At 32.9% G+C, this 72089-nt stretch overlaps 5 protein-coding genes and 1 pseudogene across 5 annotated transcripts; 3 read left to right on the forward strand and 3 right to left on the reverse strand.

Annotated features, from left to right (window-relative positions):
* Positions 1–251: 251 nt before the first annotated feature.
* LOC107425659 (uncharacterized) lies at positions 252–10427 on the reverse strand. The gene is made up of 13 exons (XM_048479467.2): positions 10149–10427; positions 9496–9644; positions 9018–9109; positions 6710–6823; positions 5565–5895; positions 4324–4503; positions 4078–4158; positions 3279–3497; positions 2934–3076; positions 1781–1947; positions 1368–1585; positions 1108–1200; positions 252–883 (listed from the first exon to the last, which is right to left on the reverse strand). Exons 1-13 carry the CDS (start codon positions 10360–10362, stop codon positions 689–691), a joined length of 2196 nt encoding a protein of 731 aa, XP_048335424.1. The 5' UTR covers positions 10363–10427; the 3' UTR covers positions 252–688.
* A 5468-nt stretch (positions 10428–15895) lies between these two features.
* Positions 15896–16958, reverse strand: LOC132804502 (uncharacterized; annotated as a pseudogene).
* Positions 16959–17617: 659 nt separating this feature from the next.
* LOC107425660 (uncharacterized protein At2g29880-like) lies at positions 17618–18193 on the reverse strand. Its single transcript, XM_016035678.3, has one exon. The coding sequence runs from the start codon at positions 18191–18193 to the stop codon at positions 17618–17620; it is 576 nt and encodes a 191-aa protein (XP_015891164.3).
* A 13268-nt stretch (positions 18194–31461) lies between these two features.
* LOC107425668 (uncharacterized) lies at positions 31462–33601 on the forward strand. The gene is made up of 2 exons (XM_016035686.4): positions 31462–31828; positions 32696–33601. Exons 1-2 carry the CDS (start codon positions 31580–31582, stop codon positions 33326–33328), a joined length of 882 nt encoding a protein of 293 aa, XP_015891172.3. The 5' UTR covers positions 31462–31579; the 3' UTR covers positions 33329–33601.
* An 11579-nt stretch (positions 33602–45180) lies between these two features.
* Positions 45181–47589, forward strand: LOC125423904 (uncharacterized). The gene is made up of 2 exons (XM_048479743.2): positions 45181–45459; positions 46785–47589. The coding sequence occupies exons 1-2, from the start codon at positions 45310–45312 to the stop codon at positions 47415–47417; spliced, it is 783 nt and encodes a 260-aa protein (XP_048335700.2). The 5' UTR covers positions 45181–45309; the 3' UTR covers positions 47418–47589.
* Positions 47590–67273: 19684 nt separating this feature from the next.
* LOC107425661 (GATA transcription factor 4) lies at positions 67274–67891 on the forward strand. Its single transcript, XM_016035679.3, has one exon. The coding sequence runs from the start codon at positions 67274–67276 to the stop codon at positions 67889–67891; it is 618 nt and encodes a 205-aa protein (XP_015891165.3).
* Positions 67892–72089: the final 4198 nt, after the last annotated feature.

Genomic DNA, 72089 nt, shown 5'->3' on the forward strand with positions numbered 1-72089 from the left:
ATTTTTATTATTATTATTGTTATTATTATATTTTTGCATCCGAAAATCAAGAAATAATTAACAATTAGCGGGAAAAGTTTGTGTCCAATTAGGGCTGTTTGGAGAGAACAAAGATTGAGAATAAATAAGCTTTAGTCGGACATTTGTCACACATTTATGCAGAGCTTCTTTAGATACAATTTAAGGTTGCATATATACAATTTTTTTTATTTTTTTTGGTAATAAGGCTGTATACAGACTTTTCACAACAATTTACAAACAAAAGCATTAATAATTTAATACAACATATATATATATATATATATATATATATATATATAATGTTTAGAAGATGAAAAATTCATAACTCAGATGTTGCATGACAAATACTGTCAAAAAATAATATAAAATGCCTGAATAAATATCTATAAACGCTAGCAAATTTCCGAACTTCTGAGTGGCTTGAAATCTTCACCTTCTTGCAGTTTTGGTCAAGGACCAATCAAATTTCACACATCAGCTGATAGGAAATTTGGTGAAGTTCCTCATAATCGTATTTCTGAACCAGCTTTTCTCTTGGGATTTCCCATTTTGAGAAACCAAGAAGCCTCTGGACATTACAAGTCAGATGGAAGTAACGGTTTTCATTTTGTTCAAGAATGATACATCCATAACATTCTCAAATGCTACGTCTGTCTCTTGGAACATATCATGAGCCTATGGCCTGAGTCATAGGAACTTCAGGCGCACCATCTGTGTCTATCCTCATAGAAGTCAGCATCTGGTATCTCTTCTGTTCTTGAGCTTTCCTCCTATTAGATTCGAGGATAATGAGAAGAGCAGTAATGTCTGCAGGACTTACCCCACCAACTCTGCTTGCTTGGCCTATGGTTTGTGGCCTCACCTGAAAGAAAGGGATTCAAATCACAACCAAACCTTTGCCACATTCTTTCAGAATTATTTCATCAAAAACCCAAAAAAAAAAAAATGCTACATGGAGTTTGAAAATAATATTTTTCGTTATTGCCTCGATGAAAATTTATTTCTGCTACATGGCTTACGAGAGTTTCACAAAGCTTACATGTAGACATATTTGTAAAAGAAATAGACAATAAATATGCTACAAACCTTGGAGAGTTTCTCACGTGCTTCAAGAGACAGAGTTGTCATTGCATGGTAATCCAAGTTCTCTGGAAGTGGTCTATGTTGTTGATGGGCCATCTAAAGAACACAGAACAAGCATGAGAAGTAGATGACAAAAAATGATTAATATACTTTGAAAATGATCAATTAAACATTCTAGACCTAAAAATGCAGTTTGGCAGATAATAAATCAGAAGCAACAGTGAACTCCATGTCAATACCAGAAGATAATCCTTCCTACTCACCTGTAGAAGTTGGCTCTGCTGGCGCAGAATAAAGCCCTCATACTTGATATCAATCTCAACACATTCTTTCTCTACTCTTGACAAGAGATGATTCCCAAAACCATGCTTATCAAGAACTTTATATCCTATGTGCGGTTTCTTAAGAAGACTCTCTAGTGTCGAGAAGTCCTTCACAGGCTGACCAGACAGGTGAGTCACATCGACTGCCAAATCTCCTCCTGAAAGTAAGACAGAAAAAAAAAAAGAAAAAAAAAAAAAAAAAAACCCAACATCTTCATTCTCAAACAGGGGAAATCTAAACATCATACTTTTTCAAAATTTACACTGTGCCTGTGAATCTTGAAAGTTAACTTTCTTGCCTTCTGGCCTAAGTAAACTATCTACTGCCATCCCAAATAAGTAAAGATATGAACCTGAAATTCGAACACTTTTCAATCGCTTCTTTTCCTCTGAAATTCGAGCTTGCTTATCCTGGTAAAGTTTCCAACGTCTATCATCTATCAAACCAATTTCTCTCCCCAAAGGTGTAAGACGGCTGTCAGCATTATCAGATCGAAGAAGCAACCGATGTTCCGATCGACTATGGGTAAAAAAAAGAGATTAGATATTGTAATGCAAAGTTAGCACATCAAGAAATGAAGAAAAGGGAGTGTGATTATTATCATTTTGTGCTACTTGTCACTTACATGGTTTGAGGGGTTATTTTTAATTATTTGATAGTTTAAGGGGTTTGATATATTTTTCTGTATGTAAGAAGGCAATGTCTTTCTGAAAAGATTGTAAAATGAATTAACCCTGTGGAAAATGAGCTTAAAAAGGGTACCATATTTTTTACCAAATAATAACTATAATTGCTGCATGTCCTAAATAGGTTGTGAAGAGTTCCATATGAAGATTGTGCAAGGTCATATGATCAGTTACCAGTCTTACATATTAATCAAATTTTTCTGTGAAATTCAAAGCTTATAGTACTGCATACTCCTGCCAGCACTCAGAACGGAAAACATAATCTATAATCACTAAGAACATATCCAGACCTCAACCATAGATACTTGCACTGGGATATACATAGCAATTAGAACAAGTCTAATATGTTTGTTATACCAATAACAACTATGACTAAAACGTCATCCATATGGAACTCACTTCTAGGATTCAAGGAACCATGCGATATTATGCAACTAGCAATGACATATAAATGGTTCAAATATTGCAAACAATTAAATATGTAATGCCTGATAGTGATTTCCTTTGACTAGAGACTTGCAGTAAGCAACTCAATAACTTCAATACTCACTAAAAGAAAACACTGATTGAAGAAAGTGATTATTTTGAGCATCTATCTAAGAAATGTTATCATCAACATATACGAAACTTAAGTGAAGTATAAAACCAGAAAGAGTTGATTCTAATGTAGAATATTAAGTAAATGATGCAAAAAATAAGTTGAGATGATAGTGTTGTGAAACTAGGGAAGCTTTTGGAATTAGATTCACATATTTCACCAACCAGGCAGCAGTAAGCAGTCTACTTAATCTTGATGGATAACTTATCCAGACTCATTACCTTGTTAACATGCGGTAAGGCTCTCGAAGGTCCTTTGTAACCAGATCATCAATCAGTGTTCCAATATAACTGCTCTCCCTCTCAAGAACAATAAGGGACTTACCATCTGAATGTCTGGCAGCATTAATACCAGAAATGATACCCTAGAATATAGAACAAATTAGAAAACCATTTTGTTAGAGACACATTTTTTGAATTACCAAATAAGGAGTAACTCTATCAAAGTAAGTAAAAGCCCAGAAAGTAAATATTTCAAGAACCAATAAATCAATAACTATAAAATAAATAAATAAATAAATGTGAGGTATTCCATAGTAATAGATTAAAGGAAACTCAAAAAATTACTTGTGCTGCAGCCTCTTCATAGCCCGTGGTTCCGTTTATTTGACCAGAGAAAAAAAGTCCATCTATTTTCTTCGTCATAAGTGATCTACAGCATTGGTGAGCAGGCAAGAAATCATACTCTACAGCATAAGCAGGCCTCAGCATTGAACAGTTTTCAAGTCCAGGCAAAGTTCTCAACAGCGGTAACTGTAGTCTTTCTGGTAAACCAGTTGAGAACCCCTTTGAGATGAAAATAATCAATTTAGGAACACATTTGATAAATAATGTATGTAACGTATAAATATAGACCATATATACAAGTTGTAACTAATATGAAGACAATTTTTCTGTTGTCCTACTATTGCAAATTTGACAATGTCATTTCTTGACAGATGTCAGAACAGCTGGACAAGTTTGCACAAACACTCTTTCTATAAAGATGGACAATTAATTCTTAAATATGTCAAAAGAAACAGAGAAACAAAAGAGAAATAATTTTTACAAGAGATCTTCAAAATAGAAGTAACTATATGTGCTTTTCAGATTTGTAACATATCCCAGTAAAAGAAGAAGGAAAAAAAAAAAAAAAAAAAAAGATTTATAAAATATCCTAAGTGAAATCATAAGACTACAAATTACTTGACAAGTAAAAATATGAATAAATTGACTTTTGTTTCTACCATTTTTAATTGACATAGCCAAGGATTAAAAAGACACCACTCATTTATTCTTTTCCTCTTTATTTATTTTATTTTATTTTTTTGGATTTCCTCTTCAATTAAAGAGTAATAAGAAACATAAAGGTGATGTCAAACTGCACCTGCACATAGAGCTCAGGAACACTTCTTCCCTCTGGTTCAAGAAAAATTTGATGAGACTCTTTGTCCTGAAAACGAACAATCTAACAAAAAAACAAAAAAAGGGGGAAAAATAACATGAGCACTGAGACCAGGACATTACCCATAATAATAATAATGGAAAGAAATACTTACGATATCTTCTAGACCAATTGGCTAGAAGATAGATTAGAATTAGCAACATCGAAACAAAAATTATAAAGTTCTACCTTATCTTCAATGGAAGGGCAGTATCTAGGCCCCTTAGCTTCAACCCATCCTCCATATGTGGGAGTTTCATGCAAGTTTTCTCTAATCAATTGGTGTGTATTCTTTGTGGTGCGTGTAAGATAACAGCACATTTGTTCCCTTTCAATATGGAACTCAGGATCAAAACTAAACCAACTCACCTGTTAAATGCCAAATTAAATTTAGAAAAATTCAGCAAACAGAAACAACAATCATGACCATTCAACATTGAATAGAAAAGCTAAATTAGATCTTTTGTCTTCTCATTTGATTCTTTGTTCCATTTAAAGTGCATCATTTAGCATGTTACAACCAACAATGCAGACAACAAGCAGGAAAACTGATTTAATTTAAAGTCAGGCTTGATTGGCATCCTCCATAATGTCACTGGATCCAAAAACAAATGCTAACTAGATTCTATCTGAATGAAATCCAATATATTTCAAAAAAGCACATTTGCTACTTCAAAACCAGGCCAAAAGGATAAAGATTGTATCTTCTAAACACTACAATTCACACCCAAAATGACAAACTTAGCCATGTTAATCTTTAAACATTACCCTAAACTATATATCTCTATCCCTTTAATCAAATTCCTAAATTTAATTCCATCACCTAAACCATGGCCAAACAGAAAACTCTTAAGTAATTCCAGCCATACAACATCATTAGACTGAAGAACCTTTCCAACTTCAAGCCCTTAATACCATACAGCACAATCCAGAATTCAAACCCACCCTAAGTTTCAAAAAGGCTATCTTTTTCTCATGTTCTTAAACCAATTTAGCCCAGAAAGTAATTCTTATAGAAAAAAATAATAATAATAACTGGCAATACTCTTTTACTGCTATATAGACATTTAATTTGTTGCTATCCTGCCTCAGGTTGGTATGAAACCACTCCACTGTTTAATCCTATGTCATATGTCTCTTCCATGTGGTCAACAATAAAAAAACAACCAATAAACAAGTAGACATTCACATGTCCGCCCATCCAATGACTGGAAAAAGGAGATCTTTCAAACAATCAATCAGCATCTCTAATATATTAAAGTAGATGAATGCCTAAAAAATTAACAATACCAATATGATTAGTGGATACAAAGGACAATGAGATATTAAGTTGCACTTTTGCAACACTCATATTATAAAGCATGATTTGAATGTACGAATTTTGCAAAAATCATTCTACTGAACATACATATGGGATTAAGTGGAAGGACCTCTTCATCGCCATGCTGGGGTTCCAAGCCAGAAAAATTTACAGTGCGACAGTCAACACGTGCTGGTGTCCCAGTTTTTAACCGATCAGTTTCAAATCCGAGGTTCTGTAAGTTTTCAGTGAGTCCATGCGAAGCTGATTCTCCAGCTCTTCCTGCAGGCATAGATGTTCTACCAACCCAAATTTTACCACTCATAAAGGTGCCTGTTGTGAGAATAACAGAAGGAGCATAGAACTTCATCCCAAAAAATGTGCAGACACCTTCTACATTGTCATTCTTTCCTAATAATATATCTGTCACCATTGCTTCTCTGATGGAAAGGTTTGAAGTGCTGAAAAGTAAGGCATACATAACTAGTCAATTAAATAGAAGCTACAAACCATACTAACAAGGATATCCAATTGCAGCAACTAAAATTGAGAAATGCTCCTTGAGCCAAGTAGATTTACAGTTAACAGATCTGATTTTCAATTGCCACCAGAATAATCATATTAGTCTCTAGGTTACCAAGACAACAGATAAAATGCTGAAAATTTTCAAAATTACCTAAACAAAATTGGGTGAATCAGGGCTTAAAACAGTAGGTTAGTAATACACAAAATTAAAGTGAACGTCCCTTAAATTTTAAATCATAAAGCAAGAGAAAAAGGTTCCTTACATTACAGAAACAACTGTCGAAACTTGAAATTTTACAACAAATATACAGATTTGCTAGAGTGTGTCCACGTGCCCCACCACAATGTGGATCCCTAGTATTTTTAAGCTTGAAGAAACATGTTGCCTAATGCCTCTGTCAGGCAACAAGACATTAAGCACCCACTGTAGCATAATTTTATATATATATATATATAACCCAAAAAAAAAAAAAAAAAAAAAAGAAAAAAGAAAAAAAGGCATATATATGTGAATGTGTCATCAAGTAATTGTACAGTTATCACATGCCAAAAGATTAGAGGTCAATCAGCCAAGTGATCCCCCTCCCACAGTTAGTTTCTATTCACATGACAAAAAGGGATGTTGGACAATTTATATATCTATGCCTATCATTTACCAAAAAATATATATCTATAAATAAATAAACCTATGCCTATCTCTAGCAATAAAATAGACCTGAGACGATTATAAAGAAGATAAATAGAACTTGCCTTTCCACTATTTTCTTCATTTGCATAGCATATTCACGCTTGTCAGTCTGTGCACGTAATGCTTGAACAGCAGGACCTCTTGAGATATTGAGAACACGCTTTTGTAAATAGCACCTAAGCATAAGCATGGACAAGTAAAAAACCGAAGAAAAAGGAAGGACAAGAAGATCATCCTAAAAGAGACTCATCTAAAACAACAACAAATAAAAAAATACATAAACAAATGAAGCAGCAACACAGAAAAAATCTGCAGATAATGAAAAAGCCCTAACAAAATATTATCCCATTATAGATATATGGAAGACCAAGATACCCTTTAAAACATGTGGATGCTAACAAACTCAATGAAGCAAAATAATTTATATTCTCAGAAGCTCTATGTCTTCCTAATTTCCCTACAAAAATTATTTTGCATGTTTCATGCCTTAAAGCAAAACCAATAGATTTTATCTCCATGAAAGCTTGTCTCTATCTGAACTACCAAAGCCTCCAAAATTTAATAAGCTATGTGACCCTTTCTTAGTCAGTACAATATCAAATTGCAATTGATAAGAGTACACCCAAAAGTTGTAAACAAGCCACATCCAAATACAAATTCTCTCCACTTCTTCCTCTTTTTTTTACTTTACTGTGGAGGAGATACATAAGGTTTGGCTTCTTCTTTGAAGCAAATTATTAGTATTGTCTTGTTCATGAGCCAAATTCTATGCAAAACATCTCAGTTTAGAGGGTGCAGAAGTTTCCAAATGAATGTTTCAGGAAGAAAGTAGACAACAAGAAATATCAATCAAGTTAGACTTTGGGGTTTTTATTCTTTCTTTCTTTTTATTTCTTCTTTCTTTTTTTTTTTTTTCTTTTTTTTTTCCCTCTTTTTGGGGTGGCAAAGGGAGGAAGAGAGAGAGAGAGAGAGAGAAGAGACAATGGAGGGAAAATGACATTATGAATGTCAACAAACAAGTCACTTCTTCACTCTCTATTAAAAAAATAAATAATTAAAAAAAAAAAAGAAAAGAAAAAGAGAGAGAGGGAGAGACAGTGGAGGGAAAATTGCATTATGAATGTCAACAAACAAGTCAATTCTTCACTCTCTATCATTAGATCTTTCAGGAGACAACAAAAATCCCAAGAAATTGATCTTCCAAAGAGTTGGCAATATTACAAATACAAGAAAAGTCTTAACAAATGACAATAAAACGAAACAAGGGAGCCAAATGAAGGAGGAACTATTCCAAAAACTTTACATTTACTGTTATCATTGACTATTAATCTTGTATGACAAATCAAGGTGAAACATCCATCCCTTATTTAAATCAACCATATGATATTTAGAATTTATCCTTTCGATAATAGGATAATTACCAAGTTTTACCTCTTGGTCTCCATCCCAAAAACTGAATATTTACAAGTCTTAAACAACCTACAGCTTATTTCCTCATTAATACCAAAACCTTTTTCCTCAATCACAGTCCAAAAAATTTCTAATCCAGAAATTCATATGATTTCTCAGAATCAACCTTACTAATCAAACTTTCTTCGCCTCCGTTCCTACTTGCTATACCTACACTCCTATACTGCCTTGTTAGCAAACAATGTAATATCCAGTATTTTTCTTTCTCAAAGAAAATTTCTTTGTTACTCCAAAACAGCATCCAATAAAACCTCTCTAAACGTAAAAAATAACACATTTTGACACATCTTCATATAAAATTGTAATCAACCTAATTGGCCTAAAGTTCTTAATTTTTAAGCCTTACAAACCTTCTAAACAAATTAAATGAGAAATAGTAATATAATTGGCCACCCCATTAACATGAAACTCCTTAAAAACCTCAAGCAATTCATCCTTGTAATATCCCAAGACTAACATCATCTCTTGACTTTGCCCACAACCTTCTAGTCCCGTGGTCAAGTAGGTGAGCTAAGACCACTAGATCACAGGTTCAAGAAGAGGTAGGCAAAAAACAACAACAACATCATCTCTTTTTGACTTTCCCTCCTATGTGTCCTTACTGCATGTAGTATTTCACCTTTCCTACTACAATTCATACAATGCATAGTTCATAGTTCTGACACTAATAGAGTTCCTGTATCAATAAATTTCTCAGTTGACAATTGACAGCATGACCATTAACACTAAATTATAGTATATTTATGCTGCAGAAATCCACAATCAACAATAATGCATAGTCCTTGTGGAAAAAGAATGCATAATGGTAAGACAATAAGAATAAAAAAGTATATATATATATATATTTCTAAAGCTCCAGAGAAAAACTTCAGGCAACTATAGTAGGTCTTAATATTTTACCTGTCAGCAACTTTCCCAATTTCACCACCAAGAGCATCTACTTCATGCACAAGCTGTGATTTTGCAGGCCCGCCTACTGCTGGATTGCAAGGCTGTATTGAACTTTTATTAGTAAGAAGCTCTTTCAATTAAGTAGGTCATGCATTAAAAATAAAAGCCAAATTTCATTAGTTAGAGAGGGAGAGAGTAGAAGACCTAAAACAAAGAACTACACATGGACGAATGAGAATCATGTTACAAGTTACAACCATAGGTGAAAACAACTAAAACTAACCAAGTTGTTCCATTGAAGTAAGTGAAATACCTCAAAAACTTTTATAAGAATGAATTTTAAAGCTTATGAAATTACAGCAAAATACTTCTTGGTGGAATTCCATAAGGTAAAGAAACTAAAGTTTCAACAATTTTTGAGATTCAACTAACAGCTCCTAACAGAAGGATAAGTTTTAATAGCGATTAATTGAAACGCAAACTTAACCTGCCATGCAATTCGATCAATATTTAGTGTAAGAAGAAGAGTTTTAGCCCCCAAACGAGCAGATGCAAGGGCAGCTTCACAGCCTGCATGTCCTCCACCAACCACAATCACATCATATCTTTCATCAACTATCCCATCACTACTCAAGTCTGCAACGTGGTGGGTAAATATATAGTTACTTGAGTTTCATAATATAAGGTATCAATGTGAATAGAAACTACAACATTTTCAACAAAGTTTTCCACCATATAAAGAAATATTAGAGAGATAATTGAGGACCCTATTTCAATGTGATTCGATTAGGGAATTCTAGCAACTGGTATTCCATAATATAGAGAATATAATTCAAGATGAAGAAGCTCTAAATGTGCAAATGTCTCTAATTTATTTTACCATATACAGAACATCATTCACAATCTTCAGGAAGACCCAGTTTCAATGTAGAAAAAGAGTAAAGACACTATTCTGCAACTCACAACTGAAAAAACAAAAAGCCAAATACCAAACAAACAAATAGCCCGATAAATTCTACCCAAAGTTCCTTTCTTTTACCCACTTTCCACAGCCAAAAACAAAAGCCAAAACACCCAGAACCTGTTCAAAAAAATCCCCAAGAGAAATAAAGAGCAAAAAACAGCTAATAACAGCCATACCTCCCGAGCCCGATGAGAAGACGGAGAATGCCCGAGAGGAGCTATAGCTGAAGAATGCGCGAGTTTGGCGAGGAGTCCGGCGGAAGACGACGCAACGAGGCTTGGTAAAAGCTCGAGTATAGGGGGAGAGGAAGAGGGGTGAGGAAAAGGGAGAAAAGCAAGGGAAGTGACGAGCCAGACGAGAAAGATGATGCGAGAGAGCTTGTGGTGTCATTTTCTGCAGAATGACTTTGCCTCTGCAGCCGACTGGAATGGATGGTGTTTTCTTACACTCTCATATCCATGGGCTTTGGAATTTTTATTTTATTTTTTTATTTTTTATTTTTACTTTTTTATTTTTATTTATATTTATTTATTATTATTATTATTTTAATTTTGGGGCAAACAATCACATTACACTTTATCAAAATAAATATTGTAAAACTTATGGAAATAATTTCACAAACTTCTCCAATAGTTTTTTTTTTCTTTTTTTTCTTTTTTTTTAAATTTCCTTTGTAGTTTGAAATTTTTGCATATTTAGACTTGCATTTTCATTTTTTTAGCAAGAACATCCCTTTCAACTTCACTTTCTTTACCATTTCTTCATTTTTTCAGAATAAAAAATAAAATCAATAAGAAATTTTAAGTGCAAAACATATCCAAGAAAAAATCAAGGTAAAAAAAAAATCATCATTTCATTCATGGAGTAACATAAAATAATTAGATTTTAGAATTATAACATTCAAATTATAACGTGTTTAGAAATTAAAAGTTTGAGCCCATAATTATCACATTTTTATTACATTGAAAATATATATTGCATTACTTTAATTATCTTCACTTTACACCTATTAATTTTGTTTCAATCTGTCAAAAGGAGACTCAAAGCATCAAAACATGAGAAATTATTATAAATGATCTAAAAAATTTTTTATCCAATTTTAGTTTTTAGACTAAAAGTATAAGAAATTGCAAAATAACATAAAATTAAAGGGATTTTCAAATGAAAATGCAATGGTAAGTATGAGCCCATTTCAAAGTATAACAGGAAATTATATTTGAGGTTTTAGGTTTAATCACCCAATGCTAAAAATAATTTTTTAAAAAAATACCAAAAGGGAAATTTCTTAAAAAAAATAAATTGAAAGTACTATGATAAATGTGTAAAAGTTTCAAAAAGTTTGTGAAATCATCCGAATTTATGACATCAAAAGAAAATAATGAAAATTTCTTAATTATTTGTGTAAGTTGACTTTCTGAATTTTGGATGGATAAATCAAGAGAGTTGCCTGAGAGCAAAAATACATAATTTCACATTTTGCAATTAATACTAAGCATGCGTAGCAACGAATGTGAACCATCATTTAAACATATATTTATTTTGTTCCAACTGTAAATTTTAGTTGCCAAATGAAGTTGATTAAATAAAAATACCATTTATATCTATATCTAAAAATAAAATAAAAATAAATTGAAAGCCTAATAACAAGTTTCTTTTAAAAAAAAAAAAAAAAAAAAGAAGTCTAATAACACGTATTACTAAATAAATTAAAAATTTAAAGTTTTATTGAATGATTATGGATTTCTTAAAATTTATTTCAAAAATTGTTAGGCAAAAGTTTTTCTTTTTATTTTTTATTCTTTTTGTTTTTCATATAGAAGTTTAGAGGCCTAAAAGAAATTATCACTGTACACCATAAGTTGTGCTTCACCAAATTTGAAGCACGTAACAAGCTGTGTTTGGACCAGGCACGATACAAATCCATGATGGACTACATACAACACAGATCCATAACACAGCTGGCATTTATGAATAAATATACTATATTAATTTACTTATATTTTTCATTATTTTGTTAATTTTTCACAATAACCAATATAATATTTTATTAAAGTTACAATTTAAGATTTAAACTTTTTAATTGTTTTTCATTTAGGATTTTTCTTTTTTGCTTTAAAGTTATACATTTAGGGATGTATTTAATTAGGATTTTAATGGATTTTAAAATAGTTAATATGTTTGATGGAATTTATGGATTTCTATAAACTCTATGTGTGTAACATCCCATCTCGAAGTACATCAGAACTTCTAAAAATTGACCGAGGTTGACCCGGTTTGACTATCATTGACCGAGAAGGGGTCAAATGTTGACTTTTTGCTTCCGATGGAATTTCATATTGATCAAGGTTCCGTTACGAAGTACACGTTGGCACAAGTTCATAGACTAGTAGCACGTTGAAAACGGAGCTATAGATTGAAAGTTATGAACCAAACAAATTGAGGTCCAAACTGTCCAAGGGGTGCCGGAGTTGACTTTTTGTTCATGTAAAGTTGAGTTTTAACTTATGCATGGTTGTGAAGTAATCGTCAATACGAGTTCATAGACTAGCGGTATGTCCGATTTGGACATGTGATTTGAAAGTTATGAACCTATAGAATTTTTCAAATACAGTATTATTTTAATATTATTTTTAAATATGTGAACAGTGTACCATGTGTACTTAATAAAGGGTGCCATGTGTCACAACGGTGAAATGGCACATGTTAACCATAATTAAATACCATATTATTTTATTATTATTCTATACAATAATATTATTTTAATATTATTTAATTATTTTATTTTATTTTATTTTATTTTTATTTCTTTTTCTTTTCTTTTCTTTTCTTTTTTTTTCCTTTCCCCCACGTGGGAAAAACACCCCACGCCCCCCCCCCCCCGGCAGGGCCGAAGCTTTTTTCTTCTTCTTTCTTTTCCTTTCATTTTCCTCCTCTCGGGTCCTTGCCGTTTCTCAAATTCCGACCACCGGACGGCCACACGCACTGCCGGACGCGCCCCTTTTCCGGGTTGAGTTTTCCGGCGATTCTTGCCGTTTCCAGCCAATCTAGTTTGATCTTCCACCCCTTTTCCCCTATTTTGGGTTTTTTGAGTTCAAATATGGTCTCCAATTGTTTAAATTCGAAGTGCTTCGCGAGTTATGAGGAGGTGAAGTTCGGCCAGTACTTCCCGGGCAAATTCCGACCACCATCGGTAGAATTGGGGTCAATGAAGACCGGTAATGAGATCCTCGTTCCATAAGCTTCGTTTCAGTATATTACTCGTAAATTTTGGTTAACGTTTGTGTTAAACCCCTCGGGTACTGGGTATTATTTATCCGAATAAAATATTAATTTATTTGAGTTGTATAATATTGTTGTTCTAGGAGCACGTGTGCGTCGTGGAATTGATCCCATGGAGGATCTTGGGTTAATTGCGTGCTCGAGATAAGTGACCCACCTTCAAAATTAATTTTGGGAGTCAAATTAATTATATTGTGATATTTTAATATTTGAATGTTTTTATTTTATGTTAATTGTTAGATAAATTGTGAATTAAATTTTGATGCCCATATTTGAATAAATTGAAATATATGATTTTTGATAAATTATGGAAATCTAGATTTTATGAAAATTTGATATTTAAAGGAATTATAAAAGTAATATTATTTGATTTATTACGGAATTTATTTGTGAATTTATTTTGATTAAAAAAATGCATTTATATAAATTTATGCATTGTGAAAATTATTTTATGGTATTGAGGATTTGTGGAATTAAATTACATATGAAATTCATGTGGTTTTAATATTATTTTTGGTATAATTTGATTTTAAAGATTTAAAGGAAAATATTGATTTAAGTTATGGTGCTTTCAAAAATATATTTATGCACTTGAAATATTATCTAGTTGATTTTATGATATGAGAAAAATTATATATTATTGATGGATTTATGCTGGTGTTATTAAAGAAAAATGTGGGATGGAGAATTTGAAAAATGGTATAATTCCCACGGTGAGTTTTGGAAAAAATATTATTATTTTTTTATATAATATGGTTATTTATTTTAGATGCATTCAAACAGTACTGGTGTTCTGTACTATGTATGTGGATGAGCACGCAAGTTATAATGTCTCCCGTGAGTTGCCATTGGACTGAGGGCATGCAAGTTTGATATTGGCCATAAGCCGCCCTCCTCCATGGCCGGATTGACAGTTTAAGCAGCGGCGCTGTCTGGATGCCGAAGCAATCATATGCAAGTTTCTCTCTTTAACCTCCCGCTAGATGGTGTTCGGGACGCTGGATATCATAGGGCATCACTGGTATATAGTGTGGTGCGTCAAGTATTATTTTCCAGATATAAATTTCAAATGCTAAAGGTTTAAACTCGTATTTAAATTTAAATGTATTTCAATTGTTTTATAATCTATTTCCAATTAGTATTTTCTAAGATACAATTATTCATATTTTATGTCACTTATTTTAAATTACTGTTTTTAAAATGCATTTTGCCATAAAAATATTATATATATAGATTGGTTGAATATTTCAAAATGAATATTATAGTATTTTTCTGCCACTTATTTTACAGGATTGTTTGTAATTATTTAAATTATATTTTTGATACTGTTTATTTTGATTTACTAAATCAAATTTTATAAATTATATATTGAATTTTTCCTTTATGTTATATTTCTTTCATGCAAGTATTCTAAATTTATTTTATTATATTTCATTACATTTTATTCATATTTGGATTATTTAATTATTTATTAGATTAATTATTCCTTGATTTTTGGGGCATAAAATATTGGATTTTGTAAAAATATTTTAAAAGAGGAACTTTTCCAACGGAGTGAATGGTGAGGATTTTAAGAGAAAATATTATTTCCAATTAATTATTATTAATTAATTATTTATTCTTAATTAATCAAATGTGCTATAATTATCGTTACTATCATAATTGTACAGTAGATAGGATCACTCACTGAGATGATTAGCATCTCATATTTTTAAATTTCGTTCCCTTAAGTCCAAGTTAGTCGACGTTGATTGTCCGAGGGCGAACTCAATGTCTCAGTTCATTGCCAAAAGTCCAAGAAGCATTTCTTTCTTCTTTTTCCTCTCCATCTTGTATTGATTCTTTATCTGACATTGTATTAATTTCATATTTATTTGTATAATGCTCTGTATACTGTATTGGATACATTTTATTAAATACTGTATTAATTTTCTGTTATTATTTTTGAGTGCTGTAAATTTGTGGAAACAAATTGTAGTAAGGTGGGAGGAATAAGGTGGTGTTTATTGGAGTGTGTTTTATGTGCAGGGAATTTTGTGGTAAGTCCTACCTTTAGGGGAGATGCTGCCGGATTTTCCGTTGGAGGATCCGGTAAGGTTTCCATGGGATCAGGGCTTGTTTAGGGTTCCGGTGAAGAATTTTGGATGGGTCTTGACAATGTGTATTTTATTAGAATTCTATATGGAATTTAATAGAGTTTGTGGAACTTATATTATAGATTTTAACAGATTTTTATGAAATTCTAATGATTTTAAATTTTTTTATATAATTTATTTTACTATTTTGGTGAATAATATAATTTATTTTAGTAAAACAATTATACTATAAGTAAAGTTTTTTTTATTACTTTTATTTATTCATTTTTATCATACCATTAGCATTGTTGAACATTTATGATATTAGACAAATTAACAAATATTAATAAATAGGTAAACAACATATACATGAATATTAAATTTAATAATATCATTCTTGAAATATTATTAAAAAATGAAAAAAAAAAAAACAACAACACTGATATCATCTCTATTATTAGATAAATATATCAAATAGTCTTATATCATCTCTATTATTTATTATTATATGCAAAATTTTATTTAAAAAAAAAAAGAACTCATTGCTCATTACTTTGATTTCTTGAATTTTAGACATCCATCCACATATTTTAAACAATTGTAGTTCTCCATTCATTAACATTGTCTCGATGTTGCTCTTGACTTTCAAACAGCTCCTCAAAATTATTTCATTCAGCTTCTTATGTTAATAACGGTGATGGAGATTCATCATTTGGCTCTATTGGAAATTCATCAGAGAGATGTTCTTTGCGAAGAAAATTGTGCAGTTCTGCACAAGCTAAAACTAGCTCTGATTGTGTCTTCAATGGAAATGGAGTCGCAGACTTAAAAATTATGAATCTAGATTTACATACCAAATATCCTCTCAATTACATTTCTTAATGAAGAGTGATGGAGATTGAGCAATTTAGCTATAGTTTTAGGGTAACGGCCTAGATCAGAAAAATCTTGCAAATGATATCGAATCCCTCGAAATGGAGCTAAAAATTGTCGACGATTTGGAAATCCACAATCCATCAGAAAAATATTTACCTAAAAATATAAGATATTAATAATTAATCCATAAATATTATTTTTATAAAAATTAGTATATATTGAAATATATATATATATATATATATATAATAAAATAATATATACCTTGTGGCACTTTAAGTCCATTCCTCCTTAATAAAACATCATATAGCAATTTTGAATCATGAGCCGAACCCTCCCATCTACTGAGTACGTATATAAACTCTAAATCAAAGTTACAAGCTACTAATACATTTTGTGAAATTTTTCCATGGCGATTACGGTAGCTACTTACATCACGACCCTTTATTGTTGTTGGTATATGTGTGCCATCAATAGCTCCAATACAATCCTAAAAGAAATAACAAAATTTATAATTGGCATAAAACATAAGGTGTTAGAATAATAATTACACACTAATAATAACAAACCTATTACAATAATTATTATTATTTCAAAAAAAAAAAAATAGATAAAACATCCATTACTTACCTTGAAGTAAGGGTAAAATCTTGTATGTTCTCTTATTTTAGTTGGCACTGTAGATTTTGGTTTAACCATCATATTTGGTGCTATTATGTTCAAAGCCCTCAAAACTTTATTGAAGATTTTGCTCATTGTGAAATGTGATCGACTAAATGTTTCATGACTCATACGATAGTAAGAATTTTGACCTATGATAAGTAAAAATGTTGTAGGCATTTCTTCAATGCAAATGAATCTTATATCCTGCAAATATGTTTTTTCTCTAATAATTTGACATAGCTTCAAAATACATCAGGATACATCCTATATAATTGTTGAAAATTTTGAGGATCTTTTTTCAATACTTTGTGAATATAATTATACCCTTTGGGAGTGATTGGTTGCCGAGCCAGTGGATATTCGATATATCCACTACATATGCTAATTATTAGTGCATTTAATACCTCAAGTATTGCTTGAATGGCTAACAATATTAATTTAATGGTTTCATAAAATTCTTCATCTTCTTGTGTATCTCTTTCTCCCACTTATTCTCGTTCCATTTTCTCTATTGATCTAAATCTTAACATCAAATATTATTAGAAAAATATAAAATGAAATAAAAATAATAACATCATGAAGGGGGAAAAAACTCTTTAATAAAAAATTCAATTTAGTACAAACTGAAAAATAAAGCAAAGGAAAAAAAAATTTACTTAAACAAACTAGAGAGGAAAATATACTAAAACTAAAAACCTATTTCGTAAAATAGTTAATAATATCCAAATAGCTAAATATATATATTTTAGCACTCATTCCATATTAAATGATATCCATTCTGAGTGCTCTTCAGGTAACATATTCAATAATGCATCTTTGACTTTCATTTTCTGAATCAACGTAAGTGCTTTATAGCTGCCATGATTATCTAAATTTGGAGTCTCCTTAATAGCATTCCAAATATCATTCTTCTTCTCTTTTTCACTAATTTCATTTTCCCTTCTCTCCATTAGGCTATACATTCCTCGAATATCAGTGGCAATTTTTCCAATTGAATCCAAACCATGAGAAAGTTTTTCTAGAAGATCAACTTGAGTAGCATTCTGACCAAATGAACAAGTATTCCCTTCATATTCACTTCTAGTTCGTTTTCTTTGAACAATATTTTCCATCGGAGCTTCTAAATTTGGATCGAGCTCTGGCATTGATGGTTCATTATGTCCGGGTGAAGGTGCTTGGTATGATGGATCAAGTTGAGTTTGCATGTGTACCTCGTTAATCTCATCATATACATAGTCATCTATCCTAACATGTGTACTTTCATCTTGCCCATAAATTCTTGCATCTTTATCGTCTCCCAATATAGTTTTTTCCAATGGCAGTTCCATTTCCAACAGCAATTTTCAAATCCTCTAAGCCAGCGAAAGTGTCTGATCGAAGGTGTTTTTGGTTTGGATGAGACTGGCAAATATAAAAAATAAAATAAATATAATATTATGTTAGCATATAAAAATACTAAAAAATATATAAGATATAATATAAATTACATTCTTATCAAAATTTATAATCTCACCTTAAAGTAATTATCTCATATTTTATCCGTGGCAATGAATCTTTGTGTGGTTGGATCCCATCCTAAATCAGAGTTGAAACGCATAAGTTGAGAAAATGTTTGATAACGCGTTTTAAACTATTTCAATCGACTATGATACTAAATATAATTCTTATTACACCCAAATGCTTCATTAAGCATAGGAAGTATCTTGCTTTCCACAGGTAGCTTTCTAAATGCACCATTACTGTCATGCCATCCACGATTAGCAGCATTAACCATCAGTTCCAATAACATATTACTTTCCTGCAAGGTCCATGTGTTATATGCAATTTTAACTTTTCGTTGTAAATCTCCTATTGTATTAATGAATATCTAAATATAAAGCCCATGAATAGTTGAAACTCATGTTTATATATATATATATATATATATATATATTATAAATCAAGCATATATTAAAGAAGATCAAGATCTTCACATTCCAACTCAAAAATCCAAGCACCCACCAAAAGTATCCAAGGAAGTTAGCTTAACAAATCAAGATTCTATATTTCAAAGTGGGAAATTAAAAACACCAAAAAATCAAAACACAATATCGATATTTATATAGAGGAGGAGTCAATATATGAAATAAATTATCCTACCATATCTCTGGGAAATTTTATCAAATATATTTTATTAATGAGACTTAAACATATGATGTGCATGAACACAAGTAAAAGGAGCCTATAAGATTTATGTGGATAAAATGAATTCATATAGAAACTTTAAGCCAAAAATATTTGAATGAACAAATTACAAGATTCAATAAGATGGTTCGGAGCATACTAGTTGGTGTGAATCATATTGGTTCATACAAGAAAACTTTATTCGAACAAATCCATTAATATACAAGATAGAATGGAATAAAGTCGGATTGTATTTATCATCTAGCTATATTGTTTGAAGGGTAATGGGTGGTCACACATATCTATCTAAATGTGTGTGTGTGTGTGTATATATATATATATATATTGGTAGCCACACGTACATATTGTTGATTGCATAATGCAGTGGTTCAACTTAGTTCTGTTAAGAGCTTTTTGACTATCTTTTTTTTTTTTTTTTAATCTTTATTAAAAGCTTTTATGAAGAAGGCTTGAAGTACTATTTACAAAAAATTAACAAATATTTATAAAAATAACATTAAGCCTTAAAAATTAGAAATAGCTTATTAGAAGCCATATTTATGGAACCATCCTTATCCTTACTAGGAGGAGTCCTAATGTATAATTTATTCTTTGTTTAAGAATCTCGAACAAGATGCAAGCCAAGTATGAGATATAAATCATAAATTTTGTTTCAATTTCATATATAATATCTTTTATAGACAGAGTGTCTCATGATGCTAGCATGGTGGTATCCTAAGATCTTCAATGATTTGCTATTTTGCAAGATTTCAAAGATTCTTGGTATGCAAAAATAGTATTATAGGATATTAATGATAATTGATTTTCAATATCAACAATATTCATATTTCTCTAGAAAGTTGAGAACTATGTTTTCGTTCTTTCTTGCGTAATATCAATTAATAGTAGAATTGTATATTTTGAACTAGGATTCTGTTTTTGAGAAATATGATTAATAATAAAGAGTTTCTAGGATGCAATTTTTTTTTTCTAGTTTTGTTTTCTAAAAGGTTCTAGAGTTGATGTTATAATAGATGTGGAATATAAGGGCACAGTAAACATTGATTTTGATTCAAATGCGGAATATAGTAAAATATTTTTCCAGTTTATATTCTTTTTACATAGCAGCAACCAAATAATGAATCCTGCTGGGTTGGAGGCTTCCTATAATCTTCTTTTTCTATATGTGTTACATATGTACAATGAGTTAAATCAAACTTTTATATATATTATATTAAATAAAATTTAATCAATTACTCTTTCTTTTGCCGTGGGTTGAAGGCTTCCTACATATGCTTCTTATACTTATGTTCTACATATATCCAAGAAGTCAAATCAAATTTTTGTATATATTATATTAAAATAAAGTTAAACCAATTACTTTTCATTTATTCTTTTTTATGTTTTCAAAAGAACAATAGGCTCTGACACATACAAAGCATAAAGAAAAAAGAAGAAAAAATTGAACATACTCAAAAGCCCAGATCAAGCAAGGAAGCATGTGGAGAGAGCCCATTTTGATTGCCGTCAGTCTATTTATTTTGTCTACCTATTCGTTCGTCTAGTTGGGTTGTTAGTTAGTTATTTGTTCCATCTCAATGTAATGTCTCTTTCAGTATTGGGTTCTAAAGTCTGATGAAATCTACGGGGTGGAGGCTAGATTTGTGAAAGCCTTGAGTATTTACACCTAGCATCTTAAAATCCAATCAAATCTATCAATTTGTAAAATCCTTCTAAGTTAATGACTTTTTGAATACCAGCAGACTTTTATAAATTTTTAAAAAGTCATAATTGAATACCATCAAATTTGTATGGATTTTATAAAATTTTGAATTGAATACCATAAGATTTTAATAGATTCCATAAAAATCTTAATTGAATACCTTTAGACTTTTAAAATCTTTTAAAATCCTAATTGAATACACTCCCCCAGTTAATTATGCATTTTTTTTCTCTTTTATTTAAATATTAATTGCCTCTTGAATAATAAGATAAGTTTATTATAGTAAATTTGAATTACTTGCTATGTTTATTTTTTATAATGTATTAGTTTTACTAAATAAATAATTAAACAGATAAAAAAAAATGTTGATATGAATATAAAATAGGTCAACATGGATAACATTGAATCAGCAGGAACACGACATGATAAATAAATGGCCAACACAAACATGATAAGATAAATAAATGAATTGACATGTGTGACAGTCCAGACCACCCGCATGAGATATTGTCCTCTTTGGGCCTAGAGAATCCTCTTATAACCCAGCCCTCAAGGTTTTAAAAAGCCTCTCAAGGGAAAGGTATCCACACCCACTTATAAGGAGTATTTCGTTCCCTTTTCCAACTGATGTGGGACTTCACAACATGAGTACGAGAACTCAACGTTTAAAGCGGGTAGTGCCATGCTTTTTTTCTTTGCTTTTTTATTTTTTATTTTTGAGATATACCTCTAGAATGTTATGCATAAATTTATTTATAATATGTTAAATATTGAAAATAGATACATTTACTTCTAAAAAGAGATTATTTTGATATGTAATACCAAATTGAATTCAACATTGAACCCAAAATAAATTAGGATTGCATTGGCTTATTTTTCTTAAATGCTTGTGTATGCATAATCTTGAACACTTGAAATATATATTAGCACATGTTTAGTTTGAGTTTTCTTCTTCTTCTTCTTCTTATTATTATTATTTTAAAATAGTGTTATTATTAGGATCTTCTTGTTGTTTTTGGGTTGTTGCTGTTGGTTTATATATATGTATATCTTTGATTGTGATTGTTTTTCAATCTCAATCATTGATTGTCCATAACCAGATATATATATATATATATATATGTTTATATACAATTTCGTTATAGGAAATATCAACTTCACTTTATAATATGAGAACATAATATCATTTTAAGAGATCGGTTTTAAAATGGCTATTCTGTCACGCAACTATTAGTGTTAAAATAATAAATTAATCAACAAAACAATAATTAAAAATAGTGTAAATTTAGGACCTACACACATGAATATACTGTATTTTAATATATAATAAATCAGATTTATGAAGCTTTACTCGCAGCCATTGAATTTTATGAATATTAATCTTGCAAAATAGAAATCAAGAATTCAGAGTAGTTCCTAATGGATACATTCTTCTCTAACTTTTTTCTTTTATATTTTCACCAAACAGATACCATAAATGTCTTAGGCCGTAATCTCTTTATCGTATGTATCATACTAATTGATTGATGATTTATTCCCTAATATATATATATATATATATATATCTATAGTTGAATGATAATAATAATAAATAAATATATATAATATAGTAATATAGTAATAATAAAATAGGAAATAAGTCAACTGGACTTTAAAAGAGAATAAGTCCTTCAGTTCAATTAGTTAATTGAAATATTACAGAGAGTATATCCAAAGGCTCTACTACAAAAGTTAGTAAACAAATAAGTTTCATTATTAACACAAATAAGTGATGTAAGTGAATCACATGATTATGACTAGTCGATATAAAATATCTAAAAGTCTCCCACTATGACTACATAATCATCACATAAAACAACAGACGTGTTTACTATAGAATCTTACAAAACAAAATACCATTTTATTTAAATATATAGCATGCCGATAGGATACAACAATATATTATACTAGACAGTAGAGATTATCCTAGTTTAACTCTCAAAACTAGATACCATTTCAACTAAATATTTTGCATACCATAAACTCAGTTAGGTAATAGAGATTTACCTACTCATGCAATCTCCCCATAAAACGATGCCATTTCATTCTAGTACATTGCATACCAATAGGATACAACAATATACTTAAACTGGAGAGTAGGGATTTACCTGGTACATGTGGATCAATGTACACATAGATACAGAGACTAAAGACTTAAATAGGCTTACAAGCACAAATAACACCAATATGTGTAATGGACATCTCATATATATATAAATAATGATCCATATACATACATACATTGCTCACAAGGCAATACTCAATCATGTACAACATACAGCATGGACGTTATCACAGACTACAAAACTTCTAATAAGCTATATTAGTCTCAACTACTCCATAATCGCATACAGGGACACATGCTCTTAGAATAAGTCCATAAACTAGCCTTTATTAGTGGATCTACCATCATATCGTAACAAGCATGTACACAATGAAATGAGACTCTCAACAAAAAGATACAGCTGCAGAATTACCACTAAACAACATTATTGGTTATATAACAAAGTGCACCTAAAAATATGCATTATAATCTCAAAACACGCCACATACTTTGCCTTTAAAATAAAAGAAACTATAAGTGTTTGTCCAACAGTAATTCATAAAATAGTTTCTACTGCCAAGATAAATAACATTCTTGATATTACACTTTTAAATCATCAATTTATATAATCATATGTAGCCATCATAATTAGCTTACAAAACCTTACTGTATGAAAGTAGTGTTGCATTGATCTTAAAACAAATATGGTTGTCTCATAATACACATAATCGTGACTACTCAAGTATTTACCAGAACACACCCACAACATAAACAATATACGATGGAGCACAATTATAACAGCCCAGACCATCCGCATGTGGATATTGTTCGCTTTGGGTCCAGCCCGCATGGTTTTGTCGAAACGCGTCCATAAGGGAAAGGCATCCACTTACTTATAAGCTATGCTTCGTTTTCTTTTTCAATAGATGTGGGACTTCACAATCTACCCCCCTTAGGGCCTAGCGTCCTCGCTGGCACACCAAGCCAGGTACTAGCTCCAACTATAACAGCCTAAACCACCTGCATGTGGATATTGTTCGCTTTGGACCCAGCCCGCACGATTTTGTCAAAACACGTCGTACGAGGAAAAGGTATTCACACGCTTATAAGTCATGCTTCGTTTTCCTTTCCAACCGATGTGGGACTTCACAACAATCTTGAGTGAACATGAAACTGGTAAATGTAAAAGAATACTGAACTTCTCTTATTTGTCCTTTTTATCACTCTCTCATTCTTAGGATACAAATCACTAGAGAGTTCATCATCTTTATCACTGATACCATATTAGGAGAATATTGTGCATACTACAACTTTTCACAATCATATCAACATGTGTTCTAATTGAGACAACTATAATACACAATTAACTTTGTTTAAAAGAATCTTTATTTCTAGTACAAATGAAACCTCTTTAAGATCTTTCATATCGAAATGGCTACAGAACAATAGGTTTGTCTTAATTAATAGGTCAGTATCAATGGAAGCCAACAATATATCTTTAATATACAATACTATAAATATTAAATTACTCTCACTGACTCTCAAACATATGCATAGATCAGCATTATTCTCCTTAAAACCATTCTAGATGACAACTTCATCAAAATTAAGATACCACAATCCCAAGGCTTATTTAATACCATAAATAGACTTATTAAGCTTATTAAATAAATTTTCATTACTCACTGCCTGGAAGTCAATTGGTTGGACCATATATATACATATCCAAATACAAATCTCTATTTAAAAAAGCAGTTCTGACATCCATTTTGATATAACTCCAAATCAAGGTAAACCATAATTGCTATAATAATTTTAAAAGAATCATTTATAGATACATGAGAGAATGTTTATTTATAGTCAATTCCCTCCTCTTAACCATTGGAATCTTTCTCTTAGTCTGAAATATCCTTTTGTAACTAACAGGTTTTGCTACTTTCAGGTAACTCAACCAAAACCTACATATCATTGGATGCCATGGATGTCATATCATCTTTTTATTGCATCCAACCAAAAGTTAGTCATTGAACTACTTATGCTTTCTCATAAGTGACTGAATCCAAAAACCACTTATATCCAACTTATATTCCTGAAAACAAACCACATAGTCTTCATGTCTAATAAAACTTGACCTTTTTGTGACCTTCTCAAAGGCACATTAATAATAATTGTAACGAGAACATCTCATTCATCAATAATAATTTTAACAAGAACATCTCATTCTATATCAATGGGTTCAATCCTATCTAACTACTTGTTCCATGTTTCTCAAATCAACAATATCTCTACCGAAACAATAACAATAGGAATAAATACACTTTCCTCCCTGAATTCAAGTTTCTCTTGAACCCTTGCACTCACCAAAATTGAAACATCTTCAAAATAAATAGCCTTATCTAACTTAATGATCCTGGTGATGTGAGATGGATAATAAAATCTGGGACCCCTGGATCCTTTATAAAAACCAATAAACTAACCATTAAATATTTTATCATCCAACTTCTTAATTTGGGAATTATAAATCATAAACTTAGTTTTACAACCTCATACATAAGAAAATGTGTAAACTAGGCATAACTTGTCACCTAGAAGAAAACTGATATATTAAAAGTTACTAAAACAAACTTCAATATATCCACCAAAGTGCAATTTTTTTTTCTTAATTATACCTTTTGCTAAGGAGTGTTAGGTATTGTAAACTACGTAACAATATTGTAATCATGCAAATATATTGTAAATGGCCTGGGTTCTTTATAGTTTTGGCATATCTATCATAGTAATCACCATCTACATCACAGCCATCAACTTCTTATACTATTCTGAAGCTTTATCTCATCTTGAACTCATTTAAACCAAGGTGTTTAACTCCTCAGTAATAACCTCAACGTATCTATAAGAGGAGAGTCATCAATATAGGAATAAAATACCCTATAATGCAGTCTTACAATGGTTAGTCTCAAGCGGCTTAAGATTCATTATCATGTCATCAACTTTCAAAAGTTAATGAAATTGTAGCAAAAGTATCACTATTCACAAAGGAATTCTTTCTTTCCAACTGTTGAAGACACACCACCTTTTTGTGCAGACTTGGCATTAAAGTCCTTTTTTCTTATCTGCTTCTGACTTTGTCTTTTTTTTGAAAAGAGAAATCTACTTGAATTTGTCCTCTTGATTGGTCGCAAAAGTAAAAGATTTATACATGTTCAGCTTGATTTTACCCTCCTCCTTGAAGAGAATAACAGTTTACTCCTTTAACCTACATGCAAACTTCCTAATGTGTTGAGGCTTGAACTAATATTGTTAAAAGAGACAGAAAACTCCTCGTTATAGTTAAAAATACTCCTCACTAATGTCTTTATCAAGGTCTATAAGCTTGATATAATAAGAGGAAAGTTTTAAGATAAGCTCATTCACATCACTAATTCCATCATATACAATAGAGTTTAATAAAGCTAAACAATGGTGTTTCTCAATTTATTAAAATTAATAATTTCCAATTAAACCAACTTATGAGCCTATTCATAGTGTAAATCTTTAGAATACTTAAAAAATTCAAAATCATACATGTGATTCTCTATGACCATTATACAGCACTTATACAAGTGCTTCAAGTCATTACACAAAATTTAGCCTTGACAGTACCATAATTATTTAGTACTTCCAATTGATCAATTTTTAAAGCTAAATCTAGCTTTATAAGACTCAAGATTATTATCAGAATCTTTCACCGTTCTGATAATTACTCTATTCAATTTTATCATAGCATTCATAGGCAGAATATTAAAGGTGCTCCCAGCTGTGAAAATAGCAAAAAACAAGAATGTATTACATCACAAGGACTATACGAATACTATCTTCTAGCCCTTTTTGTGCATATCAAAATATAATATCATTAGGATCCTCGTAACACAAAGAATACCCACACACGAGTCGGGGATAGTCAACAAATCATCACAATCAAATGCATTAAATTAAGTCATTGACAGGGTAACTTAGAACCTGCTATTCATGGTATTCAATTAATTTCCACTGCCATTCCAAGTATCCTACCAAGTAATTTAACCACCGTATGGATGTTGGTTCATAAGTGGGAGAGAATGAGTAACATTGACAATTTCATAAAATAAGCAAGCTAAGTCTTATGATAGACAAGCATTTAGGCATCCTGTCCATTATGCCAACTTCGTACTGACACTTATAAATTAGATAAATTAAATATAACAAGAAGCAAGTACATAAAATATGATTTACTATGTCAACTTCTATTACATTAACAATTTCATGATATAAACAAATTAATTCTCATGATAGATTAGTATTTAAAATTCCAAACTACTATGCCAACTATGCGTTAAACCTCATGACAATTTATGCCAATCTTCAAACAGAAGAGCACTTAACCAATTCTTACCACTATGCTAAACATGGCATAAAGCCTTTCAATGGGGTAATTTAATCAACAATATTTAATTTAAACTTTGAGCATTTTAATTAAATAAAATTAGGAATGGAGATAATTTTTTTCTTAAATGAAATAAAACCTTATATATAAAATGAATAAATTTAAAAAAAAATTTTTTTTTTTTGGGGAATCGGCTGCTGACATTAGCATATGATGTATGCTAACGTCAGCTTATCCCCAACCTCCAGTTGGGTCGTGGGTCAACCTGATCTGCTGGTTAATAGGTCGCGTGACTTGCTTCCCTGACCTAGCTGTAAATCACATTGTCGACCTTCATTTTCTAGTGTACTGGTGCCAATCTCTGGTCTCTCAATGGGCGACATTTAACCCACATCAATTTGGCCAAAAAAAAGGGCCTAAACAGCTTATTTATTTATTTTTTCTTTCCTAGCCATAGGTGTTTCATAATTTATCGGTATTTACTTGATCTCAGACCAAATTGAGTGCTTAAAATCAGCCCAATCCACTCGAGAATCAGTTTGAAGCAAAACCCAAGTCTCAATTTCATCAAATCTTGTCAAAAAAGAAAAAAAAAATGCCTAATGAAAGCAAGGGTTTACCATGGAGTTTTAGTGAGTTACACGATTTTACATCATCTCGGACAAAATTGAAGCCTCTAAATCACTCCATTCAACCTAAAAAACAATTTAAAACACACCCCAAGTCTCAATTAAAACCAAAACAAATGTCACAAAGCTTTGCACAAATCCGATATATTTTATAACCAGAACCCGATACTACAACCATATCCTCATAATTTGAGATAAAAATATAATATGTATATATTTATTTGATTAAAGGCACTAGAAAAATAAAATATCGAAATGAAGTCAATTAATAAAACTCAAAGTTTAATATCAATCAAACAACTGTCGGTATATGCAGTAATAGAATCCAAATATACCTACAACATAAAATGCATAAAATACAGTCTAATGAATTTGTGTGTGGCTTTGATATTAATTATTAGTGCTAAAACAATAAATCAATTAATAGGACAATCATTTAAAGCACCATCAACCCAGGATTTACACACATGCTTATATTGTATTTAAATATATAACAAACCAGATTTACTAACTTTTACTTGCAGCTATTAAATTTTATAAATATTAATCCTGCAAAATAGAAATCAAAAACTCAGGAATAATGCTTAATGGACACACTCATCTCTAAATTTTCTCCTTCAAATTTTTACCAAACAGACACCATAGATGCCTTAAGCTTTAATCTCTCTATCGTATATATCGTACTCAGTAGTTGATAATTTATTCCTTAATTTATATATATATATATAATTAAATAATAATAATAATAATAATAATAATAATAAATTCAATATAGTAATGTAATAATAATAATGATAATAAAATAGGGAATAAGCCAATTGGGATTTAAGAGAGAACATATCCTTCAATCAATAAGCCAACTGAAGTATTACAAAAAGTACGTATCTAAGGACCTTACTACAAAAGTTAGTGAACAAACTAGTTCCATTATTAGCATAAATAAACTATGTGAATGAGTCACATGATTATAGTTATTTCACATAAAATATCCAACAACAACATATCTAAAGAGTGGATAGGTCCATTCTTGAGTAAAATCGGTCCTCCTAAAATGATATCCAATATTAAGTTCTCACGCTATAAAATAAACTTAATCCTCTTTACAGTAGAATCATGTGTATATATATATATATATATATATACATATTTAAAGTGAATATGATTGTCATAATTTTTAAGAAATATAGATATTATTGCAACTTATAAAAGAATTATTTTGAATTTAGTTTAGTTTTAGTTTTAGTTTACTTTTGTTTTAATATGTCTCAGTCAGTTTATTTATTTATTTATTTATAATATATTTTATAAATAAGTTTTTTTTTCCCTTTGTTTTGATATTAAAAGTGAAATATTTGAACTTTATTGTCGACTTAACATTAAAGAAATAGGGGATTAAAATATGTAAAGAAGCACCTACTATCTCACATCTTCGTTACATTGACAACCTCTTAATTACTTGTCGAGCCAACCCACAAAATGCGAAGGAGTTAGACAAGTTTAGAAACTTTATAGCTCATGGTTTAGACAGCAATCAAACCAGAAAAGTCTCAAATTTTATTCTAAAAAAACACACCAAGGAGCAGCCCGTTTTAAGGAAACCAAAACTGGCCTAATCTACCTAGGAAACTCTCTAATTTTTGGTAAAAATAAATACAAGGAAGTCAGTATACTAAAGGGGACAGGGTACAAAGTAAATTAAAGGGTTGGCAAAGAAGATTTCTTTCAAAAGAAGGCAAGGCTACTTTGATCAAATCATTGGCAATGGCTATCCCAGTTTACAATATGTCGACCTTCAAAGTCCCAAATGGTATCTACAATAATTTGGATGCTATATTGAGGAGATTTTGGAGTGAGGCAAACAAGGGCCATTTTTTTGCGCTTAAGGACTGGGCTTATGTGAACCTAAGAACTGTGGTGCTTTAGGATTTAAGAGATTCAACGACATTAATTCAGCTGTTCTGGAAAAACTTGGTTGGAAGTTATCCAAGGGAGATGATTGCCTTTGGACACGACTCATGAGAGTCAAATATATGAATAATAAATCTTTTTTTGGATGCAGGAATAAAGCTGGAGACTCCTTGACATGGAAAAGTATCCTTAATTCAAAAGAATCATCAAGAGAGGTTTGTGCTTCAAAATTGGCAATGGATGGTCTATGGATCCTTAAGGGTCCCTAATATCAATGGGAAAACTCCAAGGGTTAGAGAAGGAGCAAGGGAAACCCAAGCTAGAGGAGTGGCCAACCTTTTTTATCCCCTTTTTCTACAGTGGAATGAAATGAAGCTGCTAGGAGTTATGTGTCCCAGTAATAGTAGAGGCTATCAAAAATACTAAAACTCACAAGTTCAGTCTTAAAGACAAGTTGTTTTGGACAGTAAAGAACAACAGAGTTTTTTCAGTCAAAAGTTACCACAAAATCCTAGCCCTTATCATTCAGCCTTGAGAGAGCCTTTAGAAGGCACTTTAGGCAGTAAATATTCATAAAAGGCTAAAGATGTTCTTATGGAGACTAGTCTCTGATGCGCTTTCTTTCAAGTATTTTTTTATACCAGATAATAAGGAAGAGAGATTCAAGTTGCACCCTGTGTGGTTTTGAAAGTGAAACAGCTACCAATTTTTTCCTACATTGCCCAGCAACAAAGGCTGTTGCTTTTAACAGTAAATGGGGCTTGAAGCTGGACTTAGTTAATAGTAGTAATTGTTCTTGAGTTGGTGAGATGGTTTGTGTCACCCTCCCCTCAGCTTTGCTCAAAGTTGGGAGGAAAAGACTTTACTTCCCTGTTGTTTGCCTTTTTTTTTTTTTTTTTTTTTTCCTTTTTTGTAAGAAAGAATATTCATCAACATCGGCACAGCTTGCATACCAGGCAATTCGACGCTAGCCATGGTAGCTAAAAATGATGAAGGAAAGGTCTTACTCCTCGTGGTCAAACCTATTAATCCCATGGGAGTTGAACGTGCTGAACTCAGAGCCATAGAGTGCACAGTTAATCATGCAGAAGAGGTCAAATGGAAGAATGTGGTTTGGTTGTGTGATGCACAACTTGTAGTTAGCTAGTTTAAAGATGTTTAGAACCTTGTGTTTGGGAGACAGTTATTTTTCTCAAGGAGAAAATGAAGAACACCAACTGGAAGATTTCTTGGACCCTAAAAGAAGCCAACCCCTGTGTTGACTTAGCAGCTAAGTATACCATCAAGCATAAAAAAATTCTATTTTATTCAAATGTAACTCTTAATTTATGTCATGTGAATGTTTTGGCCCAAATACTTTCAAAGAAAATTGAGGATTGTATGGCAGGGTAAACCTTTATTGAGATTCCCCTTTCCTTTTGTGGTTAATGCCGTCTTCATTTCATAGCATAACATTGTAAAAGTTTTCCTTTATTTACTATTATTATTATTTTTTGGTCAAGAAACTATGTATGAGTTTTTGTTTTTGGTGAAATATGTATAAACAGAATTGGACAACACGAAAATAAATTGACTCCCTTATTAGATTACACATAAGGTCCCTTTAAAACATGGTATTATGATAATAGAAATTTTTTATTTGTTATTTTTTTTTATAAACTAATAGACCACGTTAAACCTCACATTCCAATAGAAAAATCAAATAAACAAAAAGAAATTGACAAAACAGTAAAATAAAATAAACCTAATATTAAACAAACTGCTTCCCGACTTCCAAAGTTTCCTGCATTAAATATACCTTGGTCGATGTATATCATAAATTCAAGATTATTGGCTCTCCACTTTGCCCATTGTACCAAATTAATCAAAAGGAAAAAGAAAAAGAATCAAACGAGAGGTGAGAAAATGGCAGGTTTGTTTGAGAAGCAAGCAGATGATTATCTGAACGCTCGGCCAACATACCCAAAAGAATGGTACTCCAAGCTAGCTGCCCTCACTCCTCGCCGGAACTTGGCTTGGGACGTCGGCACCGGCAACGGTCAAGCCGCTATTGGTGTTAGTTTCCTCTTTACTCTTTTTCTTTATTAAATTTATACAAAATCTTGTCTATTTATAAATTTTTTTTTTTTTTTGGGTAAGGTAAAAATTAAACTGTGCTCTTTTTGTTATTTTGGTAAAAATTAAACTGTTGTTGAAACGAAGTTCGTGGTTCAATTTGATTTTCCTAATTTCAACTGTCTGATTGACTCATAAACTTAAAGGTTCCTACCTAAACCATAACATTTTCTTGGTTTCTGTGGCATAATTTGATGTTTGATTGGCTGACTTTTCAGTATTTCATGATCGTAAGTTGCTTTTGAAAATGAAATCTTTGACCAATTAGGAATATCAACGATCAGGATCAAGATCAGAGCAGTTAATTTTCATATTTGGGTTTTTGTTGAGTTTCGTGGATCTTTCCAGCCAACGTCAATAGCATCATGATAAGCAAATTAGCAACAATTTTATGTTTTGCCCAAATTCTTTCTGGGAATTTTCGTGCTTGTGTTTCCCTCAACTGGGATTTGTAATTGTAAATCAAAGTAAGTCTTGTAGAAGATATACAGTATCCTTTTACTCCAATTTTATTGAAAGATGGAAAATGTTTTCTCCCAAAACAAGCAGAAAATTTGTCGTTTTCAGCATAATCATCCAAAACCCACTTGGCAGAATCATTGATCTCAATATTATCAATGACAAATTAATAGCAATTTTCATCTTTTGCTCAATTTCTTCCTTGGTACTTTCCTGCTTACCTTCTGCTTGAAAACACAGTACCATATATTTATTTATTCATTTTTCTTCTAACAAGGGTGGGAAAATTTTTCCCTCAAAAACAAACAGAAAACAAATCATCAATCCTCCGTTGTTTTGCATATCCAGGTGGCCGAGCACTTCGACCAAGTGATTGGAACTGATTTGAGTGAGGCCCAGTTACAGCGAGCCATTCCACATCCAAGGGTCCGATACATACACACTCCACTAACCTTGACAGAAAACGACATCGTTTCGAAAGTTGGTGGCGAAGATTCAGTTGACTTGGTTACCGTAGCCCAAGCGGTGCACTGGTTTGACCTCCCAAGCTTCTATTCACTTGTCTCACGTGTCCTTCACAAACCAGGAGGTCTATTTGCCGTTTGGTGCTACAACGACATCGAAGTGAGCCCCGCATTTGATCCAATAATGAAGAAATTTCATGATACGACGATGCCATTTTGGGACCCAAATGTCAAGTATGTATTTGATGGGTACAAAACGCTGCCGTTTCCTTTTGAGAGTGTGGGTTTGGGATCTGAGGGAGACCCATTGGCTTTGGACATTCCCAAGGAGCTTTCTTTTGAAGGGTTTTTGAGGATGGTAGGGTCATGGTCGGCTGTGACTACGGCAAAGGATCAAGGTGTGGATTTGTTGAATGGGAAAATGGTGAAAGAGTTTGAGAATGCTTGGGGTGGGTCTAATTTGGTCAGATCTGTTGCCTACAAGGCTTTTATGCTTGCTGGGAAAGTTAGGCTCTAAGTCTTTTTTCTTTTTTTTTTTTGGGGTTTCAATTTTCAGGATAAGCTTTTTAAATTTGTCATTGCGGATAGCTTAATGGTAAATCTACTGTTTTATGATAATTTAACAATTTCTAATTCAAACCTCTATTTGACCAACTGAAAATAAAAGTTTGTTAAATTTCACAGCTAGAAATGTTGGTATCGGCTAGACCACCCCTCGTACAATGCAATGCAGCGATAACAACAATTATTGCTATATATGTATTTATATATATCTTCATCATTGTTTAGACATTATTTTGTAGAGAAGGGAATGTTTTAAGATAATTATCCTTATGCATTGCAAAGGAAAAAAAGAAAAAAAAAAAAATTGCCATTGCATTTCGAATTTTATCGGATTGGCAATTTTTATCCTAAAGAATTTTTTCTTGCAATTTTCATCCGAAACTCATAACATCTTTACACCATTGGTCTTTCTTTCAAATACTTGACGTAAATTGCAAAAAATATTGAGATAAAAAATAATTAAAAAAGGATTATTATTTTTTTAATAGGTTAGTAAATTATTTTTAAAAAAATTGGAAATGTAACTTTTCAAAAATAAAAATAAAAATCTTTTACATATAATAAATATTCTAAAAAACCAAAAAAAATTGAAAACTATTAAAAAAAAGTTGAATATGTATAAAAAAAATTGCATAGCTTAATACAAAATTGCAACAGTAATTTTGCAAAAAATAGAAATAATACTTTGTGCACATTTTAGAGATTAAAAAAATAAATAAAAACTTATACAAGAAAGTAATCAGGTATTTCTAAAACATAAAAGAGAACTTTGAAAATTTAATTCTATGCACTACGGTTATTTTATTTGTTATATATATTTTTTCATTTATATTTTAGAAATTTTATAAAAATAATTTTTCAAAGTTTTTTTATATATATATATATATTTTAGAAATACTTAAATCACTTTTTTTTATAGGTCTTTATTTTTCTAATCTCTCAAATATGCACAAATTATTATTTTTATTTTTAAAAAAGTGCATTTGCATTTTTATAATAATCTATGCAATTATTTTGTACATTTTCAAATTTTTTATTGGTTCTTATTTTTTTAGAATATTTATTATGTCTAAAGAATTTTAATTCCGTTTTTTAAAAAATACATTTGCAATTTGTTGAAGTTTTTTACTAACTTATTAAGAAATAATAGTCCTCTTTTTATTATTATCTTTTAATTTTTTAATTACTTAGAAATTTATAAAATTTGCATTCTGAACTATATAAAATTATATTTTGCACTTTTGTTTTGTTAAATATTTAACAGAAAAATTAATAGTGCAAAGATGTTGTGAGTTTGGGGTAAAAATTGCCAAAAAAAAAATTTTAAGATACAAAGTGCTAGCCTTGATCAATGATACCAATTTTCTAAAAAAAAAAATAAAAAGAAAAAAAGAAGGAAAAAAAGACAATTATCCTTAGGAATATATTTTGTAAAATTTTCCTTTTTTATAATTAGAAGGGTATATTTCATCCTTTGAGGAAATTAAAAATACCTTCCTCTCATGTTTAGAAAATTCTAAATATCAAATTGATCCATAATTCACTCTCTCTCTCTGCTACATGACATGTGAATAGATAAAATTATCCTAAAATTCATTTTCGGAAATGTCAAAGTTGGAAAGGAAATTGATTATCGGGATTTAGTTTTCCAGGATTATTGTTATAACCATAACTTATGTCTATCACACTTATAGAATCTCCTATCAAGATTCATTGTAGCCATTAACGTTCTCACTCCAATTGGATGTGGTGTTTCATAAGTACATAAAGAAACCAAATTCATTGAACAAATCCTGAATGGAGGTTTCCTCCTAGAACGAAGTTTTGGTCGGAAACTTTCTTCTTTCTTCTTTCTTCTTTAGAGTTTGTCATTTCTATTCTTTTTCATGAACTATATAGCTGCTATTCTCGTGGGTTATAAGAATATGGCACCAATCAAATTAAATGATGCCTTTTGGTTTTAAGAATTTTTAAATATTTTTAATTTAAATGGAGAAAATAGAGAAAACTAGATTAAAAAATCATAAAATCAATTTTGTCACTCATTTGAGGCGCACATGTTTAACATATATGGATTAATTTGAAATAATTTTGGAAACAGGAGGTATCAAATGTAAAAAAAAAATAAAAAAAAATCGTAAAATCAATTTTGTCACTCATCTGAGGCGCACATGTTTAACATATTTGGATTAATTTGAAATAATTTTGGAAATAGGAGGTATCAAATGTCAAAAAATTTATAAAACCTCCTAAACGAAATTTTGTGATTTTCAAAAATATTAAAGCGTAATTTTCCTAATGAAAAAAATAATAATAAATATGATTTGAAATTTGGATATAAACCATTAATAATTATAGTTCATCTATCTTGTCACCGTTAATGGCAAATAACAATAATTAAATAAAAATGGTTTTAATTAGGGTATTTTTCATCCACCTCCGCTAAGATTTAGGTTAATTGTATTGCACTCCTTGAAGTTTTCTTAACTTGTAAAGACCTATCATGCCATTAGATTTTAGTGATTATATGTATCATAATACATTATCTTACATCAAATCAAAGATAATAACATAATAAACACTTTTGAACTTCAAACCTAACATGTTTAAGAGATTTGATGACTAGCAAAGCCAAATTTTAAAAAATATTGCTGCTTCAACATGTTAGTAATGCTGCAGTAATTTTGGACAGCAACCAGGTCCAGGAACAGATGGGTAAATGGGCTAGAATTGAGGCCCAAGGGGAAGAGACCAAGTCAAGGCTAAAGATGAAATTAAGGAAACAGGGGGGTCATTTTGAAGCTGGTATCAAAGAGGTAGCTGTTGAAAACGGGAAGAAGCCTTCAGGAGAGGCAGGCACGCTTCAGGATGCTAGGAAATGTGTGAAACCTTGTTGGCTCAACGATTTTGTGATGCCAGGGCAGAGTTGAGATTTTTGCGGAAAGCCTTGGCTCATAACCATTTCTGTTATCTAATTTATGTTATTTTGCTATTATTTATAATTTTGAATATTTGAAAAATTGTGTGAGGTGGAACTATAAAGCCTGAGGCCACATTCTGTAAAGATGTTGTTGAACAAAGAAAATCCTTTAGAAGGGAGTTGGGCACTAACTCGAAGAGTGCAGATTTCCATTAATTTGTAACAACTGGTGCTTTCATTGAGAGACACCATGAGGAACGAAGACATTGTAGAAATCATGAAGACCATGGAGGCAAGCTTCAAACAACATGCCGAAGAACAGCTCGCCAAATTTTCTTCGTTACTAAAGCAGCATATGACGGCCGTGACGAGACAAGGGCTCTTCACCAGAGTTCACATTCGACTCACCCAGTCCTGTGGCTGACACTATCCAGATTGGGAATCCTCGGCACACACTTGATCTTCCTTCGGTAGACATCAGTTGGTTGTTTAAGACCTTGAAGGTGGATGTACCACGGTTTGATGGCACCATTGTAGAGAACTGGATCTATAAGATCGAAAAAATTTTCTCCCTGCATCACGTGGAGCCGGCAATGAGACTGGCAGTGGTGGTGTTTCATTTGGATAGGGAACCATCAATGTGGTACCAGTGGATGGAGAAAGGAGGAGCTCTACGAACGTGGGATGTGTTCCTTTATGAGTTGCATAAGCGGTTTGGTGCCTCCATATATGATGATCCGTTGGGTCGCATCTCTAAATTAGTCCAACATGACAAGGTTTCTCCGTACCGTGCGGAATTCGAAGGACTCATGACTCGAATTACAGGAGTACCCGAGTCTATGTTTCTTAATTTTTTTATCTGGGGTTTGAAATCTGATATCCTTAGGGAGATTTTGCTAGTTCGTCCACATGATTTGGCCGATGCTATGGCGAAAGCACAATTGTTTGAGGATAGGAATGAGGATCTGTTTGGGTGTTACCGGCAGGAAGACTATCACACCTTAGAGTCATCCCCACGTGGTACAAGGGTTTATTCATCCATTGGATACCAACCAGCATCACAAGAGCCTAGGGATACACCTATTACTTATCGATCTGGTTCTTTTCAGCTTGGGAACTCCAAATTTTCGTTGGGTCTAACCATTGGAACCCAACCAGCATTACAGGAGCCTTGAGATGCATCTTTTACCTATTGTGCTGGCTCTTCTCAACTCGGAAACTCCAAATTGCTAATTAAACCTTTGACATCGACAGAAATTCAGGAAAAGAGGGAGATGGGCCTATGTTTTACTTGCGATGAAAAGTACCACAACAACCACAAATGAAAAAACAGAGTAATGTTCATGTACGTGGAAGATGACGATCTTGTTGGTCTAGAGGTACTCGCACTGGCCAACGAAGCTGACACAGAGGATCATGAACTTGAGGTAAGTCTTAACACCCTTTCAAACTCTGTAAACCCCCGTATTTTTCGCTTACTAGCTAAGCATGCTACAGAAACTCTGGAAGTCACCATAGATACGGGCAGTAATAATAATTTCATCCAAGAAACTTTAGTTGAAAAATTAGGCCTGAAGTGGGAAGAGACTCGAAGGTTTAAGGTATATATGGGAAATGGTCAGCATCTGGTTTGTGACAAACAATGTTAAGGGTGCAGCTGGAGATGCAGGGTCATCATTTTGAGGTAGATTTATTTGTACTGCCGATATGGGGTTTGGATGTGGTGCTAGGAATGCAATGGTTGCGTAGACTAGGACCATGTTTGCATGATCACAATGCACTGACTGTGTAGTTCGACTGGAAAGGCCAGCAGGTGAAGTTAGCTAGTGATTATCACTTCACACCCCGCCAAGTTACTTTTGCTCAATTTAGCACAATGCTTTTAGAAGGTGATATGAGAGGAGTCTATCGGTTGTCCACCATTCCAGATTCAACAGTGGAGGAGCAACAATCAAGTACTGACAAGATTGCTTTGTTAGAAGCAGCCTTACCAGCTGCAGGAAAGGCATTTTACAGCAATTTCGGAAGGTTTTTGATGAACCAAAGCACTTACCTTCGGCCCGCAACTTTAACCACCGAATTCATGTGCAACCAGGTTCTGTTCCGATAAATGTTTGACCATATCGTTATCCTCATTTTCAGAAAGACATCATGGAAGCTTTGGTCAAAGAGATGCTCGAATGTGGGTTTATCAGACACAGTAACAATCCTTACTCCTCTCTGGTGTTACTGGTGAAAAAGAAAGATGGCTCTTGGCGGTTTTCCACGGACTACAGGGCCCTTAATGGGATTACTATCAGAGATCGATTTTCAATTCCAACCATCAATGAACTTTTGGATGAATTGGGAGGGGCAGTAGTGTTTTCTAAACTTGATCTCCGATTTGGAGATCATCAAATTAGAATGGATCATCGGGACATGCATAAGACTGCCTTTAGAAACCATAAGGGTCACTATGAATTTGTAGTGATGCCTTTCGGTTTGTCTAATGCTCCATCTACCTTTCAAGCTGCCATGAACCAGATTTTCAAGCCCTTCCTTCATCAGTTCGTCATCGTTTTCTTTGATGACATACTTATTTACAGCAAAAGCTAGACAGATCATGTTCACCATTTGAAGTTGGTGCTACAATGTCTCTTGGAGAACCACTTCTTGGCCAAAGGCAGTAAATGCCAATTCTTTCACAGTACAATTGAACATCTGGGGCATTTAGTTTCACTTGAAAGTGTCCGGGCAGATCCTGCAAAAATAGAAGCAATGACCAGCTGGCCTCAACTGCAAAACCTTAAGCAGTTACGTGGATTCCTAGGCCTCACCGGGTATTATTGCCGCTTCGTTGCACATTATGCAACCATTGCAGCTCCACTCACCGAACTCTTCAAAAAGGATAACTTCAGTTGGACAGCCGTAACTACCGAAGCCTTTATGCGCCTAAAAAATGTTATGACTAAAACTCCTGTTTTAAGGCTTCCTGATTTTACAAAGACGTTTGTTGTCGAAACAGATGCATCAAATGTGGGCATAGGAGGGGTTCTAATGCAAGATGGCCACGCTTTGGCCTTTTTCAACAAAAAGCTAGGACCACGTTTAATCAGCTCTTCTGCCTATCTACGCGAGTTATGTGCTGAGGTTGAAGCGGTGGAAAAATGACGACAATACCTGTTGGGATAGCACTTTGTTATTTGCACGGATCATCAAAGCTTAAGGGAACTTCTCACACAAGTTATCCAGACTCCGGAACAGCAGCACTACCTTTGGAAATTGTTGGGGTACCACTTCTCAATTGAATATAAGGCTGGCACCAAGAATTCCGTAGTAGATGCATTGTCCCGCCGTCATGAAAATTTAGGTACTGCACTCCTTGCAGCCATTTCCACTGGGAGGTATGATTTCTTGGATACTTTGCGAAAAGAGAATGAGACATGTCCAGAATTCCATGAGTTACAGCAATGGCTCCTTGATGGCACCTTGGTTGATTCAAACTATAGTACATGGGATGACCTCTTATTGTACAAGAATGAGCTAATAATCAGTAAAGACTCACACTTGAAACCTCTCTTACTGCAAGAACTTTGTGAAACTCCTATAGGAGGTCACGCCGGAGTTGAACGGACCTATTTGGGGCTTAGTGCTAGTTTTTTTTAGGAAGGGATGTGGAAGGATGTGAAAGACTTTGTCGGCAAATGCCTCACCTGTCAGACCTTTAAGTATTCCACAGCAGCCCCTACGGGTTTTCTATAGCTCCTAGAGATGCCAGAGCGAGTTTGGGAAGATCTCGCCTTGGATTTCATAGTCGGGTTGCCAAATTCGCGGGGCAACTTTACCATTCTCGTGGTTATAGATCGAGTCACGAAATATGCTCACTTCGATGCTCTACTGGTGCATTACATAACTTCTAAGGCAGCTGCTGTCAGGACCCGTCCAGAATTCCTTCCCCGGAACCCTAGACAGCCCTGATCCCAGGGAAACCCTACCGAACCCTCCAACGGAAAATCCGGCAGAGCCTCCCCTAAGGGATTTACTTACCACAAATTACCTGCACTGAAAACACACTTCTAACAACATCCCCTTATTCCTCCCACAAACTACAAATTGTTTCCACAAATTGCAGCACTTCAAAAATAAAACAACAGCAGCAACCCAGTGCATAAAGAACAACTACACGTCCAATACAGTATACAGAGCATTATACAACAAATGTGGAATTTATAAAAATGACAGATAAAGAAACAATACAAGACAGAGAGGAAAAAGGGAAGAAAAACTTCTTGAACCTTCGGCAACGAACTGAGACGTTGGGCTCGCCCCGGACAATCAACGTCTCCAACCTGGACCTAAGGGAACGGAATTTAAGAGTGTGAGATGCTAATCATCTCAGTGAGTGACCCTATCTACTATACAATATAATACCACGGTAATACAGTAGATAGATAATAATTAAATGGAAACATAATAATTTCTCTCAAAACCCTTACAATTCTCTCAGTTGGAAAAGTTCCCCTTTTAAACATTTTCACAAAACCCTTGTACGTACTTCCCAAAAACCAAGGAACCAAACAAATTAATAAACAACAAATAAACAAATAAATACATAAATACCCCAAATATAAATAACTGCAATAAATTATAATAAATAATTTTTTGAACACCTTTGGGGTTTTAAACTTTAATTGCAATTTACACCGACAATTACACCTGACGCACCACACCATATACCGGTGATGCCCTCCGATACCCAGCGTCCCGAGCACCGACTGGCGGGAGGTTAAAGAGAGAAACCTGCAGTGGTCACTTCGGCGTCCCGACAGTACCGACTGCTAAAAACCATCACCCGGCCAAGGAGGGGGGCGGCTGTGCACAACAATAACCTTGCCTGCCCACGGTCCAATGGCAACTCACGGGTGAAGTAATAACCGTGCGCTAAACCAGATAATAACCGCGCACTACCACGTGTCCATACACCATACACCAGAACACCAATACTGTATGAGTGCGTCTAAAAATAAACAATAATAACCAACCGTGCCGTTTTACAAAATTACCGTGGGAAGTATACCAAATTTTCACAAAACACCATCCCACATATTTTTATTCAACAACCCGGTACGAAAACATCGATAACAGATAAAACCATACCTTTTCTCGTAATACGAGATTCAACAATTGAAATACCGCGGGCATAATTTATAAAATTAAACCAAATATTTTCGTAAAATATTTAACCCAATTATGCCCGGAAATTATTACTTAAAATCATGTACAATTAATACCGAAATCCACTTCGCTCATGCATAGTAATAAATTAAACCACAATAAAATAATAATCGGGAATTTCTTAATGACCCCAAAATTTCCATTTATTACCAATGGATAAATATATATAAAATAATATTTTTTCCCGATTATATTTAAAGTACACCACATAAGCAGAAATTACAAATATCAAATTAATACCACATAAATACAATTAATTATCCCAAAAATATTTTTAAAGGTGGGTCACTCACCTAGAGCACGCAATTAACCCACGATCCACTACGGGATCAATTCTACGACTCACCGGTGCTTCTAGAACAAAATTCACAGACAGTCAAATAAATTAATATTTTATTCGGATAATTAATACCCGGTACCCGGGGGGTCAAACGCAAACTTTAACCAAAATAGGCGAATGATATACCGAATCGAAGCTTGTGGGACGAGGATCACCAATCCGGTCTCCGTCGACCCCAATTCCGCCGGAGGTGGCCGGAATTTGGTCGGAAAGTTTCGGCCGGTGTTCACTTCCCCATATCTCGCAAACCGCTTCGAATTTCTGGGATTGGAGGCCATTTTTGGATTCAGAGGACCCAAAATAGGGGGATAGGAGGCTCAATTGGGAGTGGGCTGGCCGGAAAACACAAGAAAAGAGGAGAGAGAAAATCCGGCGGCCGGCGGCTTCTCCGGCCCGATCGGCGCACGTCCGGCGGTGGCTGGCAGTGAAACTTGGCGGCCGAGCTCGCGAGGTGGCGGGCTTCCTTGGTGGCTGGCGCGTGAGGGCTATGGGTGGCCGGAATTTGAAACACAGGAGAGAGAGGGACGGTCGGGAGAGAAGAAAGAAAAGCTGCGTGTGTGTGTGTATTTCGGGGAAGAAGAAGGAAAAAAGAAAAAAAAGAAAAAGAAAAAGAAAAAGAAAGGATTGGTGTTTTCCCACGTGGGGAAAAGAAAAGAAAAAGAAAAAGAAAAAGAAAAAGAAAAAGAAAAAGGAAAAGAAAAAGAAATAATTAAATAATATTAATAATAATATTATTATTCAAAAATAATAAAATAATTTGATTTTTTTCACATGGTTGACATGTGGCATTTCACCATGGTGACACATGGCCACCTTCATTGAGTCACACGTGGCACCTCGTTATGCGTGTAAAAATAATATTAAAATAATACAGTATTTGAAAAACTTTACAGGTCCATAACTTTCAAACCACATGTCCAAATCGGACGTGCCGCTAGTCTACGGACTCGTATCGACGAGCACTTCACAACCATGCATGAGTCAAAGCTCAACCTTGCATGAATAAAAAGTCAACCCCGACTCCCCTTGGACAGTTTGGACCTCAACTTGTTTTGCTCAAAACTTTCAAACCGTAGCTCCGTTTTCAACGTGCTACCAGTCTACGAACTCGTGCCAACGTGTACTTCGTAACGGTACCTCAGTCAACCTAGAATTCCAACCGGATCAAAAAGTCAACTTTTGACCCCTTGGTCAACGGTCAACAGTCAACCTCGGTCAACGTGCGAAAATTTCCGACATGGTTCGGGACGGGGTGTTACAGCTGCACTCTTTACTCATATGATAATAAGGCTACATGGTGTGCCACGTACATTGGTTTTAGATCGAGATCCTATTTTCACAAGCCAATTTTGGAAGAAACTGTTTGAACTAATGGGAACCAAATTGAAAATGAGTTCATCATACCATCCTCAAACCGATGGTCAAATAGAAGTGACGAATCAGTATTTAGAGCAGTACCTAAGAGCTTTCACAGCAGACAATCCTAAGCAGTGGAGTCAATTTCTTGGTTGGGCTAAATATCATTAGAACACCAGTCGCCATTCGACCATCGGCATGACTCCCTTCCAAGCTATTTATGGCAGACTTCCTCCCACTATTCCCACCTATGTTAGAGGTGCCACTTCAGTACAAGGTGTAGAAGTAGATTTGCTGAACCAAGACTCCATTCTGAAGCAATTAAAACAGAACTTGGAGCAACCACAGAATCGAATGCAACAACTCGCTAACAGGAAACGTCGAGACCTCCAATTTCAGGTTGGGGATTGGGTTTTAGTGAAGCTTCAGCCATACCGCCAGTTCACAGTAGCCAACCGTCTCAATTCTAAGCTTTGTCGTCGATATTTCGAACCCTTTTCCATCGTGGCACAAGTGGGACCTATGGCTTACACCTTGGCGTTGCCTGTAGGCAGCAAGATACATCTAACTTTTCATGTCTCTTTGCTGAAGCCCTTCAAAGGAGATTTTCCTGTTCAATTCTATCCTCTATCAGAAGTAAGTCATGCTAACAAACCGATGCTCACTCCCATTGCTGTCTTGGCTGGCCGAATAGTACAAAAACAGGTTCTGGTGCAATGGTCTCATAGCTTACTTGAAGATGCCACTTGGGAGGACCTCCATACCTTAAGTCAGCTGTACAAGGTGCCCGACCTTGAAGACAAGGTCGTTTTTTAGGAAGGGGGAAGTGTTAGTAATGCTAATTTTGGACAGCAACCAGGTCCAAGAACAGATAGGTAAATGGGCTAGAGTTGAGGCCTAAGGGGAAGATACCCAAGTCAAAGCTAAAGATGAAATTAAGGGAACAGGGGGTCATTTTGAAGCTGGTATCAAAGAGGCAGCTGTTGAAAATGGGAAGAAGCCTTCAGGAGAGGCAGGCACGCTTCGGGATGCTAGGAAATGTGTGAAACCTCGCTGGCTCAATGATTTTGTGATGCCAGGGTAGAGTTGAGATTTTTGCAGAAAGCCTTGGCTCACAACCATTTCTGTTATCTGATTTATGTTATTTTGCTATTATTTGTAATTTTGAATATTTGAAAAATTGTGTGAGGTGGAACTATAAAGCCTGAGGCCACATTTTGTAAAGATGTTGTTGAATGAAGAAAATCCTTTAGAGGGGAGTTAGGCACTGACTTGAAGAGTGCAAATTTCCATTAATTTGTATCATAACATCTCTTATTATGCTCTAAAATATGATTTAACAAGTCAACGAACCAAAAAGCACAATATAGTATTAAACAACTTTTCAACGTGTCCATAAAGCTGTTGTATGTCCATAAAAGTATCCTAAATTATATATGTCCAACAAATATATTCAAAAAAATCAACAGAACAAGAAATCAACTTCACAAATCTATTCCCATAATCCTGATATCCATTCTTAATTTAAATTGGTTGTAAAGAGGATCGCTTGTGACTTTGCTTGAAGATATCCTTGCAGAAGGTGGTGGTTGTTGTTGTTCATCAGTTGGAAGTGCAATCTTTATAAACTAAATGATGTTTTACGCTTTTTTAAGTTATGTAGAACAAACAAAATTCTTTGATATTATTATTATTTGTATTTGTATTCGTATTTTTTTTCCTATGAATTTAACAATTGATTAAAAAAAAAAAAAGTGATGTAGGAAAATGTCAAATGACAATATCAAGGAAAAATGTCAATCAATTTTAAATTACCAACTCCGGTTAGAACGGAAAAGAACAAAACGAATGAAACATCCAATAGATGAAGCTCGCCAAACATGACTTTCTATGTTTCGAGTAGAAAAAAACGAATATAAGAAAAATGACAGGGAAATAAAATAAAATAAAAAAAAGGTGTCCCAATTTCCAAAGTTTCCTGCTTTAATTAATATTCTAATTTGTTCCATGCATTATAAATTCAAGATTATTTGCTCTTCACTTGGTCTATTGTCATCAAATTAATCGAAAAGAAAGAAAGAAAGAAACAACAAAAGGTGGGAAAATGGCAGGTTTGTTTGAGAAGCAAGCAGAAGATTATCTGAACGCTCGGCCAACATACCCAAAAGAGTGGTACTCCAAGCTAGCTGCCCTCACCCATCACCGGAACTTGGCTTGGGATGTCGGCACGGGCAACGGCCAAGCTGCTCTTGGTGTAGGTTTCTTCTTTACTCTGTTCTTAAAACCAAAAAAAATTATATTTAATTAGTAAATTTCAAACTATTTATTAGTTAACACAAAATTCGCACAAATTATTATTGTTGGTATATGATCATAGAGGTAAAAAGGTCCTTAGCGGATCACCTGTTAAAGTTAAATATTGAAATTCATTGCAATATTGAAATTAATTTTGTGGTAAATTTTGATTTATTCTAATGCTTCTTAGAAAATTTTGCTTTATTCTAATTCTACTTAGAAAAATTTTGGTATTTTTTTTTTTTTTTTGCCTTGTCTTATAGTCTACAGTTTTTTTCTTTTTTCTTTATTTGTTTGTATAATAGTCTATAATGAAATTCTACTTTTGTTTTTGTCTCTTTTTACTACTTGTCTACTTGTCTATTTGCCTATTTTAATATTCTACTTCCTCTGCTATTGAGGGTTTGCTTTACGTAATCATCAAAATATCACTTAAAAATTTTTTAAAAATGAACTAAAAAATACAGTTTACATGTCACCTAGTTTTTGCAGAAAATTTATAGGGTTAATTGTATTTTGTTATCCTTAACTTATAGGTTTTGTAATTTAAATCGTCAATTTTCAAACATAACGATTTAGCCCTTCAATTTTTAAATTTGCCTATAATATTCACATTTCCAATTTTTATTGGTCAACACTCTTATCTCTTTTTTTATAGACCCTTAACAAGTTTTTTAGTAGAATCATTACCATTTTGTTAATTGAAAATTAAACTAGTTTGTAATAAATTTAAAAATTGAAGATTTAAATCGCTATGTTTGAAAAGTAAAGATTTAAATTATAAAATCCAATAGATCAAAAATACCAAAATACAATTAATCCAAATTCTTATATAAACTTAAATTTATGAGAGATTATCATCTATATAATTTTTCAATAAAATTAAATTAAATTGTTATGTAATATATAGATCCAAATGTGCTTCATTAATATTATCAAGGGGTAGTTTAGCAAAACTAAAACACTGCGCTTCATTATTGCCTTGGGAGGCAGGCAGCTTCTTTTTTTTTTTTTTTTTTTTTTGGTGAATTTTTTTTAACCAAAAAAAAAATGTGCCTCGTTAAGGACAAATCACAATTTTTTTTTTTTCATTTATACATTTATGTTAACTCATAACTTAAGGCTTTATTTATTTATTTAAAAAAAAAAAAAGCCTAAACTAAAGGCCATGTGAATCTTTCTGGCCCAAATCACCAAATTTATTTATTTTGCTCTAAAAATATGAGTAGTGTTGGCCAAAGAAAACATAATTAATTCATTTCCACTAAATTTTGCTTAAACCAGGTGGCCGAGCACTTCGACCAAGTGATCGGAACCGACATAAGTGAGGCGCAGATTCAGCGCGCAATGCCGCATCCACGTGTCCAATACATCCACACTCCGTCAACATTCACAGACGAAGAAATCATATCCTTATTTGGAGGTGAAAATTCGGTGGACTTGATCACTGTAGCCCAAGCAATCCATTGGTTCGACCTCCCAAGCTTCTATTCTCTTGTTTCTCGTCTTCTTCGCAAACCAGGAGGCCTATTTGCCGTTTGGTGCTACAATGGCATGCGAGTCAGTCCCACATTTGATCCTCTAGTGATGAAGTTTTATGAAACAACAATTCCATTTTGGAACTCAGATAGCAATCACGCGTTTGATGGGTACAAAACGCTGCCGTTTCCTTTTGAGAGTGTGGGTTTGGGATCTGAGGGGAATCCATTGGCTTTGGACATGTCTAGGGAGCTTTCTTTTGAAGGGTTTTTGAGCACATTGAGGTCGTGGTCTGCGGTGAATACGGCAAAGGATCAAGGTTTAGATTTGTTGAATGAAAAGGTTGTGAAAGAATTTGAGAATGAATGGGGTGGGTCTAATTTGGTTAGGTCTGTTTCCTACAAGGCTTTTATGCTTGTTGGAAAAGTTAAGAACTAGTTTCTATTTATCTATTTATTTGTACAATTATTTCAGCACAAATAATTGTGATTCCACCATCTTTATATAAATGGTCAACAACACATTGGATACCAAATAAAAAGACAGTTTCAAGGTTTTACTTTCTTTTCCATACTAGAAGGTAAAAGTAGAAATAATGTTGAGAGTAGGGCTAAAAGTAGGTGAAAGTTTTAGGTACACAATATGTACCATGGTGGATTCCATATTGGTGCACACAGCCAATGGGATAATGCCATATGTAGCATCAAATCCGTATCATTTTAAAAAAATCCACATCGACATTTACTACAATTATAACATCATTCCATTTCCATTCATGTTTTTTTATCTATCATATTTATTTATTTTTTCTATCACTTTCACTTCCGTGAACCTTTATTGCTAGAAGAAAAAGCTCTTCCTCACCTCTTAGCAGAAAGACGCTCAAAAAACTAGTTGCAGCAATTTTTATTTATCTATAATTAAACACCGATTTTCATAAAGTATAACCTCCATAGCACATAAAAATTATGAATTTTCAATCTTTCAATGTTTCCTCTTGCATATTCAATTTTTTTGTACATCTCTCTATCTCATAAATATTTTTGCCTCCTAGAATATAAAAACTTGTCTTTTTTTTTTTTTTTTGAAAAGATTTATCAAATTAAGTGAAAGGACTTTTATAGAGAAAGGAATACAAATTAAAATAAATAATTGTATCGATTAATGAAGTGATGAAGACGATCTTAAATCTGGATGTTTAAGATATATTAGATCTCAATCTTGATGGCAGATGGTTTTAAGGAGAGATCTGAGTGTTAGATAAATAAATAATTTGTGGACTTAGCGTAATCAATTACTCACTTACAGGGTCTATTTATGCCATTAATGGTTTGAGAGTAGTGTGTCTATAGGCACTACTTTATGTTGTTTTCTATTTTGCAGGATTAAAGATTTAATTTATCAATGGCTGCGTTTGGAGGTTAGTAATTTATGATTAATGGAATTTATTATATATATTTAGATCCATAAAATCTAACAATTGGTATCAGAGCATGGTTAATATGCATAATAAATTTCTTTGTGATTAGTCTTCGTTGTATCTATGATGATCGGATTGAACAGCATATATTCGGCCATTGATGACCTGTATATTAATTACATGATATTTATTTTTTTATTGTTTGCTCTTCCTTTATTAATCGGATATTATATGTTGATTGTCTGTGAAATATAATCCAACTGTCATATACTTAATAATAATAATAATAATAAAATATTAAAAAATTGTAAAATTTTCGACCGTAGATTGCTTTTGCAAAATATTGAGAAAATTGTGCTTTGTATGAATTTTTGATTTGGGTATTGTGGTTCTTTGTGGAATTTCTTTTCTGGATCGAATGGAATATTTTTGAGTTAATTTATGTTTAAAAAAACAAAAAAAAACTGGAGTTCGGCGGCCGAATTTCATTATGATTGGGTGTTAAAATTTCTGGGTCTTTAGGCCAAATTGATCTATGAATAATATTTTCCACACTGAAAGGAAACTATAGACACCGGAATTGAAGAAAATGGTGGCCTTTTTTTGCAGTTTTCCGGCTAGGTTGGGGAAGCGGGTCACGCGACCCGTTAACCAGGAATTGCAACCCGGCTCAGTGAAGAAGACGCTGACGTCAGAGTCCCTCTTGCGGACGTCATCAACCTTAAAAAAAAAAAAAAAACTTTTTTTTTCCTTTTTATTTTTATTTTGTTTATTTATTTATTTGGTTAGTTGTTTATTTATCTATTGTTCACTCTTATTAACAAAAAAAAGAAAAGAAAAAAGAAAAAAAAAAGGGATGTTATTCATTTATTTATTTGTTTATTTATTTCATTCCAATTTTATTGAATTAAATTTAAATATCTATGCATGAAAATTTTGATTGTGTTAGCTTTTCCTAAAGAGGCTTTGTGCCTAGTTGGTATAGTAGTGTGGAATTTTAAGTACTCACATGTCGTGAGATATATTTTATCTGCATTATGTGTACCAATGTAATGTATGTTGGCATAGTGGATGGGATGTTTTAATATTTACCTATTTCATGAAATTGCCAATATGTTATTTTTCTCCCACTTATTAACTAGGGTCTATACAGGTAAGTAGGCTATCCTGTCGGTAGTTTTAGTTGCTTTGTATGACACCTGGAATGGCAGTGGAAGTTAATTAAATGCCATGTATTGCAGGTTCTGAGTTGCCCTGTCGGTGATTCAGTTCAATGCATTTGATTGTGGTTATTTGGTTGACTATCCCTGGCCCGCAAAAGAGTATCTTTAGTGCTACAAAGATTCTAGCGATATTGATATTTTATATTTTGTGTTAAGGGGTTGGAAAATAGTTATTATTTTATATATATTAAATGTTTTATTGTGCTTGCTATTTTCACAGTTAGTAGCACCCCGAATGTTCTGCCTATGACTGCCATGATGAAATTGGATGGGACAAACTATCAGAAGTGTAAGAAGACTTTAGTTATGAATTTGACATTTATGAAATTGGATTTGGCTTTAGAGATAGATCCACCAGAGATACCAACTGATGAGAGTAGTGCAGCAGATAGGAAACTTTATGAGGATTGGAGGCATTCTAATAAGTGCTGCATGATGATGATGGAGAATTAATTTATGCGAGTATTCAAAAGGTGGAAACTGCAAAGGAACTTCTTGAAGAGATAGGAAAGAAATTTATCAAGTTTGATATGAATGAGAAACATCATTATTTGGACTTTTTGAATAATACTAAATATGATGGAATTAAAGAAGTAAAGGATCACATTATGTTACTTTCTTCTTATTATAACAAGTTAAAGGACCTTAAGATGGACATTGGAGAGGAGTTCTTGACCTATTTGATAACGAAGAGTCTTCCATCTCAGTTTGATAATTTAATGTCTAGTTTGAATACTAAGAAAGAAGGATGTAGTTTGGAGGAATTAACTGCTACTCTTTAAAAGAGGAAGATGATATTAAGCTCAGTAGGTTAAGATCTATTGCTATAATTTCACATCAGGTAGATAAGTCCAAAAGGGTTTTCCAAAAGAAAGGACAAGGATTTAAGCCTGGACAAGGATTTACGTCTGGACAAGGATTTAAACCCAACAAGAAGAAGTTTTCTGGTATGAAGCCAAAAGTGCCTAGGGATAGAGCTCATCACATAGAGGAAAGGAAAGCCTACTTCAATGGAAAGTGTGGCTACTGCAATAAAGTTGGACACAAGAAGATAGATTGTTGGCATTTGAAGGGAAAATAAGAAAAGAAAGGTAATATTTTAATGATTGAGACCAATATTATTGATGTGCCTATGAATACTTGGTGGTTTGATACTGGAGCAACAATTTATGTTACTAATTCATTGCAGGGGATGATAAGGCAAAGGGGGCTAACCAATCTTGAGCAGCATGTTTATATGGAAGATAACTCGAGAGTGAAGGTGAATATCATGGGAACAATCAAGTTAAAGCTTACCACTGGATATGTTTTAGAATTACAAGAAGTTTCATATGTACCCTCAATTAGGAGGAATTTGTTATCTATTTCACTTTTGGATAATCAAGGTTTTAGTTTTTTGTTTGGGAATAATAAAGTTGAGATGTATAAGGATGATAAAGTTGTTGGTTTTGGAACTTTATGTGACAATTTATATGGACTTGATTTATTTAGTAATGGTCTCAATTTTTCTTTAATTCTGTTGTTGACCCTGTTATTGCTTCTAAACGTCCAAGAGTTAATGATAATTCCTTAATGTTGTGGCATAAGCATTTGGGACATATTTCTAGGCATAGGATGGAAAGGTTAGTGAAGGATGGAATACTTGCTAATCTTGATTTCTCCGATCTGTCGACTTGTGTAGAATGTGTGAAAGGGAAGTTAACTTCCAAGGTTAGAAAGGATAAGAAAGTAAAGTGTGGAGATGTTTTGGAATTAATCCATACTGATATATGTGAACCTTTCACTCCAACTACTTTGGGTGGTTATAGGTATTTTATTACCTTTATTGATGATTTTTCTCGTTATGGACATGTTGAGCTTATCTGTGAGAAGTCAGATTCTTTAGTTGCTTTTAAGGAGTTTAAGGTAAAGATGGAGCTTCAAAAGAATAAGAAGATAAAGGCTGTGAGGTCTGATAGAGGTGGTGAATTTTATGGCAGATATGATGAGACTGGGCGGAACCCAGGGCCATTCGCAATTTATTTACGTGAGTGTGGTATTGATGCGCAATATACAATGCTTGGTACACCTCAGCAGAATGGTATAGCTGAGAGGAGAAATCGCACTTTGTTGGACATGGTGCGATCTATGTTGGCAAATTCTAGCTTGCCAGATTACTTGTGGGGAGAGGCTTTAAGGACGGCTGCTTATATTTTGAATCAAGTTCCAAGTAAATATGTTCCTAAGACTCCTTTTGAGTTGTGGTCAGGGAGAAAGCTTAATTTGCATCATTTTTTAGTATGGGGTTACAAAGCCGAAGTAAGGATTTATAACCCCCAAGTTAAAAAGTTGGATCCTAAAGCTATAAGTGGGTATTTTGTTGGCTATTGTATAGGATCTAGGGGTTTAAGATTTTTTTGTCCATCTCACACCACGAGAATTGTTCAATCAGACAAGGCTGTTTATTTTGAAGATGATTTTGGATTTGATGATAGTAATGGTCCAAGGAATCCTCAATTTAGAGAAGAAAATGTATTCATTCCGAATGTTGTAGTTCTTGATAGAGATATTATTAATCCAGTAGTTGATGAACCAATAGTTGATCAAGATGAACCCATCATTGAAGAGCAGAATACCCTAGCTATTGTAGATGCTGATGCACCTTTGAGAAGGTCACAAAGGACTAAGAGGTCAGCTATTCCTGATGACTATGAGGTTTACTTGCAGGAACATGATTTTGACATAAGTGATGATTCAGATCCAGTCACTTATGAGAAAGCCATAAGCAGTTCGCACTCAAACTTTTGGTTGGATGCAATGGAAGATGAAATGAAATCCATGGCATCAAATGGTGTTTGGGATTTGGTTGAGTTACCATTGGGTAGCAAGCCTATAGGGTGCAAATGGGTCTTTAAGACTAAAAGAGACTCTAATGGTCAAGTAGAGAGGTATAAGGCTAGACTTGTAGCCAAAGGGTTTAGCCAGAAGGAAGGAATTGATTACACAGAGACATTCTCTCCTGTATCCACAAAGGATTCTTTTAGAATCATTATGGCAATTGTGGCACATTATGACCTAGAGTTGCATCAGATGGATGTTAGAATTGCTTTTCTGAATGGTGATTTATTTGAAGATGTGTATATGGTTTAACTAGTTGGCTTCCAGCAAACAGGGAATGGTAATTTGGTTTGTAAGCTTAAGAAGTCAATTTATGGTTTGAAGCAGGCTTCGAGGCAATGGTATCTTAAGTTTGATGAGCTTGTCATCCAAAATGGCTTTAAGGAGAATGTTGTTGATAGATGCAAATATATAAAGGTCAGTGGGAGTAGTTTTATATTTCTGGTGTTGTATGTTGATGACATACTTTTTGCTACTAATGACATTAACCTGTTGGCTGAGATAAAGCAGATGTTGTGCAACCATTTTGATATGAAAGATCTTGGAGAGGCTTATTTTGTTTTGGGCATCAAGATTATTCGAGATAGGACTAATTATGTGTTGCAATTGTCTCAAAGAGCCTATATTGATAGAATCCTTAAGAGATTTGATATGCATAATTGTTCTCCTAGAAGTGTACCGGTCACAAAGGGTGAAAGATTTTCTAAGGATCAATGTCCCAAGAATAATAAAGAGAGGATGGCGATAAAAAATGTTCGTTATTCTTCAGCAGTAGGTAGTTTGATGTATGCTCAAGTATGTACACGCCTTGATATAGCTTTTGTTGTGGGTGTGCTTGGTAGATTTATGAACAATCCTGGTCCTATTCATTACCAAGCAGTTAAAAAGGTCTTTAGGTATCTTTAGAGTACTAAAGATCATATGTCGACATATCGACGTACCAACTCCCTAGATGTTGTTGGTTATAGTGATGCAGATTATAAAGGCTGTGTGGATGATAAGAAATCTACCACTGGGTATATATTTATCATGGCAGGAGGTACTGTATCTTGGCGCAGTGCCAAACAGTCAGTGACGGCATGAGTATGTGGTGTGTTATGAGGCTACTCGTCATACAGTTTGGCTTCGGAATTTTATTCGTGATTTGGAAGTAGTTGACTCCATTGAGAGGCCTATTATGATGTATTGTGACAATACTGCAGTAGTATCTTTCTCCAATAATTTAAAAAGTACCCCTAGTGCGAGGTACATTGATGTTAAGTATTTTGTGGTTAAGGAGAAAGTTGAAGAAGGCCTCATTACTGTTGTTCACACGCCTACTTACAGCATGGTGGTAGATCCACTGACCAAGGCCTTACCCGTAGGCATATTTGAGGAGCATGTGTCCCGTATGGGATTGTTAGACAGCTGAAATTGCTGTGGATCAATGAGAGTTTGTTATAATTTCTGCAGTAATATCCATGTTGAGTATTATTTATTTATTTGAGTATTTTGATACATTGATGTATGTGGACCATTATTTATTTATGAGATGATTTATTACACATATTATTGCTCCTATATTTACAGGCCTGTTGAGACTATTAGTCTATGTATATGTTTATGTTGATCCATAGGTGCCATGGTGAGTCTCTACTACCTAGTTTGGGTATATTGTTGTATCCTGTCAGTACACAATGTACTCGGATGAAATGGTATTTTTGTGTTAGGGGATTGCACGTGGTTAAGTAAATCTCTACTGCCTAGACTGAGTTTATGGCATGCAAAGTGCTCAGTTGAAATGGTATCATGTTTTGGGAGATTTACTGAGAGAATCTTTACTGTCTAGTCTAGTATATTGTTGTGTCCTATCGGCATGCTATATATTTGGATGAAATGGTATTATGGTTCGGGAGATTCTATAGTAAGTGAGTTTGGATTATATATGATGATGATTATGCAGTCCAAGTGGGAGAATGTTAGATAAATAAATAATTTGTGGACTTAGCATAATCAATTACTCACTTACAGGGCCTATTTATGCCATTAATGGGACTGACTTATTTTATTATTTTGTAGTAGGGCCCTTGGTCACACACTTTCTATAAGACTCCAGTTGGCCTATTAGACTGGAGGACCAACTCTCTTTAAAAGCCTAATAACTTATCCATATTTTTTCTAGTATTATTATATTATTAAATTATTAGTATTTTGTGTGTGTTAAAATTAATGAGTAAGTATGACTTGCAGAGACTATAAAAGGTCTAAGGCAAACAAATAAACTGATGCCATACGGTATTTTGATATTAGGGTTTTCAGAGATCTGAGAGTGGTTTGAGAGTAGTGTGTCCATAGGCACTACTTTATATTATTTTCTATTTTGCAGGATTAAAGATTTAATTTATCAATGGCTGCGTTTGGAGGTTAGTAATTTATGATTAATGGAATTTATTATGTATGTTTAGATCCATAAAATCTAACACTGAGAACATAGATAGAGAGATTTCTGGTTTTCTATTTTGGAAAAGAACACACAACATGCAAGGGAAGAAGAAGATAGAAGAAAAATAAAAGTAAAATAAAAATATATATGGATGGAAGGGAACAGTGTTAAAACAATAGAGAATGCTTATCTGGAATATTTTAATGATACAGATATAATGCTGCTACACACAGCTTTATCCAATTGATTATTTGAACCAACATGAAATCCATCATGGCACACATTGTGCACCCAATAATCTCTTTAAAAATAGGCTCGAGTGCCTCGTGACCAGTTCAAACTTAGCTTGATTTATCTTAATCAAACTCAAATTCGTAAAGAAAATAAGTCAATATTGAACATAAAACCAAACTTGTAAATTGATCTTGAATAATAAGTCAAATTTGTGTATAACTCGAATTTGTTATATATGTGTATCTAAAAATTATGTTATGAACTTAAACACTCTAAAAACTTATAGTACATAAACAATATTTTTTATATTTTAAATTTGTAAACCTTTTTTATTAAAAAATTAATAAATAAATGGAATTTATTAATAATTAGTGTTAATTTTTTTTAAAAGAAAACAAATATTAAGGTTTTTAGGTTCTTATATTATAACAAGCCAAACCGAGTTGGCTTGAGCTAAATTTTACCTTTTTATGAATGAGCCAAGATAAACAAAGTGCATAAAAAAGGTTAAAAATCATCCTTGTGCTCCTACACGAAAGTATTTATTAGTGTGAAATTGGCTCAATTGGTATACCACTCATACAACATTTGGAATGTAAGTGGGAAGAAGGAAATTGTTATAAATGATATAAAAAATAAAAATAAATTGTCTTGTAAAAGAGTCCACGTATATCTTGAAAAATTCAAGAGCATTTTGGACTCGGTGTTATCTCTTCCTTTTCATTAATTATTATTGTTATTTATTATTATTATTATTATTATTTTTACATTTCTAGATAAAGGATTTTGCTATGATATTAATTATTTACTAGTACGTTAAGTTGTTAATTAACTATTCTAATATGAATCTCAATCAATAGACCAATTATACAAAATAATCATCTCTATGACCCAATTTGTATATGATGAAGTAGTCTTTTGGGGATAACTTAGTAGCAAACCCACCACTTTTCCATGTAAAGGCCAGGAGTTCAACCTTCCTTACCTATATTATATATAAATAAAATAAAAATAATTAATGTAAAAGTATATGCGCACCCTATTGAGATATATTGGGATATATTTCTCTATTTCCAATAATAAAAATCATTCTAAAAATATAGTATTTTTTATTTTATGTTAAAAAAAAAATCATATGGGCTTCACTGTTTTTCTTTGGTAATATCATGAGGGCCTCATTTGTAAAGAAAAGTTTACTCAAAATGCAATTATAATAGGTTATATTGGGATATATTTCTCTTATTATAATAAAAAAGTATGGTCCAATAACAAAAACTATATTTAATCAAAAATTTAAAAACTATATGGCAAAGTATCCATATATAATATTTGTCATGTTACCATGTCCATTATAATCTGATGTAGTCATTAAAAGAATACAATAATATAATATATAAGAGAGAGAGAGAGAGAGAGAGAACTGTTCTCTTCAAAGCAAATCTTTTATATCGCAATGGAAAGTATTGTATATGAAAGTAATCAATGGATGACACCTCAGTAAACATTTAAATCGAAAAACATATGTGGGGAAGTGAAGACCCTTAGCATATAAATTATGTCACTATATTTCTTATTATAATTTGTGAAAGATTTAATCAGGGGATATATGTCAGGACCCGTCCAGAATTCCTCCTCGGAACCTTAGACAAGCCCTGATCCCAGGGAAACCCTATCGGACCCTCCAATGGAAAACCCGACAGAGCCTCCCCTAAGGGATGGACTTACCAAAAATTACCTGCACTGAAAACACACTTCTATAAACATCCCCTCATTTCTCTCACAATACTACAAATTGGTTCCACAAATTTCAGCACTTCAAAAGAAACAACAGCAGCAACCCAGTGCATAACGAACAACTACATGTCCAATACAGTATACAGAGCATTATATAGATAAATGTTGAATTTATAAAATGACAGATAAGAAGCAATACAAGATAGAGAGGAAAAAGGGAAGAAAAACTTCTTGAACCTTCGGCAACGAACTGAGACGTTGGGCTCGCCCCGGACAATCAACATCTCCAACCTGGACCTAGGAGAACGGAATTTAAGAGTGTGAGATGCTAATCATCTCAGTGAGTGACCCTATCTACTGTACACCTTTAATATAATAATATACCAAATAAAAGGATTTAATAAATCAATACCGAACAATTAATTAAATAAATAATAAACAATTGAAGTAATACTTTCTCTCAAAACCCTCACTATTCACTCCGTTGGAAATGTTTCCTTTTTAAAACATTTTCACAAAACCCGATATTCGTACTTCCCGAAAACCAAGGGACCAAATAATTTAATAAACAACAAATAAATAAATAAATACCCCAAATATAAATAAACTGCAATAAATTATAATAAATAATTTTAGAACACCTTTGGGGTTTAAAACATTATTTCCAATTTACATTTGACGCACCACACCATATACCAGTGATGCCCTCTGATACCCAGCATCCCGAGCACCGACTGGCGGGGGGTTAAAGAGAGAAATCTGCAAACGGCACTTCGGCGTCCCGACAGTACCGCTACTGAAACCATCTCCCGGCCAAGGAGGGGGCGGCTGTGGCCAATAACAAACTTGCCTGCCCACGGTCCAATGGCAACAACGGGAGAAATAATAACCGCGCGCTAAACCACATAATACCTGCGCGCTACCACGTGTCCATACACCAGAACACCAATACTGTATGAGTGCGTCTAAAAATAAACATTATTAACCAACCGTACCATTTTCCAAAATTACCATGGGAAATACATTAAATTCTCACACTTACCATCCCACATATTTTTATTTAACCAAACCGGTACGAAACCTCGATAACAAACAAACCACAACTTTCTCGAAATACGAGATTCAATAATAAAAATACCGCGGGCATAATTTATAAAATTTAAACAAATATTTTCGTAAAATATTTAACCCAATTATGCCCGAAAAATATTACTTAAAACCACATACAATTAATACCGAAACATACTTTGCTCATGCATAATAAATAAATTAAACCACAATAAAACCATAATTAAATCATACCACATGAGTCTAATTTAAATACCAATTAAACATAATTAATTGCCCAAAATAAATTTTGAAGGTGGGTCACTCACCTTGAGCGCGTAAATCAACTAAGATCCTCCTCGGGATCAACTCCGCCACTCGTACGCGCACCTAAACAACCACAGTGCACCAACCAAAAATATTAATATTTTATTCGGATAATTCCCAAATGGGTACCCGGGGAGTGAACACCAACGATATCTAAAAGTTACGAGTTATATATCGAATCGAAGCTCGCGTGATGAGGATCACGGATTCGGTCTTACTTTCCGGTGATCGGACCCGACGGGGTCAGAATCTCGCCGGAAAGCCTTTCGGGTTTTGGCTCTACAATTCTCCCAAACCATCGCGAATTGGCAGAAACGGATGCCGGATTCGGGTTCAGGAGGTCGAACACAGTGAACTGGAGCCGATCGGAAAACTGGGTACTCGCCGGAACAGTAACTTCCGGCGAGCCGCCGCGGTCACCGGCAACCGTCGCCGGCGGCGGCGCGTGCGGTGGCCGTAGATTGTGGGGAGAGCAATCCAATGGGACCGGCGGTGAGGCAAACGGAGGTCGGACGGCGTAGAAATCACGGTTTGAAGATTTCCGGCCCCTCGCCGGAAAAAGCTCCAATCCCGGCGCGTCGGTGGTCCGGTGGCCGTGAAACTTGGTGGGTCGGCCGGACTTGAGGAGAGGATGAAGGGTGTCTGGCGCGTGTGGCTGGAAAATGGCCGGAAATGGGCCAATCGGCGGTGGCCAGCGGTGGAGGGAAAAAGTCGCCGCCGATCTTCGAACGTCCGATCCAGACGCGTCCGGCGGCCGATCGCCGTGAAATTTTGAGGTTTTGCTGGAAATGTGGAGGGGAACCTTGCTGGCCGGTGCGTGTACAGTAGATCGGTCGGAAAATTTGAAAATCTCCGGTGGCCGTCGGACTTTCTCTCTCTTTCTCTCTCCTCTCTCTCTTTCTCTCTCTTCCCCGAGAATTTTGTCAAATAAATGCCATTGTATGACACTGTTCATGCCACGTGGACCAATCAGTAGCTGATACATGGCATTTCACTGTTCATCAACTCAAAAACATTAAAATATTACGGTATCCGGCAAACTTCACGCGTCCATAACTTTTTAACCGGATGTCCGTTTAAGCGTGCCGGTAGTCTGTGAACTCGTATCGACGAGCACTTCACAACCATGCACGAGTCAAAGCTCATTTCTCCATAAATAAAAAGTCAACTCCGGCACCCCTTGGACAGTTTGCACTTCAACTTGTTTTGCTCATAACTTTCAAACCGTAGCTCCGTTTTCGACGTGCTACTAGTCTACGAACTCGGGGCATCGTGCACTTCGCCACGGTGCCCTGGTCAACTCGAAATTCCAACTGGAACAAAAAGTCAACTTTTGACCCGCTCGGTCAACGATCAACAGTTAACCTCGGTCAACGTGCAAAAATTCCGATATGATTCGGGACGGGGTGTTACAATATATCAAAATTATATATATGTTTCATTTGCGAATAGTGTCTTTATGTATATAATATAAATATTATAACAAATATACTTTATTCAATATGTATACTATCTACTATCATATTTAAGGTTTAAATCATAAATTAATTAAGCGCAAAATGCATTTTGTATACCTTTTAATTTCATAAAATTGTGTTTATGGAATTGTACAAAATTTTTAGATGCTTCATACCTCCTATTTTCAAATCCATTAAAACTTAACAGATTATGTTAAAAAAGATAAGAGGAAACTCACGTAACCCCTAAAATTGATTTTTTTTATAAAATATTTACAATTAAATTTGGAAAAAGAATAAAATAAAAAATGTTAAGAACCCATTTTTCCAATCATCCTTGTTAGAGTATAGCTAAAGGCTCACCGTAGTTGTAACATTCCATCTCCATTGATATACCTATCACTCTCTGCTTAAGCACACTTAACTTCAGAGTTTTTTCAAACCCTGAAGCCACTTTGATATTATAAAAGTGACTATTATTACAATCCTGAAGCCGCCTAGTTCGTTATGAAAGTGACTATTATTACATTTGAATAATCCCTTCATTTATACATAGGCGATGTGGGATTGGACACCACGTAGCCTGCCAGTGTCCTACAGGCACCCACACTGATCGTCATAGTCCATCCCTTGAGGTCCAAGTCCTTTCTAGTACACTTCCGATTCGGTGCAAACTCTGATAATTTGTAACACTCCATCTTCATTGGTGGATTTATTACTTTCTCCCAATGTTGTCACCAAGTTAGTCACCATACTTAGTATGGTGTTTTTTGTTCAGAGTAATGCTGTCCCATTTTCCATCGAGTACAGACTCTAATATCATTTGTAGCACCCGAATGATGTGGGATTGGATATCAAATAGCTTGTCAATGCACTGCATGCTTCCTCGCTGACACACTTCCAGTCAGATACAGGCTCTAATATCATTGTAACACCCCACCTCCATCGGTGATTTAGCCACCGCACTTGATATGGTATTTTTTGTTCAGAGCAATGCTACACCACTTTGGCCGGATACAAGCTCTGATATAATTTGTAATACCCCATCTCCACTAGAAGAGACCTGTCACTCTCTGCCACACCCCACCTCCATTAGCGAATTTGTCACTCTCTGCTGATATTGTCATTAATTTAGCCATCACACCACGTATGGTATTTTTTATTCAGAGCATCCTAGGACATCATCCATCCTACTATTTCTCTTGTCTAAGCATGCTTATCTTCGGAGATCTTTCGATCCCTAAAACCAATAGCTCTGAAAAAGCCTTAACATTATGAGAATAATTATTATTACATTAGAATTATCCCCTGATCTACACCCGTATAATGTGGGATTGGACACCAGATAGCTTGTCAATGTCTGCACTGGCCCACACAAGTTGTCACAATGAAAAAATAGTGTAGATCATGTGGTGATTCAAATGTAATAATAGTCATTCTAACACCAAGGCCTTTTCAGAGCGGTTTAGGATAGATAATCTCTTTGAAAGCTTTGAACAAAAACTCCACGAGTGGCAATGTAATAACTCAGTCCATCCGCATGAGATATTATCCGCTTTGGATCCAGCCCGCACGGTTTTGTCAAAACACGTCTCAAGGGAAAGGTATCCACACCCTTTTATAAGGCATATTTCGTTCTCCTTTTCCAACCGATGTGGGATCTCACAGGCAATAGCTAAATCAGGGACAATATAGACAGAGAGCGACAGATCCATCAATGGAGGCTGAATACGGTGGCTAAATTGGGGACAACATCGACAAAGTGTGACAGGTCCATCTCGGAACAATATACGTAAAAAGTGATAGGTCCACTAGAAGAGGCTGAGTATGGTGAATAAATCGGGAAGAATATCGTAGAGTGTGACAGGTCCGTCTCATGACAATATAGGTGGAGAGTACTAGGTCCATCAATAGACACTCAGTGTGATGGCTAAATTGAGGACGATATCACCATCAATAAAAATAGAATGGTACAAGTACGAGAAAATGAATTCCTCTAGCTAAGTTCCCTGTCGAGAGGGAAGAAAGGAGAGTCATAAAAACATACGAACCGCCTACTCTTTCTTTAAAGCCCTACTATATTTAATAAAATGAAAGCAGCCTGCATTTCAATTGTTGTGCTTTCTTAAATTGCATACCTATACAAGGGTTCAAGTTTCGATCAATATTTGCGGAGTTGATTATCCCTCTCGAAAATGAAAGGTCTTCCATTTTTCAGCTTTTTAATCCTGCTCGAGCTACTCGCATGACTCTGGTTCTTTTGAAGAAGACCTTGATTTGAAAAGAGAAATCAACACGTAGATAAGGAAAGCAAAATCCCAGTGGGGGGCCGGTGCCCTTCTTTTACATAGATATTCTAGATACCCATTATGAATCGCCAAACAAAGTCTTCCTACTTCTCCAGTGTTCCAATCAGGTCCGAAAAATGGGCCCTTTCGCGACTCAAATTGCCGGTACGCTTTCCGGCTCGCAACGACTCAAACGGGTGGAATTCTTAGAAATGCTGTTTCAGCCTTGCTCTTCTTCTCTTATTGGGGCTTGCAACATCACATCTTGAACGAACTACGCGGGGGGGCTGTGGAACGGCTGGAAAAAGCCCGGGCCCGCTTGCGGAAAGTAGAAACGGAAGCAGAGTAGTCTCGAGCGAATGGATACTCTGAGATAGAACGAGAAAAATGGACGTGAATTGCTCAGTAGTGCTTCGCCACTACCGTAGCTGGCGGCAAACAGATCAAAATTTTGACCGGGGGGGGGGGGGGGGTGGCGGAGAAAGAAGAAGTCAGTCTACTCGGGGAGTCTTGAACTAGGTCTATCCTTTCTGGCAGGGTGACTTATTCTCGCTTTAGCACAAGGGAAGTAGACAGTAGGGGTCTCACACTTCAAAGCCAATCTAGATGAAAGAAAGAACAAGCAACGGAGCGGTTTTGATTGAATATCCTTTCCTGTGCTTGTCTTGTATTGAGGTATACCGTAGATATGAGTAAAAGCAGAGTGGTATCATAAGCTAATGGGTCATTTTTACCCAAATCACTTGTATACATGCAATATTATCCAATTCAGTATTAGTAATACATCTGAAATATATGATTCCCATAAACATATAGCATACTAATTATTAAACATATAGCATATCGATTATTTTGTCACCCCAAAGAAACTTTCATCGATTATTTTCATCCCAAAGAAACTTTCCCCATTAACAAACAACATTTCCTTTAAAAAAATCCAAGAAAAGATTATATAAAGCTTGAATTCGTTGCATGCCCAGCTGACAGACAATTACTTCTAATCATCCATACGAACAAAATACAACCTTCTCATTGACAGACAATTACTTCTAATCATCCATACGAACAAAATACAACCTTCTCATATATATATATATATATATATGTGTATATATATATATTTTTTTTTTCTCTTCCTTAAATGAAGCTCAACCTTCGTTTTACCTTGAATTCCATGCCCAATATATTCATTCCAAAAGAAAAGAAAGAAAAACTCTGGGGTTAAATCTTGAATTGCAGAGGTGTGACTGGCGGCATGGTCCGAACGACAATGATCCGGGCAAAGAGTTAAGCTGGCAAGTGAGGGGAAATCTGATAGTGAATGGACGGCAGAATGGAATGACCAAAGAGGTTGTCGGCTGCTGAGTCAAGTGCTGGGAGCAGTGTTCATAGACGAGCCGAAATCTAGTCACTGGAGAAGATGGCCGGCGATGATGACTGAGTTGCTGAAATGCCCAGAAAAATGCGCCCAAAAAAAAAAAACTAATAAACTAAGAATTTTTGGAAAAACCTTAGCTTTATACCATGTAAACAGAGAATAATCTGGAGAAGGTGTGTGGGGAAGTTTTTTCTAAGAATTTGTTTTTTTTGTTTTTCAACTGGGTTTGGAAATTGGATTAGAGAGAGAGGGAAAGAGAGAGAGAAAGAAGAGGTTTATGGTAAGGCATACAAAAAATACATCGAGACTTAAATTTGAAATATTATACTTATAAGGTGCATGTGTTATGACATGTGACATATGTCTAATATAGAAAAATATGCTTTTTTTCACTTCAAATAGTGAGACATACACCTTAAATCTAATCTTTTGATTTTTTGTTTTATAAAAAACTTATCTTATCCTCAATTAGATTTATAAATTGTTATTTATAAATTAAAAAATTAAAAATGTATGCTACATTGTATATTTGTTTATATTTATTAATTTTTATTTTAATGTAAAATTTAATTGGTTTACTATGCAGTCTAAAAATTGTTTATATGTTTTATTTTTTTCAAATTTTGTATCAATTTAAACATATATTTAATTTTTTAATATTATGCCAATGTGCTAGGGCTTACACCTCATTTCATAACAGTCAAAATGACTTATTTGGCGCTTTCACCTTTTAATGCACTGCTTTATATATATATATATATATATGGGTAATAGTTTCGTGTTCTTCTTATTAATCCATATCTTAAATTTAATTTATTTTCATATAGATTCTGCTTTAAGTTTTTGAACAAAAATTATTATCAATTTTTTTGGTCAAAATTAAAAATTGAATTAATTTATAATAAATTTAAAAATTAAATGTATAAATTACTATGTTTGAAAATTAATAGTCTAAGTTGTAAAATCTTACAAATTAAGAGTACCAAATTGTAATTAACCCTATTTTTTATGTAAGTTAATAAGACTTTCATTTTTATTTACTTATTTAAGCATTTTTCTCTGGTCGACAAATCTGAGCCGATATTGAGTTAGGAACATAATGATGCAACAAGCACTATAATTAGCAGTAAAGGTGTTAAAAAAAAAAAAAGATTATGAGCAAAAAATCTAGAATCTTAAAGGATTAAAAGGGCATATATATATATATATATACAAAATTTTGTATGGAGCAAGTGTGCACGGTATAATCTTTTTATAAGAAAAATACCCAATATTCTGATAGACAATTGTTTTTGTTTTTTTTTTTTTCTCTTAAAAAAAAAATCATCGACGTAACATAATGAAATCTTATTTATATTTACTTTGCTTATCCTTTGAATTTTTCTTTTTTTTTTTTTTTTTTTTGGTCTCCTTTTGGGTGAAAATTTACAAATTTATGCTATATTAAATTTTTAATCAATAAGCTAATAACACCTTACACTAGACCTGGCAATTTGGATCATGACACGGCGACACGACTCGAAAACGACACGGAATAAATGGGTTTGGGTTTATTATAAATGGGTTTGGGTCATAATCGGATCAACCCGTTTAATACGATTATTAATCGTGTCATTTTTGGGTTGACCTGTTTAACTCGAAATTGACCCGTTACGGCCCATTTATTAAACGTGTCAGTTTCAACCCGACACGATTATATACCTATTACAACCCATTTAAATTTAATTTTAATTTAATATTTTATCACTAATATAATATTTAATAACTAAAAAATATTATAAATTAAAAATTTTATAAAAATAATTTTCTATTACTAATTTTTTAAAAACAAAAAATACATTTTTAATAAAACAAAAACATAAAAATAAAAAATAAAAATAAAAAAAAATTTCGAGTTAATAGGTTAATTTTCGGGTTAACGGGTTAATAGGTTAGTTTTCGGATTAATAGGTCAATTTCAGGTTAACGGGTTAATAGGTCAACACGACCCGTTAAAATAATCGTGTTAAACGGGTCGTGTCGTGTTGACCTGTTTATAAACAGGTCGGGTTAGTGTTTTAGGTACCTGACACGATTAATAAATGGGTCGTGTTCGGATTAGGCATTTTTGACACGATTATTAAACGGATTGATACGAACACGATCCACTAACACGAATTGCCAGGTATACCTTACACATCATCTTTGTCATAAACATAGCATAGCCGGACCAATTTTGGGTGACCCAGGGCCCTTCAGATTTTTTTACATTTCTTTTTTTTTTTTTTAAACTTTTTTTGGCCATTTACTTTTTTATTCTTATATTTGTGTGCCTCCTCCACCTTCTATCTCTTCACAGTCACATCCTATGCGTTAACTTCTATTACTTTAACACACACACACACGCGCGCGCGCGAGTATGCGTCTAACATCTCGTAACATGTTACAAGAGGTCTACAAATGGCGTTTTCTTTAGTTTTTCTGTGTGTACATATAAATATTTATTCTTTATTTATTTTATTTTTTTTGCTTTCATTTGTTTTTTAATCCTTTTTCATTTCCTCACTTATCTATGTATATTTTCAATTTTTCTCTTTGTAAGCATAATCATTAAGATTTTAATATAATATTTATATACAAGCATTAATATTTATAATTTAATTTTGTTTTAATTATAAAGAATTTAAGCTGCAATATTTTTTTGTTTTAATTATATATATATTTAAGCTTCAATTGGTTTAGTTTTTTAATTAAAATTTTAACTTTTTTTTGGGTCGGGTTACAAAAAATAAATACTTATTTTGAGGAAAAAATAAATAAAAATTTACTTTTTGTTTTATCTCAAAGAATGTGCAACGGTGTCCACGTCCGGCGCCACTGCTGATTATATCACTTGTAACAAGTTGGTAATGTAACACTACTATTAGCAAAATTCTATGATTACCCAATTGCTCTTAAAATTATTTTTTCTTTCTCAATTTTATTCTACAGATTTATTCAAAGAAGTGGTTAGGAACACGGATACATACAGTATACAAATTTATTGTATCTAGAATAGTTTCTTTTATACAAAAAACAATTGCTTATAGAATATATATATATATATATATATTTGATTTAATTTGCACCTTAATTAGCCCGCTGTATAATGGTCTCTCGATGAATTTTCATGGACTCATAAGGGATTAACTAACCAGCCAGACCATTGATATCAAATTTTCATAGCCTTTTGTTGTTTGTTGTTTGTTTTTTGTTTTTTGTTTTTTGTTTTTTTCTTCTATTTAACCAATTGACGTGGTATAGTAGTGATCAATATATTATAATTGATATATTAATATAATTTAAATATTGATAAGTGAATGAAGAAACAAGCCAATTAGATATCAATTTGACACATCATTTGATAAAAATAAAATAAAATAAAAGAATCTGCATCCTCTACTTATTTTTTATTGTATACTTATCTATACTTTTTTTTAATATTTTAAATATATTTAATTTGAACAAATGTTTAAAATTGAATTTATTTATATTTTTAATTCCTTTTTTTAATAGAATAGCTTGATGTTATCTATTAGATTGATGATCAATTGTTGATATTCAAAATCAAACATAAAACGTATAGAAGAAACAACTACAGAATCTTACTCAAAAATTAAAAATTTTGGTTACTCTAGTAATATTTATTATTATTATTATTATATAAAATTCGGCCTATATTATTTGGATAAACTTCTTAGCAATGCAATCTCAATTAGAAAGAACTTATTTACTTCCCGTTACGTCTTTATTATCTCCTCTTTATTTATCTATATATATGTATATATATATATTGATTAAATACGTAGTAATCTTTATAATCAAACATATTGGTATTCAAATCCGATTTGTCTCTATTCTCTCCGCTAATGGCTGTAGAAGATAAATACAATGTTAACAAGAATTACAACCATGAAGACCACCTTGATCTTGAAGAGTACTTCAACCTTTTTGATCCCTTCTTCAAAGAAATTGATTTCTCAACGGACAAAGTTTTTGACGATCTCCCAATTAGCTTGGCTGATGAACCAATAATCTCTTGGAATAACATTGACTTAGAAGTGCCACAAAAAGAGCTTGAAAGCTGCTTCTCATCTTCTGCAGATTATGGTGACCAGCTTTCCATGATCAATTCTCCGAAGGGACATGAAAAAGTGAAGCCGCCAAAAGACGTAGATCAAAATAATATTTGTAGCTTTGCCATCAAGAAAAAAAGAAGCAAGACTGGTAGCAAAAAGAGAACAAGTTGTTTTGCGTTGAAAAATGATTGCATGAAGAGAAGATGCTGCAGCCACTGCCAGGCTGAGAAGACACCGCAGTGGAGGGCCGGTCCGATGGGTCCTAAGTCCCTTTGCAATGCTTGCGGCGTCCGGTATAAGTCCGGGAGATTGGTGCCGGAATATCGGCCTGCGGCGAGCCCGAGTTTTGATAGTTTCAAGCACTCCAATTTCCACAAGAGGATATTGAAAAGGAAGATGGATACATAGTTAAAAGTGTTTATAAAGTAATTGGCTAGCTAGCTTTATTATTTATTTATTTCTCTTAGCAATATTGACAATTCTTGGACTCTATTTACAATTCTTGTTAACCTTTATATAACATCAGAATCATCTATTTATGTTATTAATTTATTGTCATATAAATGATAATATTATTACTATTAATTATTGTTTTAATCTTCATTACTATTCTTTTAAACTACAATGAGATCATTGTCTGGAATGGAACATGTCTTTGACAAAAATATTTTGGTGCCCATAATAAACAATAATATGATTAGAGGATGAATTTTTTTATTTTGCTAGAAATTGTACTTATTTTGTGAAGTCATGTAAACAATAAGTCAACATTTTTCTTTTGCAGAAATAATATAATAATATTATGACTAGGATTTTTTTTTTTAATCAAAAATTTTATTTGAAGGTCAAAAACTATTTTGTTAAAACATAAAAATGTTTGATAAAAGTCAACAAACACTTGTTGAAAAAAAAAAAAAAAGCTTTTTAAAATTATTTTAAAAAAGCTTAAATTTTATGTTTTTTTAAAAAGCTTTTTTTTTTAACTTATATGAAAATTTAATAAGTATTTAATACAGCTATTTTAGCTTATATAGAATTTTATTGAAATAATGTCATACACTTATTATGCCTATTTTTTATTTGTTTACTTAAAATGGATTTTAATGCTATATTAAAATTAACACTTATATAATTCTGTAAATTATTTATCAATAAAATTCTCTAAATTATAGCTCCTTAAACTAGGGATGTTTCTGTATTTATGGCATGGAAATCTTGTTAACAATTTTTATGTATCAAGCCTTTAACAAGCTTGTCAAAGCCTATTTGTATTATAGATTTGACCCAGTACAAAACCACTTAAAATATATTTTTAAGTTTTTAATTTGTACATATTCTTTAGATATATTATAATCTCTCATATATATATAAAGCACGTTTGAGCTAATATATTCTAATCTCTCATATATATATATATATATATAAAGCATGTTTGAGCTAACACCATGATTTCTCGATAAATCTCTCTCCTTTTTAATATTATAATATCTAATAAAAATTAAAATTAAAAAAAATAAAAAGCACATTCTGGCAGAAAAAGGAAAAAAAAAAAAAAAGAAGTCCCCACGTGTGTGTGTGTGTGTATATATGGACATGAATCAAATGGAGACTTTCTAAAATCGGTACTTTAAGATTAGGATTTATTTTGTAGATTTTGAATCGTATCAGATGTTGAAATTTAAAATTATAATGTATCAGTGAGATTCACTTTTTTAAATTAAAATTTTTAATATATCCTTAAATCTATATTTAATTATTGTTTATATTTTAAATTCTAATTGTTAAAATAATCAAAAAATTAATAAAAGAAAGTCTAATATCAAAACCATCAAGTTGTCTTGATTTGAGTTTAATACTGTACATCTATAGTAATACTATAAGTGCCAATAAAAAGTTAGATAGCACTTTTGTAATTTTTCCAATTGTTATGGTTTTTTCATTATATTCGTTTGTGGTTCTAAATGGATATGATATGATTTCTAGGTAGTTTTATTTTACTTGCTCTCCAATTAATTAATTTGTTTTTACATAGTTATCCTTCATATTTGTGACTCTAACATACAAGTAATATGGTTTGTAGGTCTTTTCATTTAATCTTATCTTCTCTATATATATGGATGTTCATGTTAAGGTTGAGATTTATCAAGAAAGACTTTGTCAATGCTGCCAATTCTCCTAATGTCTCACTATTTCTTCTGCTCCATTTCCATTTTGCAATTTACAGTATTTTAATTCCTACAATATGTTAAGGAGTATCTGGTTTTTTGTTTCAGTTTATATGCTTAAGTTGGTTAGGGAAAATAATTTAAAACAATTAAACAATTCAGGAATATAATTATATTATATATGAAAGAGTTATTACCGTTATATATATTTTTATTCTAAAAAAAAAAAATTAGAGGTCAAAAGTACGTTTAGTTCTTATTATCTTAACATATTTATATTGTTTGGTTGATATACAATGAACAACTTAATATTTTTCGGTTAATGTGTTTTGAACAATTTAACATTGTTTAGATGAAATTTACTAAACTTTTTAATAAAGAATGGTATTTGAGGAAACTCATATAATATGCACTGAAAGATATATTCATATGCTTAAATTGGTTATGGAGGATAATTTTGGCAATAACTAGAATAGTTTCCAAGAAGGATAGTCAAATTATAAGGGAAGAAAAAAAAAAAAAAAAAAGACCAATTGTAAGCCAAATGCATACTTAATATTTCATCTAATGTCTTAAAGCAATGATAATTTTAAAGGCAAAGACGTTACCTAATTTAATTTGAATTGGTAATGCCCACTTAACGTCTTATATGACTGATGTAATAAAAAACATAAGTCCATCTTCTAATTAGTTTTTGAAAAGGTTTATCTAATTGATATATAAAATCATTAATATCAACTAGTAAAATTGTATTTATTAAACTAGATATCCATAAGGGGGAAGGAAAAAAAAATAGAGAAGCAAAAATGAAAAGTAAATTAAAAAAATGGAAAGATAAGAGAAAAAAATTGAAACTAAAATTGATGTAATAAAAAAAGAAGAAGAAAAGATTAAAAAAAGAATAAAAGAACAAAGATTTCAAAAAATAAATGATGATTAAAAAAAGAAAGAAAAAAAAGGAAAAGGAAAATAATATAAAAAAAAAAGAGAGAGAGGATAAAAAAATTTTAAAAATAACGGAAGAAAACTAAAAAGGAAAAGAAAAAAAAAAACGAAACAAGATTTAAAAAATTTTTAAAAAAAAGGGGAAAAAAATGGAGAAGCAAAGATTGGGGGGAAAAAAAAAAGAAACAAAAAAAGCACAAAAGCCAAATCTGATTGGAACAAATTATCCCACCCCTTTAATAAAACAAAATGAAAAAAATGTAAGGATAAGAAGTGAAAAAAAAAAAAGGAAAAAAGAAAGTTAAACTAGAACTAATGTAATAAAAAAAAAAGCAAAGATCAAAAAAGAATAAAAGAGCAAAATGATGGCTAAAAAAATTAAAAAAAAAAATGATGACCAAAAGGAAAGAAACAAAGGAAAAGGAAGATAATATAAATAATAATAATAATGGAAGAAAATGAGAAAGAAAAAGAAGGGAAAAAAAAAAAGGAAAAGAAACAAAGATTTAAAAAATGAAAAAAAAAATTCTAGGAAAAAAACTGTAGAAACAAAGATTATGAAAAAAAGAAATAAAACAAAAAAAAATTACAAAAGCCAAATCTAAGTGGGATAAATATTTGCACCCATTTATTAAAAAAAAAAAAAGAAGAAGAAAATAATGGAAGGATAAGAAGAATAAAAAAATGAAACTATAACTGATGTAATAAAAAAAATAAAAAAAGCAAAGATTTAAAAAAAAAAAAATTAGAAGAACTAAAATTGAAAAAATAAATGATGGCTAAAAAAAATTGAAAAAATAAATGATGACTAAAAAAAAGTAAGAAATAAAGGTAAAACGAAAAAACAAAAAAAGAAAAAAAAGTTGATATTGTTAAAAAAAAAAAAAAAAGGGAAAAAATAAGGATTTTAAAAAAAAATAATCTGAGAAAAAAAGTGGAGAAACAAAGATTGAAAAAAAAAAAAAAGGCATAACAATCCACGAAAGCCAAATTTGAGTAGGATAAATTATCCCACCCCTTTATATGAGATTAGTTATCCCATTCTAAAGGGTTATTTAGTGAAAGTTGTCAGATGCGACATCAAACATGAGATTGGGATTATTTAATCCAAATTCTAATCCAATCCTACTCACCAAATAAACTCGAAAAGGATTTAACATCATTAGAGTAAGAAATGAGAAGTTAAGGGTGATTTCAATGTGTGTTGCTGCTGGTTGTCCATGGAGGATCCATGTATCCTCAATGCTAGATGGTAAAATATATCAAATTAAGACATTGCAACCTAAACATAAATGCACCATGGTTACTGAAAATTCATGAGTAACTTGTGAATGGATCACTGGAAAGTTTGAGCTAAGTTTAGGTCAAATCATAATATTAATGTAAAGGATCTACAAGATGAAGAAAAGGAGAAGTATGGAGCTACTGTTGGAAAAGATTAAGTTATAAAGAGCCTAGAACAGAACATTGGCAAGGTTACATCATGTTCATGGTGA

This window comes from Ziziphus jujuba, chromosome 7 (genome assembly GCF_031755915.1).
Source record: "Ziziphus jujuba cultivar Dongzao chromosome 7, ASM3175591v1".
NCBI lineage: Eukaryota > Viridiplantae > Streptophyta > Magnoliopsida > Rosales > Rhamnaceae > Ziziphus > Ziziphus jujuba.

What these genes read in the sequence shown, in the direction of transcription:
- LOC107425659 (XM_048479467.2), bottom strand. Translation starts at nt 10,362, where the DNA reads ATGACACCACAAGCTCTCTCGCATCATCTTTCTCGTCTGGCTCGTCAC. An exon ending in CTTCTCATCGGGCTCGGGAG is followed by an intron (nt 9,645 to 10,148) that starts GTATGGCTGTTA and finishes ACCACGTTGCAG; the next exon opens with ACTTGAGTAGTGATGGGATA. An exon ending in TTGATCGAATTGCATGGCAG is followed by an intron (nt 9,110 to 9,495) that starts GTTAAGTTTGCG and finishes AGTTCAATACAG; the next exon opens with CCTTGCAATCCAGCAGTAGG.
- LOC107425660 (XM_016035678.3), bottom strand. Translation starts at nt 18,193, where the DNA reads ATGGAACTGCCATTGGAAAAAACTATATTGGGAGACGATAAAGATGCA.
- LOC125423904 (XM_048479743.2), top strand. Translation starts at nt 45,310, where the DNA reads ATGGCAGGTTTGTTTGAGAAGCAAGCAGAAGATTATCTGAACGCTCGG. An exon ending in ACGGCCAAGCTGCTCTTGGT is followed by an intron (nt 45,460 to 46,784) that starts GTAGGTTTCTTC and finishes TGCTTAAACCAG; the next exon opens with GTGGCCGAGCACTTCGACCA.
- LOC107425668 (XM_016035686.4), top strand. Translation starts at nt 31,580, where the DNA reads ATGTATATCATAAATTCAAGATTATTGGCTCTCCACTTTGCCCATTGT. An exon ending in ACGGTCAAGCCGCTATTGGT is followed by an intron (nt 31,829 to 32,695) that starts GTTAGTTTCCTC and finishes TTGCATATCCAG; the next exon opens with GTGGCCGAGCACTTCGACCA.
- LOC107425661 (XM_016035679.3), top strand. Translation starts at nt 67,274, where the DNA reads ATGGCTGTAGAAGATAAATACAATGTTAACAAGAATTACAACCATGAA.